General features: G+C 38.5%; 6 protein-coding genes across 11 annotated transcripts; 4 read left to right on the forward strand and 2 right to left on the reverse strand.

The window, feature by feature from the left end:
* Positions 1 to 20,080: 20,080 nt before the first annotated feature.
* bsk (mitogen-activated protein kinase dJNK) lies at positions 20,081 to 27,781 on the forward strand. Its single transcript, XM_028316585.1, has 7 exons — positions 20,081 to 20,116; positions 20,838 to 20,967; positions 21,629 to 21,786; positions 22,778 to 22,878; positions 23,026 to 23,050; positions 24,125 to 24,289; positions 26,477 to 27,781. Exons 1-6 carry the CDS (start codon positions 20,081 to 20,083, stop codon positions 24,287 to 24,289), a joined length of 615 nt encoding a protein of 204 aa, XP_028172386.1. The 3' UTR covers positions 26,477 to 27,781.
* A 3,157-nt stretch (positions 27,782 to 30,938) lies between these two features.
* Positions 30,939 to 32,357, forward strand: Taf9 (TBP-associated factor 9). Its single transcript, XM_028316589.1, has 3 exons — positions 30,939 to 31,478; positions 31,686 to 31,911; positions 32,145 to 32,357. Exons 1-3 carry the CDS (start codon positions 31,111 to 31,113, stop codon positions 32,268 to 32,270), a joined length of 720 nt encoding a protein of 239 aa, XP_028172390.1. The 5' UTR covers positions 30,939 to 31,110; the 3' UTR covers positions 32,271 to 32,357.
* Positions 32,358 to 32,616: 259 nt separating this feature from the next.
* Positions 32,617 to 34,827, reverse strand: 3HCD (3-hydroxyacyl-CoA dehydrogenase). The gene is made up of 4 exons (XM_028316587.1): positions 34,555 to 34,827; positions 34,090 to 34,451; positions 33,429 to 33,643; positions 32,617 to 32,883 (listed from the first exon to the last, which is right to left on the reverse strand). The coding sequence occupies exons 1-4, from the start codon at positions 34,666 to 34,668 to the stop codon at positions 32,642 to 32,644; spliced, it is 933 nt and encodes a 310-aa protein (XP_028172388.1). The 5' UTR covers positions 34,669 to 34,827; the 3' UTR covers positions 32,617 to 32,641.
* A 366-nt stretch (positions 34,828 to 35,193) lies between these two features.
* Positions 35,194 to 44,165, forward strand: LOC114361529 (probable 3-hydroxyacyl-CoA dehydrogenase B0272.3). 3 transcript variants are annotated; one of them, XR_003656603.1, is made up of 6 exons: positions 35,194 to 35,661; positions 35,865 to 36,137; positions 38,539 to 38,624; positions 39,783 to 39,997; positions 41,817 to 42,319; positions 42,565 to 42,779. XR_003656603.1 is itself a non-coding variant. In XM_028316595.1 (5 exons), the coding sequence occupies exons 1-5, from the start codon at positions 35,551 to 35,553 to the stop codon at positions 44,156 to 44,158; spliced, it is 915 nt and encodes a 304-aa protein (XP_028172396.1). In that variant the 5' UTR covers positions 35,194 to 35,550; the 3' UTR covers positions 44,159 to 44,165. The 3 variants fall into 3 exon arrangements, 2 of the variants coding, with proteins under 2 accessions (XP_028172396.1, XP_028172395.1); XM_028316595.1 differs by lacking the exons at positions 41,817 to 42,319; positions 42,565 to 42,779 and adding an exon at positions 43,929 to 44,165; XM_028316594.1 differs by lacking the exon at positions 42,565 to 42,779 and having other exon boundaries at positions 41,817 to 42,393.
* Positions 35,235 to 57,625, forward strand: Ipk2 (Inositol phosphate kinase 2). Of its 4 annotated transcripts, none has more exons than XM_028316591.1 (7): positions 35,235 to 35,363; positions 46,165 to 46,372; positions 48,787 to 49,029; positions 50,778 to 50,966; positions 52,284 to 52,479; positions 54,203 to 54,365; positions 57,024 to 57,625. In XM_028316591.1, exons 2-7 carry the CDS (start codon positions 46,177 to 46,179, stop codon positions 57,345 to 57,347), a joined length of 1,311 nt encoding a protein of 436 aa, XP_028172392.1. In that variant the 5' UTR covers positions 35,235 to 35,363; positions 46,165 to 46,176; the 3' UTR covers positions 57,348 to 57,625. The 4 variants fall into 4 exon arrangements, with proteins under 4 accessions (XP_028172392.1, XP_028172391.1, XP_028172394.1 ...); XM_028316590.1 differs by lacking the exon at positions 35,235 to 35,363 and adding an exon at positions 45,178 to 45,281; XM_028316593.1 differs by lacking the exon at positions 35,235 to 35,363 and adding an exon at positions 45,306 to 45,371.
* Positions 57,626 to 62,536: 4,911 nt separating this feature from the next.
* Positions 62,537 to 64,432, reverse strand: LOC114361524 (zinc finger A20 and AN1 domain-containing stress-associated protein 4-like; the record flags this gene model as incomplete). The annotated part of the gene is made up of 2 exons (XM_028316586.1): positions 62,537 to 62,627; positions 64,283 to 64,432. Coding segments are annotated over 2 exons (241 nt in total), but the record flags the coding sequence as incomplete, so codon positions are not given.
* Between the last annotated feature and the right edge of the window lie 3,310 nt (positions 64,433 to 67,742).

Here is a 67,742-nt window from a genome sequence, read left to right on the forward strand (position 1 = left end):
ATTAGCCAATCAAAATTTGGTGTGTTAAACTGATATCCTCTTGTGAAAAGACCTCACATGCTGGTTCAACCACATCTAAATTAATCCACGCTATCACTCGTATATTAGCGGTTGATGGTACTCTATATTGTGATTATAGAACAAGGGTTCACCACTGTTAAACTCGTAGGGTCGAGGTTCACAACTTTATTGAGCAGAAGTTCGCCACTGCGGCAGGGTTAATTATTAAAATTTACTTTTCTGCCTCGACGAGTTTAGTGTTGAATTTTGTTTAATGTTGAATTGAAAACATAACATAAAACGGTTTGCATTTACTTATAACCTATTATTCCACATTACTGTGTTCCGGCAGTTAAGAGGAATGATAGCCAGTTCCTCCGTGGTTGAGGATTCCGGGTGAAGCTCGCTTCCACCTTCAGCCTGATCGTCACTTACCATCAGGTGAGATACAGGCCAAGAGCTTCCTCGTTGTGGATGAAAAAAAAAATTTATCGCGACTATAATGCACATTTTCTGACCTAATTCAGTTTGTATAATACCAGTATTACATGTCATATTGCATTACATTTCCAGTCGAGTGCCAAGAGCGTTACAATCGACAAAAAAATTTTGCCAGCCGTCTAGACAGTCTACTATTAATAAAATTATTATTACAAGACAGCCTCTACTTTTATTGATATAACGGCTTAACCATGTCCAAGGTCACGGGGTAAAAAGGGGTGGTATAAATAATCTCAACGGGTGACAACAACACATGACTATCAGCATAGATTAAAAAAGCCAAGATAGTAAGCTCACGAAAAGTGTGGCAAGTTTTATAGTAGACCATTCTGGTCCACTTGAAAATTGAAACTTTTTTGTTTTAATTAAATTCCCGTTTTCACCATCAATCCCTAATTTTTAAGTGACCCCTATGGTAAACATAACAGGAATTTTGTTTTCATAGGGGTCACTTAAAAAGTAAGGATTGATGGTGAAAACGGGCATAAGACTATCAGACATTTTTTGTAGCAAAAGAACACTTAGTACAACTAAAAAAGATGCTACAGTGGTTGGCTTGGTCCGCCGTCGTCGGTACAATAAAATTTCATGGGCCAAAAGATAAGATACACGTAGGTCCGGTATCAAAAGCTTTGACACTTTCTAAGTTAGTAAAAGCTTGTTGACTGATAACGATGTACAGCTTGGATACACGAACAGATTTCTTTTATCAAAAACTCGTTTGTTTTAGGCTGGTATTTGTACTTCCTTCGTGGTTATGTTGTGATTTAAATAATTGTAGCCATAATAGTTTCTTTCTTTGAATGTTTTAGTTTGAGCCAATGAGGGCTATCGTTTTAGCGCTCACCAGTTAGCGCCACTGTAGAGTAAGGTTGAAACTTGCTAGTAGCGAAGACAGTGGCATCAACTTGTGAGCGCTAAAGTGGTAGGAGGACTATCGCATTTGCATTCATCAAGATGGCGCCACTGTAGAGTAAGGTCCTGTCAATCGCCAGGGGTGCCAACTGTTAAGTATAAAAACGATAGCCCTCATTCAAGGCAGTCATAAGTCAGGTGTTTGGCAAGATCTGATCTTTGACTCTAGCCTAGCAAACGATTGGTAGCCATATTGGTCGATTGAGTCATCATCACTCAGCCATAGGACGTCCACTGCTGAACATAGGCCTCCCCCAATGCTTTCCATGTTGCCCGGTTGGTAGCGGCCTGCGTCCAGCGCCTTCCTGCTACCTTTATGATGTCGTCTGTTCACCTTGTGGGTGGACGTCCCACGCTGCGTTTTCCGGTACGCGGCCTCCATTCCAGAACCTTGCTGCCCCATCGGCCGTCAGTTTTGCGTACTATGTGCCCTGCCCATTGCCACTGCAGCTTGTTAATCCGTCGGGCTATGTCAGTGACTTTAGTTCGTTTACAGCCCGACCAAACTATTGGCCAATAAAAAGTCTGAAGTTCACGGGGAGTCTAAGAATCTAGCCTTGTGTTTCCCAATCATAAAAGTTCAACAGATAACACAGTTACAGTTGTTCAGAATCCGTTTTGTTACAACTTAACTTCCAAACAAGCATTAGGAAGCTAAGCTGGCAGCGCAAGCTCCAAAAGCCAATTAATAATTAGAGTGGAGTGTATCTTGCTCGTTAGAGTGGTGGCCAATATCTTTGGGTCTTTGAGTCGAGGTTACACGGTTTAAGGTTCGGCCAAACCAACGCGATCACACGCGATCTGCCAGCGTGCAGCGATGGCGACCAGACCTAAATGCATTGAGCGCCATCGCTGCACGCCGGCTGATCGCGTGTGATCGCGTTGGTTTGGCCGAACCTTTAGTGAACTGCATATCTTCTATATCTATAAAAGCGAAAGGTGACTGACTGACTCACTTATAACGAAATCTCAGAAACTAGAAGTGCTAGGAATCTCAAATTTTGCATGGGGGTTCCTTTTAGAACGTAGGTGACTAAGACGGGATTTTGCAAAATTCAACCCCTAAGGGGGTAAAACAGGATCCACGCGTACGAAGTCGCGGGCGGCCGCAAGTAACTCATATCATCATCATCATCATCATCATTATTCAGCCACAGGACGTCCACTGCTGAACATAGGCCTCCCCCAATGACTTCCACATCGCACGGTTGGTAGCGGCCTGCATCCAGCGCCTTCCCGCTACCTTCATCAGCTTAGCTTTAACTCATATAACTACATTTAATTTTATACAATCTGTACTAAAGTATAGCAGTTTGGCAGAGTAGGATGGGACTACTCCCACTTTTCCGGCGGGTGTCGTAAAAGGCAATAAGGGACAAATAAGGGAGAGTCCGCTAATTTGGACCAGTTTTTTTCAATCCCATTTTACACATAGTTTTCTTTTGTTTTTGCTAATGTCCATGGTATAAAATATAATAAAAGATACATTATTCAACTTACTATTTCATAAGTATTAATTAACATGATTGTTGTATATTTAGCACAAATCAACAAAGTACGAGTTCAGAGCTTCGGTCCAATTTAGCCAACCGGTTCGATAATTTGTACCACATGGTTACTAAATTGGATTTCAATAAATTTCAAGCCTATAAAAAAACTATGGCAAAATATTATACGATACATTCTTAACAAATTAGGAAACGAAAAGGAACAGTAGTTAATAACATAGACAATCGATATTGTTTTACACGTTATCACGATTTTGAGTACAAGTTTTGTAATTCCAATTATCGTAACGCACACCTGTACCTAATCTACTTTGCCAGTCTTTTGCTTTCATTTATTGTTAGTCAAACATAACTACGCTATTATAACTTCAAAATATGATTTACTAAAAATAATTCAAAATCCTTTGGTAAAGTTCCATACGACTTGATGTGGTACAATTTAGCCGACTAGGTGATAGTGCTTTTAAAAAATCTGTAAAAAATATAGCTTATAAATACCGAAAAATGTTTCAAATAATTGTAATCCACACTAATTTACGCTTCTAAATAATATATTAGAAACACCCTGTGATTAAATTTAACAAAATTACAAACTAAACATGTATTGTCAAAAGTTACATGAAAGCAATGAAAAAATACTTTTTAAAATAAAACACACGTGTTTGTTGTCACGGCAAAAACCACATGGCCGATATTAATTGATTTTAGTTGTGTATCGCTGAGTGTTGCAATTACAGACATTCAATAAATACTTTACCAAATATGAGGGTGGTACAATTTACCCGGCGGTACAATATACCGAACTCTCCCCTATATGCGAATAACAGGCCTTCCTGACCGAATACCGTCATCCATTTGCCTCTGGTAAATTAGTGTCGTGCTTCTGCAGTGGGGACTAAAACCTGATGGTGATGACGTACACTCACGTGTAAGCGTCATAATAAAAATGTTATTTGTAGAACTGCACTGATCAATAATTTAAAGTCACAATAGCCGTGAAGTACGGTGAAGGGGTCAGACTGGCCAACTCGTGATCCGACGAACGCGGGTTTGATCCCATTCGTAACATAAGCATATTTAGCTTACCACGAGGTGTTAATGGGATTATTAGTAATTATTGTATTTATAAAAAAACTGCTACAGAACCAGTTTTGTTACCATTTTGAAGAACATCTACATTTCGTTCGTTCGTTTCAGCCAAAAATGACGTCCACTTCTGGACAAAGGCCTCCTCCAAGGTTTTCCACAATGCGCGGTCCTGCGCTGCCCGCATCCAGGCTCTTCCCGCGACCTTTACCAGATCGTCGGTCCACCTAGTAGGAGGCCTGCTCACGCTACGTCTTCCAGCCCGTGGTCGCCACTCGAGAACTTTTCTGCCCCAACGGCCATCGTCTCTACGAGCTATGTGCCCCGCCCATCTACATTATTACATTTAAAATTCAAATAATTCACAAAAACGGACTGTTAACATTTTGAATAATTTGGCGAGTTATCGTTCAAAATCTGTTCTATTTCGCAAAAATGTAAATCCTTTGTAAAGCAAATAAAATCCGGTACTAATTAATATGCGGGGGATTGTCGCTTACCCCTATTTTAGAGGATTAGTGTAAGGGGCAGTTTATACTACAATCTTACGCAGTTTTTTGCTGTCCTGATTGTATTTTGTTAAGAAAGAAACCTATCATTCCCACTATTGCAATAAAAGTAACTTATTTTCTGCAAATGGAAATTTATACTATACATATATGAATATTAATAACTTTGTTAAGCAAGCAAGAAAAAATAGCAAGTAGGTATAATATAGACTTTTTTTACTTGAACAAGATATCCATAAAATGCTAAAGATGCGCCCCCGTTCAGTTTGCTGAAAGTTCAGTTTGAATCGTAAAATGATTTATCATATCGCTTAGCTGGTTACCAACGCTCGAGCCTATCATTGCTTTGTGACAATAAGAAACATCTAGCAACCCCATCATGATTCTAAATTCAAAGTCGTGTTACACCAGTAATAATGAATCTTAAACCCAGGGTATACTCTGTCTTTAATCCTAACCAAAAGATCGAGTTAGTTTCGGGAGATGGACTGACTTCATTACTCGACGTCCATCCCTAGAGCCACGAGGGTAATCATCCGTACAATTGTGTTTGGAAGTCCTTGTTTCTAAGTAGATTCCCAATGTTGCAACATCATTCCTTTGTTGTTCTTGCAGCCAGTTTCTGAATTAAGATTTCTACATATGTATGATGAACAAGCCTTTTGTTCTGAATTGATTTGAAATTACCGAAGCTGAATAATTCTAACGCCCGTATTCACAAACGTTAATATGAGGTCTCACAGTGCGCGTGGACGCACAGGGCGACACACGAACCAATCACAGAGCTCTATTCAACGCTGTGCGTTTGATTTCTTGCTTCACTTAAGCAAGCATCGTTTGTGAATACGGGCGTAAAAGTTAAAGATTATAAGGTCATATTTATAAAGAAAATGATCACGCTCAAGTCAAACCTCAATTCAGAAATAGGGGGTTAGTTTCATTTTGACAAAAATCTTGATTTTATCTATACGTCACGTTACAAGATGCGACATAGGACATAGTTTTGTCAGTTTCTAGCAAAAACAAGTCAAATCTTTGTTACAGAGACCACAAAACTTTTCAAACGTCATAAATTAGCCGAATCATCCATTTGGAAACAGTGTGACCTGCGCCTTACGGTCCTAATAGATTTATGGAAAGCTTGGGGATTTAACGAAATTTTCGCTGAAAACGACAGCGTCATGCTTTTGGGTTAGTGGGTTGTGTGCAAATTGTTATAATAAAAGTCACCGTTTTTTACAGTCCATTTTTTATGTAAAAGGGGTCTTAAAGAAAAAGAAAAGTCGTAAGAGCTTTTGGCTCTTCGTGAACTTATAGACAAATCAGCGGTGCGGACAATCAACTCAGCGGTGTCCTAACGTGTCGACATTGTTCGCCCACGTTTACCAACAAGATTGGCTACTGTAGCCATGTGAGGGCATATGATAGGGCAGACCAGCGTAGTCCTCTTATTGCGGACAAAAGGAATTTTGTCGTAGTTACCGTAGCCGAAAGCGGCTTGGGAGTATAAACCCATTTGATCGCAATAGCACCTGGTGTTATGTGAGATGCAGTATTTGGTGCATATCTGCCCTGCAAGTGCCTATTCACTTTCACCTTGAAAAGGCCCGGATTATTAGTGTTCAGGGAAGACAGCTGCAGGCAAGGAATTCCAGTCCCTAGTATTATAAATGAGTTATCGAAACGCTTAACCTAAAACACAGGCAAACATTTTTGCTTAGTTTAGGTATACTACCTTAATTAACATATTGTTACTAACCAAATAATTTCATAGTCCCATTTAAGTTTCTTGTATTTAGGCTAAGTTTTTATTCAATAAATTTATCTTATCTTATCTTATCGTAGTGAACCACTATTGACACAATCATATTGTTTAGTTTAACACGAGGGGTTAACTATATTAATAGTACTTTGTATAGTATTTATAACGTAGCAACATAAATTAATTATTAATATACTGTTATACTGCTTAGTGCTAATTATTTAGATAGGTACCTGTTCGTACGTATTCACAAACGATGCTTGCTTATGTGAAGCAGCAAATCGAACGAACAGCGTTGAATAGAGCTCTGTGACTGGTTCGTGTGTGACTGGTTCGTGTGTGACCCTGTGCGTCCACGCGCACTGTGAGACCTCATAGTAATGTTTGTGAATACGGGCGTTATTCTGCAGATGACTGCTTGAACACCAATATGCGAAAAAATCGCTATGTCACAGGGATTCCCCATGGTACGAGCACATGTTACATATTTGCTAAAGTGAATGCACTCTTATACTAATTGCGACCGTCACGCCACCTACCGTGACACCCGTTAATATCCGTGACTAAATATGGTATGCCGTGTGTGAGGGTACTTATAGGCTGGGCCAGTTCCGCAATACCGCTTGCAATGGTTTTAAACCAAGTTGTAGTGAGAAATAGTGTAGAAAAAGACGAATAAAGGTAATTACTGAGGTTCTAGGAATGAATTTTAATGTACACTACATGATTTAAAACGAGGCAACTAATAAAAAGTCTGTTACTACCGAGAGCTTTAAATACGCTTTTATTTTTCACGTATTTTCTTTTTATATTTCTGTCGATTTTCTTGATAACAATCCTTAAGCCTCAAGATAAATGAAACGATGGACGTTTTACTTTTTTTTTTAAACTCTAAAATACTAATAAGATAATATTTGAAATAGTGACGTCTTAGCACGTTAAAACAAACTGATTCTCATACCTACTACTTAGTGACGCGAAAAAAATCAATACATATAGTGGACATAATCACGTGAAACCACGGAATGAAGTTAGTCTTATAATACAAACAATAACAAATGCATTAATAACTTTATACTCGTATAATAAAAGTAAACCTACCTTTGACCTGTCTACCCACATTACCCACGTCACAAATGTCCACATATGTCCTCAGTCAGCAATAAGCCCGGCTAATTAAGTCCTGTCCCAATATAAAAAGATATTATACATCGTATATTGTATATTGTGTGTCGTACAACCACGCCCGGTGGCGAATATTGGGCAGAAATATTACGAAAGTTCACACGAGTTGGGGTAATAAGTGGTAATAGGGGTTATAGGGGTTAAGTTTGGGTGTGACTGTTTTGCTGAAATGTACATAAATATGTGTGATATAATATCAGTTTTAACAAGTTAACTGATGATGATAATGGTTGTAATGCATGTACTATTTTAAAGAACGTAGACCTAACGCTTTAATACACCTTAAAATGTTTTTAGCGCCTTACACTGCCTAGTCCACAGTCTAGAATTTTATCAATTTAAGTAAAAGATGTACAGAAATTAGATTAAATATGAATCAATTCAATAACGCTGGAAGCAGGCACGCAATCAGTGTCCTTTCATACATCCATGTAAATTCAAATCAGACTTGAATTTGAAGTAGACTTCTGATTGCTTGAATAAAGTTGCGAGCAAATTTTACTGCCTACAACCAATTACCAAGTGCTGGAAAACGCTACGTGAGACGTCCACCCACAAGGTGGACCAACGACCTGATAAAGGTAGCAGGAAGGCGCTGAATGCTGGCCGCTACCAACCGTGCGATGTGGAAGTCATTGGGGGAGGCCTAAGCTATGTTCAGCAGTGGACATCCTGTGGCTGAAATGATAATGATGATGATGAACCAATTCCTTACAATGTAGTTAAAATCTACAGTCATGCCAACACAGATTGGCGGTTTCATCAGTAAATTAAACTAAATGGAAATAAACCAATTTTGTAGCGCGAGTGAAAACATTTTAAGACTATTCTTGAGAATAATACAGGTTAATAGCGTTTAACATTAGCTTTAAATGAATAGATTCATACTTCAATAAAACACTTTATTGTACACCACACAAAACAAGAAAATATTTTGCCAACAAAAGAATTAGGAAAAAGAAGTAAGAGAACCCACAAATTGATTCTAACCAGCACAATACTCGTACAGCCGACTTTTTTGATAACATTGACCTAGAAAAACTTGTCGAGACTCAATTGCGTGGTCTAGTTCGCCTTAGGGAATATTATTATCACTTTATTAGTCTATACCAAACAGAATAATATGATAAAGCCTTTGTGTTTGGTTTAGGCATTTGCTACACTGTTTTTAGCCTAGACCTACTACACAGATATATGTATACTGTGCCTACTATGTGCGCCACGATGTAATTTTTTCGACGACAAACCTGTCGATAAGAGGCCACGCATTTGTCAATAAAACACTCGATAAGATTATAGTACTCGTATCGTATCCTAAATAAGTTCTACAAAAAGAAATGATCGAGGCAGTTTTAATTTTAAAAATGCTTTACGAAGAAAGTAATTAATACAAAAAAGCCAGATCGAAAACATTTCGGAATTCAAGCTATGAAATTGAGTAACTGTGTTTGTAAAAAAAGCTTTGTAGAATTTTTAACTTCTGACACGCGTTTTGCAATTATTCGTCGTACTTTATTGTACCTATTTTATGTCTATTTTGCTGTAAACATTTACTCAATAACGGAGATAAAAAGCTTCCTTGTCAAATGCGGTGATTGAGCGATTGTCTGTAATCAAATTGTTTGTTCATTCATCAATCAAGTCCTCGACATTTGTCGCAGTGGCCGTTAATTTTGTTTTTTGATTTTATAAACATATTATTATTTATAATTTATGATGTAGATACAGCAGGCTGGTGGGATGAAGTTATGTGCTTTACCAGTAAGGTCATGTAGTCTCCATTGCAGGAACACGACCCTCTCCAATTTAGCAGATGCAAATGAAGGACTGTGCCCACACTCACCACACCACACACTGGCCCGATATTCGCATCTCCTTTTTTTTTTTTTTTTTCTTTATTTATTTAGGGACTTTTCCATAGATGTACGTCAGTCCCATCATAACCTAACGCATCTCCTTTAAGTGCCTCTTACGAAAATCATAGGAAGAGTAGATGTGAATCTAATATACTCTGCCGGAATCACATTGCTAAGGTTTAATATAAAAATACACATTAAACAAGTTTTTTTTCAATAAAGCAATCACGTGTTTCAGTCCTATCGAGCTAACTGCGCACCTAGTTGCAATGTGACTCCCACTTACCTGCACACCTTTTCGCGTTCGCCAGGCCGCCAGGTACGCAGTTAAGCTATTTATCAAACCGTCAACAATATGTTAAAATATCCAAGTTATCTTCAAACATTAAAAAAACATTTACATCATCTTACAGATATAATCGCTGTGGTGTCCCGCAAGGCAGTGTTTTAGGACCATTATTGTTTTTGCTCTACATTAATGACCTGCCAAATATCACAGAGCAACAGTGTGTACTTTTTGCGGATGATACTACTCTCATCATAAAATGTAAAAAGAAGGAAGAATTGTCCCTCATGGCAAATGCCAATCTAAAAAAAATTGTTGAATGGTTGGAATGTAACAATTTGAACCTTAATGTTAGTAAAACAAAGTATATTAAATTTGAAGCTAAATTCAATGAAAATAATGTACAACTTGACATAAATCATATGAATAATAATGTAGATAATGTGACTTCGACAAAATTCTTAGGTATAACTATAGACAAATTCTGTAATTGGAAAGCTCATATTGACTTACTAGTAAATAAAATTGACAGATTTGTTTATGCTCTTAATAGACTTAGACAAGCAGCATCTAAAAGCGCAGCTCTTATGGCTTATCATGGATATGTTTCATCAATATTACGATATGGCCTTATATTGTGGGGAAACTCAGTCGATATGCCTGTAGCCTTTAGAGCACAAAAAAAGTGCATTAGAGCGATTTGCGGAGCACATTATTTAGACAGTTGCAAGCCATTGTTTAAAGATCTAAACATATTGCCACTTCCATGCTTATACATCTTTGAGATGGCAATGTTTGTCAAGAGATATACCCATTTATTTGAGACAAATAAAACTTATGGCTATAGAGGTAGGAAGGCAGACAACTTATCAATCCCACCTCAAAGATTGACACTGTATTCCAAAAACTGTTATTGTATGGCTATACGAATATTTAATAAATTACCAAACAATGTAAAAATGTTAACCTTTACCAAATTTAAAAGTGCAGTTTTTGACTTTTTGTTAATTAAAATGTATTATACAGTGAATGACTTTTTAAATGATAGAATGATGTGACATCGGTAATGTAACTTAATTTGACATCCTACAATTAATTTAAATTTCTTTGACATTTGCAATTCAAATTTTGTTCCCTGACATGTATTTATTGTATTGTTACTTGTTACTATCATGGTATATGAAAAACAACTATGAGTAAAATAAGTATTTTGTGTTGTAAAAATATGTAAAATCTAAGACCAAATGTAGCAATAACAATTAACATAACTTTAAGAACAAAAACTTTTGCACGTCGCATGCGACAGAATATGCTGGAATTAACTAAATTAACACCAATCTAACCATGTTCTTGCAAATAAATGATTTTATTATTATTATTATAACTTAACCGGGTTGTACACGTGAATCATTTTCCGACAGGAGAAACCATTATATAGAGCAAGCCCACTGAATTACCTTTTGCGCTCCTCATTTTTCCGTGTACTTTTAACGACAACACGTCAGTCACCTTGTTATCTCTCAAAACATGAACGCTATACAATACAATGGAGCTTTGTGGATGTGACGTTGATTTTGGTAAATAGCTTTCAATGAGGACTCTATCTTACAAAGGATTGTGATTGAACGTGGAAAAGACGCTATCTGTGTTTTTATGGTTTGACTTTCACGTGGTGACTTTTTGTTGTTTGTACAATAGTCGACAGCATATCAGACATTGTTGTTGCAAATTAGCTCCTATCACAATTACTTAAGATGTCACAGAGCTTGATGTGCTATCGTTCGTATCTACTCATTTTGTAACTGTTTTTTTACATAATCACTCATCAATCTTTATAACAACGAAAGGTCACTGATTGAGTGACTCAGTCTCACTCATCACGAAATCTCATAAACTACAAGTGCTAGGAGTCTCAAATTTTACGTAGGGGTTCCTTTTAGAACGTAGATGCTCACTTAGATGGGATTTTGCAAAATTCAACTCCTGACGGGGTTTAACGGGATCCACGCGCACGAAGTCGCGGGCGACCGCTAGTTCATCATACAGGTATTAGTGTTTTCCCATTGAAAATACCTAAGTACTTAGCAATTTTGGACAGTGTCGCCATATCTATAAAAATGCATCTTCATACATTGGTGGACGTCAGCTCAGAAGCTAGTATTTTTCCCTACTTAGCACTAAGCTTGCTTATCGGCTTACGTTTTCGTTCTTCATTCTCGGTTTTAAAGGAAAAAGACATAAAAACAGATCTAATACCGTAAAAGTCCAGGTCCAGAATAACGAAGAAATCCCAACAATATATTCGTATATTAGAGACAAATCCTGGTTTCTTTTAAGACATTTTTCATCTGTCTAACCTAGATAGGTATAAAAGATAAGGTTTAGATTTATTAAGGTAGGAACTACGAGTAGGACCCAACTAAAATATGAATAGGAAAACGCACATTACGGTTAGGGGCGTTGGTTTACTAAATAGGAGCTAAAATTATTACTTTAGGAACGGGCTCATGACGTTTTGTGGTCGTTTTAAAGGATTTACTTTTACTAAAACATCCTTTTGTTAGCATTAAATGTGATATAATTATTCTGTAAATCTTATTTGCTTTGTAAATCGCATGTTCGAGCGGGCAACCCCAAAATTAGTGGGAAAAGTAAATACGTGGATGGCAACACTGACGCTCGAGCATACGATGGCGGATTACGTTTTGATGCGATTGTAAAATGTGATTATTCGAAATAAGAATATTGAGTTCAAAGTACGTGGTTTCAATACATATCCTGGAGTATTTCAACAATTCAGAAGTGGTACCGACCTACCGAAAGTTTGGCAATTCTGTTTGCTATCCTGTACCCAACAAGTTACAAGGGGTAAGTTGTCTTGTATTTCATTTGGCTATTGTAACATAATATCTACATAATAATCATTTGTTGTATGATTCCCATGATATTACGCCAACGGGAGAAATCTCTAGGATATTTCTCACACTCGATTTGGATATAACTTGTAAACAAAAAAAAATTGTCATAAAGAGGTTATGTTTCAAGTGATCATCAGAAACCTTAGACACTCCTTACTAATGTTATTAATTTACTCCCATAGTAATTTTACAAATGCAAATTTATTAAACCCAATGAGTTCTGTAACCTATAAATGCCAAACTAAAATCATTTAACTACACCGACTTACAGTTTGTTCCAATTCCAATTTAGAACAATTCTATTATTTCTCTATAATAAATATACCTGCATGTGACTCTTATTAATCATAATAATTAATTAATTAAACCCAGCTGTTCATTTACAATTAAGGTATTGTAATTTGTTTCAATTTAGAACAATTTTATTATTTCACTGCGAGTAATATACTACAACATGACTGATTGATTATAATAACTAATTAATTAAAGCTACTCTTTATTTCATTACTATCAAGTGAGATAAATTGGCATCTCACTGTTCAACTTTTGTTTTGAATAGGGTAAAGTACCCTAATACCGGCCTAAGCTATCTGGAAGATTTATACTATACATTTTACTTGTTAAGTTCATCTAAATTATAAATAATAATCTAATTCACTTATTAAGTTGAATTTTAGATAATATTTTAGGTAAAACATTTGAACTAACATTTATTATTGTTGCAATTTTATTTAACCAGTATAGTATACTGTGACAATTATTGGGATTTTACTAACAGTTATTTTCTACCCCTATCCTTTATCCCTCCTTATTTGTATTACCTATGTGTATTTAGACGTAGCTATAAAAATGTCGGACACTGATCAAAGCAGATACACACCTACACATGCATCACCAATTCATAGTCGCAGATCGGACAAACGTAAAAGTGATATTACGACCTCCTCGAACGTACCGATGAAACGTTATCGGTCACGATCTTCGTTTATTCACAAACACTCTGGGGACAAGCGCAGGGACACTAGTAGTCCTACCAGTAGCCACTCTAGCAGGACGAGTCGCTCGCCGTCAAGGAAGCTACATACGAGGAGACGTCGTTACCGTCACAGCTCCAAGCGCATGCATCATGATGGGAGGAAGGCCGACCGTCGCAGAAATTATCGCCGGCACTACTCAGTTACGGAGACGTCGTCTTCCGCAAGTAGATCTTTATCCGGTGATAGTTCTTTATCATCCGACCGTAGAAACCGTTCAAGAGAGAGACGCATTTCGAAGAACCGCTCTAGAAGAACACGAAGTCGTAGTTCGAGGTCGCAATATCGTCCGTCTCGTTCGAGGAGTAGACACGCTTCAAAAGATCGCTCTAGAAGAGCAAAAAGCCGTAGTAACTCGTCGAAGAATATAATGCGGGACTTCATACAAGCTATGAATAACCAAGGATCAAATTCATTTATCGGCGCTCAAGAGGTCATTCCTCAATTTGACCCCAGCCAGAAAATACAAAGTACCAGGGCTTGGCTCAGAAAAGTCAATGAGGTAGCCATCATTTACGGATGGACAGAAAGACAGATTATATATCACGCGTTACCTAAGTTGTCTGGTCTAGCCAGGAAGTGGTATGAAGGGTTGAGCTCTATCGACTTGAGTTGGAAAGATTGGCAGAGAAAACTTCTGAAATGTTTTCCTGACGATAGAAATTACGCAGACCGATTAAACGAAATGCTGAACAGGAAAAGCAGGCGAGACGAGACATTAGAGGAATACTTTTACGAGAAGAGTAAGCTAGTAAGTCGATGCCACATCAAAGGTAAAGATGCAGTTGATTGCATAATCCATGGCATTTTTGACCATAATGTACAATTGAATGCACAAGGATCAAGTTTCAAGCGCCCTAGTCAACTATTACGGTACTTGAGGAGTATATCAGTCAAAAACGTGCGTCCTGTGCTGGATAGTAAAAGATCTGCCCCGCTCCATAAAACAAGCAATGGCAGACCCACTGACCGAAATACTAAATTCCCGAGCATAAATCGCGCTGTTAAATGTTTCAACTGTTCTGAAGTTGGGCATACCGTGCCGAAATGCCCGAAGCCTATGCAAAGGTGCACGAAGTGTCAACGCTTAGGCCACGTTGCGGAGCACTGTAAACGAGAGCATGTACAAGATAAAACTTCGGTGGCTTCGAGTAATAATTACAAGGAGGTTCAACAAATTACAGCTCAAGGTAAATCGTTAAATATTTATCATAAAAAGATACGAGTAAACGAAACTGATAGAAATGCTTTCATAGACTTTGGAAGTCAATGCACTATTATTAGTAAAAGTACAGCAGATGACTTAAATGTTGCGGTTAAAAGTGATAACTTACCAGTTATAAAGGGGTTTGGTTGTGGGGTTACGCAACCAATAGGCCGTACCATGATCGATGTCAGTATTGACTTCGTTGAGGCAGAGATTGAAGCCTATGTTGTCGATGATACTTTCTTAAGTACGGATATACTAATTGGTCAGAACTTAACCGAATTACCTTATGTAATCGTGCATAAGACCAATGAAAAGCTAGTTTTGTATTCAGCTCAAAATGAGTTGTGTAAAATAAATATATTCGCAGCCGAGTCTATAAGGTTGGTAGGGACTCAATGCATACCTATACGTTCTGATTTAATCGAGACGGGATATATCTACATACCAGGTAGTACGTCTTTAAAACTACACGACGAGCATATAATATTGCAAGGTGTATTCCATCTTAATCATGGTTTTGGGTCGATTATGGCTATAAACATATCAAATGGTGATGTTTTAATAGAAAACGGTAAGTTACTAGCGCGTGCCTACCTTTTACCAGTGGTGGGCGAGCTGAAATCTTATACTCCGTCGTGTGTCGAGGTAAATCAGGTACAGATTAATAGCAATGAAGAACCAGATAGACTCACAATTACACAAGACATGGTAAATGTGGGCCCAGATGTTAATGCACAACATAAAGAACGCTTAGTAGATCTTCTAAACAGTTATAGGGACTGTTTTGCGTTAGATACGACTGAGTTAGGTAAGACCAATGTTTCAGAAATGCATATTAAATTAAATGACCAGAGCCCAGTCTCGTATAAACCGTACCGACTGGCTTATAAAGAACGGGAGATTGTCAGAGGGTTGGTTAATGAATTGCTAGAAAACAACATAGTACAAGAATCAAACTCACCTTACGCAAGTCCAATCGTACTTGTTCGAAAGAAGAACAACGAATATCGTTTATGTGTCGATTACCGGTCACTGAATAGGAAAACTGTTAAGGACTCTTATCCAATGCCGGTAATTGACGATCAACTCGATCGATTAAATGGTATGAGGTACTTCACCAGCCTAGATCTAAAATCTGGATATTATCAGATCCCTATGGCTGAGGACTCAAGACATCTGACTGCATTCATAACGCCAGACGGACATTACGAGTACACGCGAATGCCGTTTGGTTTAGTGAATGCACCAGCCGTCTTTCAGCATATGATTAACAAGACGTTAGGCAAAGATAGATACGAATTAGCTATGCCATATATGGATGACATTTTATCACCCGCAGCCACGATTGATGATGGCTTCAAGAAATTGGCTAAGATTCTAGACGCACTACGTCAGGCCAGGCTGACATTGAACTTAAAAAAGTGTAATTTCTTCGAAAGCACACTGGAGTATCTGGGATACGAAATATCACAAGAGGGCTTAAAGCCTGGTCAAAGGAAAACTGACGCAGTCGCATCATTTGCTACGCCAACCACCGTTCACCAAGTAAGACAGTTTGTTGGGTTAGCGAGCTTCTTCCGGAGATTCATTCCCGGCTTTGCAAGCATCGCTAAGCCCCTTACAGTACTAACGAAAAATAACACACCATGGCAATGGGGTAAAGACCAAGAAGTGGCGTTTCAAACTATCAAAGACAAGTTGATACAAAGACCGTTACTAGCATTATATGATCCGAAGTATTTGACGGAAGTCCACTGCGATGCGAGCAAGTTAGGCTTGGGTGGAATATTGTTACAACGCCCCGATGAAAAATCGCCGCTAAAACCCGTTGCTTACTTCAGCAAACAGACAAGCAAGGAGGAAGAATTTCTTCACTCCTATGAGTTGGAAACCCTTGCTGTCGTCTGTTCACTAAAGAGATTCCGTACTTATCTCATCGGCATTCATTTCAAAGTTTATACGGACTGCAATGCACTAAGGACAACCCTAACAAGAAGGGACTTAGTGCCGCGAATAGCCAGATGGTGGCTACTTCTCCAGGAGTATGATTTCAACATCGAATATCGACCTGGGGATCACATGAAGCATGCAGATGCCCTAAGTCGGAATCCTATTAGAGAGAGCCATCTAGATAACCTCGCAGAAGGCCGAGAGTTCGAAATCATGCGGATTGAGACCGACGATTGGCTTCAGACAGTTCAAATGGCTGACCCCGAGTTAAAAAGAGTCAAATCCATTTTGGACTGTGGTGAGAGAAATGTTAAAGACATCGTGGCAAACTTTACTATTCATGACAATAAGATTTATAGAAGAGTTGGAGACCAATTAAAATGGGTCGTCCCTAAGGGCGCCAGATGGCGTATTTGTCAATTGAATCATGACGAATGTGGCCATTTTTCGTATGACAAAACGCTTGATAAGATTAAACACGATTACTGGTTTCCCAAAATGGGTAAATTTATCCGTAAATATGTTTCATCATGTCTCAATTGTGCATACAATAAGGGATCATCGTCAAAAGCAACAGGATATTTACACCCGATACCGAAAGGAGATATCCCATTCCAAACACTGCATATTGACCACTTAGGCCCGTTTGTCAGGAGCAAAAAGGGGAACTCATACATACTAGGTATTATTGATGGTTTTAGCAAATTTATTTTCGTAAAACCTGTTCGGAATGTTAAGACTAAGACGACAATTCAAATTCTACAAGATATTTTCAACGTGATTGGTATACCAAAAGTAATAATATCGGATCGTGGGACTAGTTTCACCTCTGCAAGCTTTAAAAAGTTTATTGTATCGATCGGCGCCAAGCATGTTCTTAATGCAGTTGCGACGCCTAGAGCTAATGGGCAAATTGAGAGGTATAATCGTACCATATTAGAGTCTTTGGCTGCAACTAATCACGGAATGGACGAGCGGATGTGGGACGAGAACGTAGGCCGAGTACAGTGGAGCCTTAACAACACGAAGAATAGGAGTACAGGCAAATCTCCAGCTGAAATCGTATTTGGATTTAGAACCGTTAGTGAAAGTGAAGGTCCCATCATAAATGCCTTAAATGATGTTCTTCCGGATGTCGGTCAAGCTGAAGGATCTCCTCGGGATGGAATACGAAAATTTGCCCAAGAGAATATTGAAAGGAATCAAGATTATATGAAACGTTATTTCGATTCCACTAGAGCTCCAACTAAATTTTATAGAACCGGTGATTTGGTTATGATACCAAGTCACAATAACCCTGCAGATGGCAAAAGTAAGAAATTGCGACCTAAGTTTAAGGGTCCCTACAGAGTAACTGCCGTTTTAAGTACGGCTCCTTGCTTGTCTGGTACGAAATTTCTACTATAGATGGTCATTCTAAGAGGAAGTATAAAAGCATTTACCCGGCGGATCAACTAAAACCTTGGATAACATTTACCTCTAGTAAGGATACAGATTGTGATGACGACACATCTAGCGATGAGAGTCATGAACCAAATTAAATGTACATAACATCAAATTTAATAATATGGTCTAAATTACTAAATATATAACTCAATCACACAATTTACTTACTAACTGNAGATTGTGATGATGACACATCTAGCGATGAGAGTCATGAACCAAATTAAATGTACATAACATCAAATTTAATAATATGGTCTAAATTACTAAATATATAACTCAATCACACAATTTACTTACTAACTGAACTATACTACATACTTCATCTATAACTTTTATACATAATAATATGTAACTGTTAAGTAGGTACTCTAATCAGCTTACTAACATTACTGATCTATAAATACTTTCCATACAACTTATTTGATCCAACTAGCTAACTACATAATAATATTACTCAGCAAAAACTTCTTAAATACATATCTTACTGTTTGATTCCGTTGCATTAAAATATTTTTATAACATAGAGTCCGTTTGTCGTCACTGGATTAAATCAAAATTAAAACATAAAATTAACATAAATGTACACTATAAAATAAAAACAATAATTTAATCATATTTTTAACTTAAGATTTACTGTGACGAAAACCGGTACTTTTACCCTACCAGAATAATAACTAAACACCATTATTAATATATTCTTATTGACTACTTATGTCTATGTATGTGCACTTATTTTAAGGTAGTGCCCCTATACTATCCCTACTATGATGTATTATTATAAACTAATATTTGATTAATATTTGAGTTGACACTTACCGTATGTACTTACCTAATTGTAGCAGGAGTACTTTATAAGATTATTCTATTAGGTGATGATAGTCATTACCATTACTCCTACCTTCCCACTTCCCTAAGATATTTCAGGGTGAAGTCAGCTCAAAACCCCTGTGTTGGTCAGACTGGCCGAAGGTGCCAAAAATAAATACTAATATCTACCTACTGGACCTGAAGAATTATAACAAGAGTGAAGGATGCTGAAGTACAAGCGGTGCTCACCACTAAGGGCCTAGATAAAGTGAAGGATGCCGAAGTACAAGCGGTGCCCACATAAGTAGTGAAGGATGCCGAAGTACAAGCGGTGCTCACTGTCTAGTAGCCCTAGGGTTGCCAACCGTACTATAATATATAGTATTGTACTATATTTCAGGTCTGCGTACTATATACTGTTGAAAAAATATATAGTACGCAAAAATACTATATTTTCAACACCGACAAATCTAACAAACAAATCCTTCATTTAAAAAAATAAGAACGCGCCTTTAAAGTAACTTTTAACTGTTAAGATGGCTAAGTCATATAACCTATTGCGCACGTACCATTTCCTTTGATAAGGTCCGTGAACATACCCGATTGGCGATAGCGTGTATCCGAACGCTTGCGTAACGAACTTCATCATTTCAGCCATAGGACGTCCACTGCTGAACATAGGCCTCCCCCAATGCTTTCCATGTTGATCGATTGGTAGCGGCCTGCGTCCAGCGCCTTCCCTGCTACCTTTACGATGTCGTCGGTCCACCTTGTAGGTGGACGTCCCACGCTGCGTTTTCCGGTACGCGGCCTCCATTCCAGAACCTTTCCGCCCCATCGCACGTAACGAACTGGTCAATGTCAAATTGACAACGTAAAATGTATCGTCGTCAAACGATATTTTGGTCTGCTTTATTTATCGGCAGAATCGTTTTCAACTAGATGTTGTTATTTCTTTCGAAAAGTTGAAATCTTATATAAATTAGGTATGGAAAGTGGTAGTGATAACGAAAGTGCGTCAAATTCCATTGCGCCGCTAACGCCGATTAAAAAACGAAAAATACCAAAAAGACTCCAAATAAAATAAACCGGAGTGGGAAAGAGAGTATGACTGGATTACTGAAGATCCCCAAAATATACAGTGTGAGTCACGATAAAGTGCACATATGAAAATATGTGAAACTAGACCTATTTTTTTCGAGAAAAAAGAGGTCAAAAATTTTTGAGATTTTTTTAAAAAATTTTATAGAATTTTTTTTTCCAATTACTACTCGTAAAGAAAACGTAATAACTTTTAAACTAAGAGGTATATCCTGATAAAATAAAATCAATAATAATGCTAAATAACAGGCGATACTAATAAAATACATAAAATACCCAGAAAATGCCAACAAATAATAAAAAAATATAGGTTTTGAAAAAAAATCTGCTTTTAAATTCGTGTTTTTTTGGTTATTTGATCAATTTCTCCAAAAAATGCCCCTATAACAGGTGGTTTTTATTGCTTTGTATTATTCTCTATCGTATTACTTTTGTAAAACTAAAAATTGCATGNTTCATCGTTGTCATAGTAAGTAAGTAAGTAAGTAAGCATTTATTTGCTGCACACAAAGTCACATACATAGTTCAACAATGCACATTCAAAATAAAAAAAATAAAATAAATAACAATTAGAAATGAAATAATGTGAGCAGAGTTGCGGCAGCAAAAGGTCGATATCGTCATAGGTCGATAGTTCAAATCCGGCTCGAAGGACTTAAAAAACTAGTGTGCTTTCACTCACAGGATGCTTAACTTTTGTGTGAATGCTGTTCACTATAAGCACCAGTAGCCAGTACTAATCAGTAATGGTGGTGCCTCGCAGGTGATCCTGGGCATGGGCTACACGGAGAACGTGGACATCTGGTCGGTGGGCTGCATCATGGGCGAGATGATCCGCGGCGGCGTGCTGTTCCCCGGCACCGACCACATCGATCAGTGGAACAAAATCATCGGTGAGTCACGCTATTCTAGTGTAGTCTTATTGACAGATCTAGGTATAACAGTTTCAGTAACGTAACGTAAAAAGATGCCCCGGTTTTTGAAATGGCTATAAGTATGTCGATTGGCTCAGTTCAACATGTAATTCACAACAGAAGGATCGCTCCAAAAACACATTCAATGTGCTGTCTCGCTCGTGATATCTCGATGTCCCTTATGTCTTCGCTACACTACTCGTTACTCGCTTCAACGAAGTACCGAAGTTAGCCGAGTAGTGCAGTCAGATACTTCAAGTTCAAAATTGAGATTGCTTCAAGCAATCAAGCCCTTAACTCTTTTCTTTTTCTTTTCTTTTTCTTTTCTTTTCTTTTCTTCTCTTCCGGCACTTTACCGACAACCAGCGTAAGTCGGGCGAGGCGATGCGAGGTTTATCTAATCGAAGTACGTGCACGCGGACACTATCTACTTCGATCAACTTTCGCGAGTAGTGTTATGTAGTGAAGGCATTAGGTCTCGGTATCGAAATCAACGATTGCGAGGAAATGGTGGCGGCGCGTTTCGTTCGATGCTTAGATATAAGATAGGCTTCGACCACGCCCACGCGTCATAACCCCACGCACGCTGATTTCTTGTCCGTATCCCTCGGGTACAAATTATAACTTGTAACATTTACAGAACAACTGGGCACGCCATCGGCCGCGTTCATGGCGCGCCTGCAGCCTACAGTCCGCAACTACGTGGAGAACCGGCCGCGCTACGCCGGCTACAGCTTCGAGCGGCTCTTCCCGGACATACTGTTCCCTAGCGACAGCAGCGAGCACAACCGCCTCAAGGTCAGTCTCACGGGCACACGGGGCGCTCCCAGGGGACACGGGGCGCTCCCAGGGGACACGGGGCGCTCCTAGGGGACACGGGGCGCTCCCAGGGGACACGGGGTGCTCCCACGGGGAGAACCGGCCGCGCTACGCCGGCTACAGCTTCGAGCGGCTCTTCCCGGACATACTGTTCCCTAGCGACAGCAGCGAGCACAACCGCCTCAAGGTCAGCAGATTCGTAAATAACTGTTCAGCGTCAGCTCTAGGGATCACTGCAGGATTCTCACATAACTCAACCAGGATAAAGGTTTAACGTACTCAAATTAAATAGTTTATTCAGTACTTAGGCCCTTTTCAGGACGCTTATACACGTCTATACACGTCTCCCTACCACCACTCAACTCAGAAACTCACTCACCTGTACTAGTACAACCGCCTTTAGGTCTGCAGTTTCGTAACTCTAAATTGCTCTGGGCAGACTTCAGGGACCAAAATAGAACGGAGTTCTAATATGCTTACTCAACTGCCTCAATGTCAGGAGCTTCTATACTCTGGCAGGACAACCTTGAACAGGCCTGTAGAAACCTCTTCAGCTCAATTGGAAGAGGTCTAACGTGTCCGCATGACCGCCTCATAGTCAGTATGTGCAAACACTCACAGACAGTACACGTTGCCGCCAACGCTAGTCGGATAATTTGTGACACGTTGACGTTGACTATTTTACCAGTCCTGTCCCGTCAAGGGTCAACGTAAAGATGTGCCAACGTTTTTGACCAATACTTGGACCCACACGTTGGACGAGAGACGTTGTCTCCAAAGTTGGTCCCGACGCCAGTCCTGTGGTCGACTTTGGTGTTCTAAAAGACAATGCCGGAAATTGGCGCCTTTTTTTTCGCGCGGCCATCGGCCAAGCCTTATTTTTATAAAAAAAAAAGTGGGAAAAAAAGGCGCCACCTTCCATACAAAATCTGGCGTTGCCATTTGACAAGTATCTGAACAAATGTTTCAGGCGTCGCAGGCGCGTGATCTTCTGTCCCGCATGTTGGTGATCGACCCCGAGCGCCGCATCAGCGTGGACGAGGCGCTGCTCCACCCCTACATCAACGTGTGGTACGACGAGGGCGAGGTCAACGCGGTGAGCACGCTCTAGCATCATCACCGCAGTCGTCATCATCACCGACCAGCTGTCGCATGGTGATGACCCGAGCGCCGCATCAGCGTGGACGAGGCGCTGCTCCACCCCTACATCAACGTGTGGTACGACGAGGGCGAGGTCAACGCGGTGAGCACGCTCTAGCATCATCACCGCAGTCGTCATCATCACCGACCAGCTGTCGCATGCTGGTGATGACCCGAGCCCGCATCAGCGTACATTGGAATCATCACAATAATATATATCATCATTGTTATTGTGGCTAGTTCAAATCTGGACGCAACGTAACACAACGTATTTTTTTTCGACCAAAATGGAAAGGAATGATTTGTAAACATCGTTCCTCTAAGAATTTTGAAAAATAGTAACTTATATTCTTACAAAATTCAGTTCCGAATCTTGTTGAATTTTGGTTAGGAAGTAGTAACATGAAACTGACTTTGCATTAGGCCCAGAACAGACGGTGAAACGCAACTGCAACGAAACTGCAACTGCTAGTTACTTTTGAGTTGCATCTTTTGGTCAAAAGTAACTAGCAGTTGCAGTTTCGTTGCAGTTGCGTTTCACCGTCTGTTCTGGGCCTAAGAGTAGCAGTAGCATGAAACTGACTTTGCATTAGTCAAATACATAGTCGGTTAGCTATGTATTTGCTTGCTATGTAGACCCATCAAGCTCGTTATTAAATGCCAGCATACAATAGAAATTCACCGATCGTTGAACGATCGAAACTCTGAAAGTTTATCATAAATGTATCGTTCAACTTTCAAGATCATAGACAACCCCTACTGCCCCTGCGATGACTCCAGCTTACAGGATATTGACCATCTCATGCGAGACTGCCCAATATTTAGCAGACTCCGGCATGAGCAAGAGATGACATGCAACAATTTACGGATTGACCCCTATATACCACAACAAATCATTACAAAATCCCAACCAATCGTCACGTTCATAGCCCTCATTAACTCAATAGTCCATCAACTCAAGGGGATCAACAAAACATAGCTTGTAAGCTGCGTATTGTTGGATCTCTCTCTCTTTTCACGTTTGGTAGCAGACTGTATTCATTAGCAGACTGCAACTAACGCCCTTGGAGCTCAGAACTTTCGAAGTTCAATAAAAACTGTGAGCACATTATTAGGTACTTTGACCAAAATCGAAAAAGTGCCGAAGACAAAAAAAATGTATCGTTCATGTTCCCAGCCGGCGCCGGCGTCGTACGACCACTCGGTGGACGAGCGCGAGCACACGGTGGAGCAGTGGAAGCAGCTCATCTACCAGGAGGTGGTGGAGTACGCCGCGCCGCAGCCGCCGCCGCCGCCGCACCACCCGCCGCCCGACCACCCGCAGCCCGCGCTCACCACATAGGTACCATTTGTTTTATTTTTTTTGTTCAGGAACAGAAAAAAACTAAAAATTAAAAATATTGCGTATAAAAAAGTTCATCCCCAATTTTCCACACTTGGGGGTGAAATATTTTCATCAAATTCGCATGAAACCACCCTCTTGATAATACCTATTCAACAAAAAAATAATCAGTCAAATTGATTTATAATCGGCGGAGATATTGCGTATAAAAAAGTTCATCCCCAATTTTCCACCCTTGGGGGTTGTTTTTTCTTTATTAAATTTAAATGGGACCACCCTTGAGGTATTACCTATACGCCGAAAAAAGATTTGTTCAAATCGGTTCATAATTGGCGGAGTTATCGCGTAACAAACATAGAAAAAAAAAACATACGGGTCGAATTGAGAACCTCCTCCTTTTTTGAAGTCGGTTGAAAATGCATACCCACTGGCCCGGGGGAACCGTGGGTTATGTGAGGCTCTCCCTGCCAGATGGGCAGGGCCTACTCACTAAAACCTGACGGTGTCCTCCCGAAGTCTTTGGGACGGTGCTGCGAGTTATTGTCCGAGCTAGACGGCCTAGACATTCTTTCGCGGCTCCGCCCCAGACTGTGGCTCGCTCTGTTTGAGCAAGCGACGACTGGCTTCAGGGGAGTAGTACCTCCCCTGGTCTTCGCTAACGGCACCACCTAGGTACCAGCCCCTCAGTATGCGCAGCCCTTTACATAGTACCCAGACCCCCACATAGTACCCAGCCCCTCACATAGTACATAACCTCTAACATAGTACCCAATCCCAATATAGTACATTACCTTTCTAGGAGTACCTAGTTCCTCACAGAGGTACCATCCCCTCACCATATTGTAACTAAAGTCTGGTCGCCGAGCACGTAGAACATTGTCCAATGACCCCAAGCTACCCATCCTTATCGCTCGCGCGTAATTATATTGCTGTCGCGCTCCAACCTAACCCCCCACGTTGTAACTAACCCCACACGTTGTAACTAACCCCCCACATAGTACCCAGCCCCTCACATAGTACATAATCACTTACCTAACGGGACTATTCCCACCTCTCGTTCCCACCACTGCAACTCTTGTGTAGCCAGGATCTTCAGCTTGACCGCCACAAAAACCCAACCAATGAAGGTCAAGTTTGTCCCGGGGGGGTCAAGTTTGTCAATCACTTACCTAGTATCCAGCTCCCCATATAATACATTACCTTCCAAATAGTACCCAGCTCCTCACAGAGGTACCATCCCCTCACATAGTACACAGCCCCCCACATAATACCCAGCCCATCACATAGTACATAACCTCTTACATAGTACCCAGCTCCTCACATGGTACATAACCTCTCACAAAGTATCCAGCTCCCTACATAGGAGACTACCTCCCACATAGTACCCAACACCTCACATAGGTATCCTCCCCTCACATAACATGCAGCCCCCTACATAGTACTCCCACATAATACCCAGCTTTTCCCCACAATACCCAGACCCCCACATAGTACCCGGATCCCCATATAGTACCCGGACCGTCACATAGTGTTCCCTCCTATAGTACCTAGCCCCCACCTAGTATATGACCTCTAACATAGTACCAAGGCCCGCACGTAGTATCCAACTCCCCATATAGCACATCACCTTCCACATAGTACCCAGCTCCTTACAGAGGTACCATCCCCTCACCACGTTGTAATTAACCCTTGCATATTACCCAGCCACTCACATAGTACATAACCTCTTACATTGTAACCAGCTCCTCACATGGTACATAACCTCTCTCAAATTATCTAGCTCCTTACATAGAAGACTACCTCCCACATAGTACTCTGCTCATCACATAGTACATAACCTCTTACGTAGTACCCAGCCCCTCACATAGTACATAACCTCTAACATAGTACCCAGCCCCTCACATAGTACATAACCTCTAACATAGTACCCAGCTCTCGACATTGTAAATAACTTTCCACATAGTACACAACCCCCACATAGTACCCAGTCCCCCACATAATAGCCAGCCTCCCACATTGTATCCAGCCTCCTGCATGCTAATTTTCAGATAATTTATACCATGTTCAAAGGGGTAAAGCTTGGAGCCTAAAAGAGTTTATAAAGCTGCTCTTGGTCTTAAATTATACCAACAAAGTATTTGCTTGTCGAAGACTTAAATTTTTATGACAATTAATTTTAATTTTCAGGTTACAACCGAGCTGTCCGCCGAGATATAAGCAGCGCGCCGGACGCGCTCTCGAGCGGCGCTCACATGACACGCCACGCGCACCACGACACGCCACGCGCGCCACGACACGCCACGTGGCAACACACGTGACGCGACACGCGCGCCATACGACAGTGCAAACTAGGCGTTCGTTTTATGTTTTGAATTAGGGTTTCCAATTAGACATAGATTACTGCACTACGATAGGGGTTTATTGGTGGTACTGACACCGTCTGTAAAATGACGTATAATTTTATTTGCCACGGGGAGTCATCAAAATAAATCTTGGACAATAATGATGATATTGGCCTATACGGTTGTGTTAAACAGTTTAATAATAACCAACCTTTCAGGTCAGAAATCATTTGCCATGATGGACAATCAGGTTAACGTAAACGTGCAAAATGCAAAACAAAAATGTTTCATCATAGAGTCAAAATACATTTTCACTTCACGTGAAAGTATCGACTCCGATTCCTAAAGGACAAAAGTTCTGACAATTCTTCTCATTCAGTGGGTTAGTTCCACATTTGGCCGCTACAATACACCCTAATCGTAATGTAGATGTCTATGGTACAAATGCAAAACTATTCGAAATATAAATACAACAGCCCATATATGCCCCGGGGTTGATTCCGCGCTAAATGGCTGGAGTCATTCGATCATTTAGATTCGTTAGTTGTGTTATTTTTCCACGTATATTCTGGATGATTATGTATATATTTTGGGTATATATGGGTGCGTTGGCTTTGACTCGCTCACTGTCCCGTGTGCAGACGGTGAATGCGTCAGAGGTAAGCCAGTTCTGCTGCGATCAACAATAAAAAAACGACAGTGGGAATGTTACGTATACGGCCAATGTCCAACTGACAAGGGGACTAAGCGTAGGCCAATCGTAACAATATGAAAACTTGATTTTTTTTTTCATAAAATGTCGTTCGCAGCCGACACGGCTAGAGGTAGCTAGCGCAGCCTGCGGTCCTTTCGGTAGTCCGTAGCCGGAGCGCCGGGCCGGGCCGGGTCGGATCGGTTCGGTGGCGGGTCGGATCGGGTCGGCGGCGGGTCGGACCGGGTCGGCGGCGGGTCGGTTCCGGTTCCTGTCGGTTCGTTTTGCGTCAAGGAGTGCCTTCGCGAGCCGCGGTTCTGCCCGACGGACTGACTGTAAACGTGTGGGTATTTTTGTATCGAAATGACTCGGATCGATTCCCCGATTGATCGCGCGATATTTTTTACCGTCGGACGTTTCGTTTTATTTTGTAACGTGTATTGAATATTATACTGTAATTAATCGTAATAATGAAGTTGAGCTTAATAATCTGTGTTGTTGACATGTGTAATATTATTTCGATTGTGCAATCTTTATTTTTGTTCATATTGTTGTATTCGTAATAGTAAGTAGGTCACTTTTTTTTTTTTTTTTTTATACACAACGAGGAAGCTCTTGGCCTGTATCTCACCTGATGGTAAGTGACGATCAGGCCGAAGGTGGAAGCGAGCTTCACCCGGAATCCTCAACCACGGAGGAACTGGCTATCTTACCTCTAACTGCCGGAACACAACAATGCTGTTAACACTGTTGTTATGGCGACAGACTTAGGTAAGATGGTGGTAGCTAGCCAGGCGGACTTAGAACAAGCCCTACCACCAACCAAACCGAACAGAAAAATCTGCCCCCACTGGGAATCGAACCCGGGACCTCTGCGTCTGAAGCAGGTGGTCTTACCACTAGACCACAGAGGCGGTTAAATATTAAACTTCTGCAAATGATGATCGCCGCGACTCGGTGCGCGCCATTGATCCGCGAGATGTTTGAGTTTGTAAAACAATTTGCAATCGTGAGTCGAGAGCGTGATTTTTTAAATTGTATTATAATTATTTCTTAGCCATACACATCGTCGGATTAGTTGGGATTTTGTGATGTTCATAGTTTCTCGTAGGTAGTCCCTAGTTACGTTGTTGATAATATTGTATTGACTGTATGAGAGTAGGTGTTTAAGTAAGTTTCTACCTAATAGCATAGGCGCCTCACACGTTGGCCGCAGGGAGGCGAAGCCCTACTGAGCGAAACGATTTCTATATCGTCTGTATCTCTTAATCATACCACCTTACTGAGACAAGTGAAAGATACAGTTACAGCCGAATATACGAATCATTTTGACGCGTAGATTTACTGAAGTATTCATAATGTTTATACCGTAATCCCATGTGATAATAACACGTGTGCGTGTATACCTAAGAGTACAATCTAAATCAACAGTAGAAACTCGTATTTGACAGCTTTGGAATCTTCCTGCTAAGGAAATAAGTCAATAGCTGTCAAAAGGGAGTATAGATCTACTCGTAAAACGGTTGAACGTGTTCACAGTGCATCAGCGCAGCGGGTGTTTAGTACAATAAAGTGCGCGTTACAAAGTTGTGATTATAACTCGATAATAACTTTAGTACTAATGTAGCGACGTTAACGTTATGGTCGGTCCAGCGACGCACGCTCGGTTTTATGTCGGTAGACATGAATGCGGGCAGGTTCAGATATTTTTCTACCTGTTCCCATTTTGTAAAGTCTAAAGTTTATGACCTCATAAACAATGTCTTGAATTCCTTAGGCAGGAAAACCTGACAGACAGGTGTATAAATATGCATTAAATTTGTATCTGTAAAATGACGTAAACAAAAAAGATTAGATGCACATTTCTCTACCTATCTACGTATTCTACGTATTCATAAAACCGAAGCTCAACGCTCGTTAGGACCGATTGAACATTCGGTTCCCCGTAACTTTAAAGCTTAACGTGTGAGGGATGTCGTAGGTTATCGTTTGAAACCTCACTAGGTGATATATAATTATAAATATAAGTATAATAAAGAATGGCGATAGTCTTATCGGATGGTTTCAACAAATAGCACAATTATTAGCTATAGAGTACCAGGACGACGACGCGAGCGAGTATCGCAAAATGTTGTACGAAATTGATATCGTTACGAAAGCAATAAATACATTATAGTTCAATTTTTTATTCGTATTCGTGATTTGACGTTTGAATCGTAGACACCTTGCAATAGGAATCGTTGAAAGTGATAGTTCAAATGTCGAATTACTAGTTCGAATTGAAAATCCGAATTGACTTTCTTCTACAGCGGGCGGACGCCGCGGTCAATTCGGCCCTAGCTCCTGGACTATAACATATCACGTGACACGATAGTTGGTTTTGATATTCCCCAACCTAGCGCCGCTCCGCCCGCTACTGTAAGGCGGTGTTGCTTTACTTTTGTTCCATGGTGTAAGTGAATATACGGATATTTAATAAAGAAAAATACGTTATATATTTACAAAATGTGGCTGCTGGCTTTGCCCAGTGTACTTTTCGACCTCTAAACTATAAAATAATGTTTCATGTTGGTGTATGATAATAATGCTAAAAGAGAATAGCGAATCTTTGAGAGTATACACTATACAATAATAATGATAATTAGGTGTAAGCGTACAAAATTGTAAATATAAATAAAGCCATAGACTAAACGGAACGAAAGTGAAGATGACATGCGCAATATCCTTTCCTTTATCACTATAGTAAATAAATCACAACTGTACGTCCAAATTGTCCATTTATATGTTAATGTACCTAATACAAATTACAATAATGTAATCGTTAGACGTATGTTAGATCACTTGTATCGAGGGATGAGGCGGCACGACGGCCCGAGGGCGCAGCGGGATTCTTACTTGAGTTACACTTCGATGACTATCTAAAAACTTATTTTTACTGTACACGTAAGTTATTTCATATTTTAACTGAATAAAATCGAAATGGTTATTAAACGTGGTGTTTTAATTATCCGGTGTCGTTTTTGATAGGTAAATCTACCTAAACTTTAAATAGCTGAAGACTGGGTATACTTATTCGAATCAGGCATATGAATTATGGGTGAGATAAAAACGTTGAGCCAGCGCGCCACCGCGCGTGTCGCTCATACGGACGACTCTCATGACTACAAAACTGCTTCACATTTACAAGGATTTAAGTTCCTAAAGCAAAATCTCATGATCCTTTCAACTGGTGGTGGCAGAATTGATGCCATTAAATTTTGAACTTTAGTAAGTTATGGTTCAAAACCAATGAAAAATATTTTTCCCTTTACCAGTTAAAGGGTTAAATCATTTATTCTTAGGGCCTCTGCTAAAACACTTGAATATATGGAGTGGTTCAGCGCGCGGGCGCCCGCGTGATTTTAATTAAGCGGAAGAAAGCAGCAGAAATGAAAATGAGGAAAACACAAGCACAAGTAACAAAAGTGCTCTACAATGGTTTACTAAGAAATACCGTTAATGGATATCGTTATTATTGTCTATGGAATGTTTCTGAACGAGTGGAAAATGAATGAACTAAAATACATAGTCCAAAGCCGTGAAACTTCCATTTTTTTTTTCAGTGACATCTGTCAAAGTGACAGTTTGCAACTGCGGCTGGTGGTGGTGTGTGTGCATTTTTTTGTGTTATTTTCAACAGCACGAAAATAACATGTAAAACAAAATAAATATCAATAAAGCCTAGGGAAAAAGTGAATTAATTAAGTTCATACTGTTATTTCTGATCGTCTCAACTGCAAGCTATAATCATGGGGGACAAAGATAAGTCTAAACTCAATGCCCAAAACAAACACATTCCGAAGGACGCTCAAGTGATCATGTCCATCATGAAGGAAGTGGGGATCACGGACTACGAGCCCCGCGTCGTGAACCAGCTGTTGGAGTTCACGTACAGATACGTCACATCGATATTGGACGATGCGCGCGTTTTCGCCAACCACGCCAAGAAAAAGACGATTGACCTGGAAGATGTCCGATTGGCCGTCCAAATGCAGTTGGACAAATCGTTCACAAGTCCCCCGCCACGCGAGGTTCTTCTAGAAGTCGCCAGAACTAAGAATGTGAACCCTCTGCCGTTGATAAAGCCACACTGTGGTCTGAGGTTACCACCAGACCGGTATGTACCAAGTTTATGGTGTTTATTTTATTGAAATCTTTGTTTCATCAAAAACCTCTTTTAATCCTCAAAAGTATAACAATTTCCATTCACATTAGTCATAGTTTAAGTAATAAGTTTGTTAATTATTGTACTAATAATTTGTGTCAATTTCCTTCCTAGTTTAGTTGTATAAATAGATTACTACAGGAAACCTCTGTATTTCAGTTATTGCCTATCAGCCTGCAACTACCGCCTCAAGCCCGCCAAAAAAGCCCCAGTCAAAGCCACCGTTGCTACGGCTCCAGCAATCAAAACAATCACCACAGCCAAATCAAACTTGGGTCAGCAGAATGTTGTGATGAAAAGACCTTCTGGTGGCATAGTCAACGTCTCTGCATCAAAACCTAATGTTGTACCTAAGCCTGTATTGAAGTTTACGTCCAGTAGCAAGGTAACCATTACAATAATATTGCAGTTTAAACTTCCAGTTTGAATATGCCTCATAAGCAATAAAGTAATTAATGGGCATTAGCCTACATCATTTAATTCATGATGAATTAATTTAGTCTACATTACATTTGTGATGTGAATGATGTGATTGATTAATGACATAAAATATACAAGGAGACCAGTGACAGACCTATATTGTAGGTTTGATTGTTATTGATTAAATCTTTGCCATAGGTTGTGGCCAAGCCTGCTGTACGAGTGACTGCCGGGCCCTCAGCCCAGGGGCCTGTGAAGATGGAAGTAGACGACCAGACTGGGGCTCAAAAGCGGAAGAGGGAGGACGATGACTATGACATGTAAAATATTTTATCTCTCACTAGGTTAAGGTTGATTTGTTAAGATTAATGAAGTATAGTGATTAATACAGATTTTTTTATTTCAATGGTATCAAGTTATTTCATTTGTATGCATGGGAGTGGTGAACGTATCCAAGGTAGTAGTAGTAGTACGTAGTGTAGTTTATGGGTAATTTCTGTATGCGATTTTTTCGCCCTTTACATCAGTAAGAAAACAAGAAATTTAAAAAATACTCAGACTTTATTGATTGATAAAACAATAAATAAATATTTAATAGAAAACAGATGTAAAGTCTGACACACTATGCTTACAACAACCATACAAAATAGATTACTCTTCATGATTACTAATTTCAGATTTCAGAATAATATCACTTATTTCTTCTCATACTTGTAGAAGCCTTCGCCAGATTTGACGCCGAGTTTTCCCTCGGACACCAGTTTGTTCAGTAGGGGGATGGGTTTGAAGAGGACCTGGTCGGGGTACTTCTTGTGCCAGCCGTCCAGGATGAACTTGTTGGTGTCCAGGCCGACGTAGTCAGCCAGCTCGAGAGGGCCCATGGGGTAGCCGGCGCCCAGCTTCATCGCGATGTCGATGTCCCGGGCTGAGGCATCGCCTGAAAACAATGATAGGAATGTAATAAATGAGGGTACATTTACTTTTGTACCAATTAATAACAGATACTGCTCTAATGTACTTATTTGCATTTGCAATGTGTAGAAACAGAATTTGTTGTAGAAGTATTATAAAGTAACAACAATAGAAATAACAGGAAGAACATTACCATAGCAAGATAGCAATGGGGGCAAAGTACTTTAGTACAAGGTCTCAGAGATATTAGCAATTTAAGCTTAGATTAATAAAAAATTTAAGCATTTGCTACTTCACCATGGAGGTCATTTGGAAACAAACTGATGCATCATTAAATTGACATTGAGATTATCTTATCATAAGATTTGTATTTTTGGCAATAATCATCATTATCTATTCTTACATAACTAAAGAAGTTAGCAACTTATTTTTACAACATTAAATAAACTTAAAACTTGTTCAGTAAAAAACATGTGAGAGTATAAAAAATATTCTATTTATGCCATGATTTTTAATCAGTTGCTGTCCCTTATTAATAAATTAAATAGGTCTGTGTAAAAAGTAACTAACCTCTCTCATACAGCCTGATGGCCTCACAAATGTAAGGTACCAGCAGTCTGTTGACCACGAAGCCGGGAGTGTCCTTGCAGGTGATGCAAGTCTTGCCCACAGCCTTGCCCCACGCCATCATGGCGTTGTAGGTGGCCTCTGATGTCTCCGCGCCCTTCACCACTTCTAGCAGGCGCATCACTGGCACTGGGTTGAAGAAGTGGAGACCACCAAATCTAGAATTAAAAATGAATAATTAACCCACTTGTTACGAAATTCACTTTTTCTATCACTTACCTTAAATCAGTCATGATAAATTTATCTCAAAATAATCGAGGCAAAACTTTATAGTTATTTACGTCAGTGTACTTATAAGACTTGGACAGTGCAGCGACACACCTCATCTTTCAAATGTTGCTCATAAAAATTGTTTACACTACCCACATTAGTAATAATATTTATGTAAAAGTGGTGTGCCTTTTAAAAGAATGCTAGTAACAAGTGGGTTAAGTAAAGAATGTGCTTTGAAGGATGAGAAGAACTTTTACAAGATTTACAGGTGACCTACAGCTTCAATTCTATCAGTTAAAAATAAAGTACTACCCTCTTCTATCTACCTTATCAAAACCATTTATCATTTCTCTAAATATGATTTATTTAAATTAGTATTCTCAATTCTTACCTGTCCTTCCTCTTAACCACTGAACCAATTTCATTGATAGAGAGTGAAGATGTGTTAGATGCCAGGATTGTATGCTGAGGGGCAGCTTCATCCAATTGCTTGAACAACTTATGTTTGACATCCATGTTCTCCACAATAGCCTCGACTACAAGGTCGGCGGTCTTCGCTGCGGCCACCGGGTCTGTGAGAGTCTTGATCCTTCCCAGGGACTCGGATACAAACTTCTCGCCCTCCTGAGGGTTGTCTTTGTAAACTTTTTTAGCTACCCGACCAAGGTTAGCTCCGATAGACTTCTGTGCCTTGGCCAGAACGTCCGGACTTACGTCTACGAGAGTCACATTTTGTCCGGCTTGAGCTGATACCTATACAAAACATAGAAATAACTTTATCGGTTGTTTTATAGAATGATGGAAGGTAATATGTGTAGGTATTCATATATGTACATAGATTAATATTTGTACATACCTGGGCAATTCCAGAGCCCATCAAACCGCCTCCAATCACGGTAACATTTTTGATTGCACTTTGTACACTAGCTGAACTTGAAAACTTTCTTGCAATTAACCCGAACTGCATCATTATAATATTTTTTTGGTAATACTGCGTAAAATAGCAACTTCCGAGTTGCTTGACTTATCTCAAACAACAACTAAAGTAAAATAAATTAATCCAACCAAAATTCCAAAGTTCACTCTGAAAACGATCAAGTGGCGGGTGAACGCACTCCGCAAAAAATGTGGTACACTCATAACTCGAATGAAATATTTCACCTACGAAGTTACTGGCTATGTGTTTATCTCACTCTATTTCCAAGTTATAGAAAGAGTTAAATGCATAAGGGAGTTGAAAGCAATGAGGTTGAAGGGGTACCGCTGAAAAGTTTTGACAGCTGTCACGAAATGACAGCTACTTGGGCACGTAAAGTTCATTCAAATACCTAGTGTTAAAATTTACAATTAATTTAATTCCTAATTAATAATCTACCTACTAATAATATATAGTAAATTAGATTAATTAAGGAAATAGTTGAATTAATAAAAAATTACACCTAGAGTAGAAAAAATTGCTAATACACGATACTTTTTTTTTTATTACAACTACCTGCTGTAATTTTGTAGAAGTTTTGGAACGTTTATTTATATGTCGTCCTACCGTGTGTTTTGAGCAATTTTGTAAATAATTTCATTTTTCGTTTATTCCCATTAAATTGTTTATCATTTTAATATTCTAGGTGTGTTACTCTTGCTGTGCGCAACGAAAAATGCTCACAATGTGTAAGTATTAACTAAGTTATTGAAAGCTAAGTTTTATCATCGATAGAATAATCTCCGTATAAGATAAAATTTTAACTGTAGCGCCAATTTATAACCGGATTCACGTCAGGCGGGCCGCGGGTAGTATTTGTGCCGGTCGCGAGTTACATCGTCGCGTCTTTTACTACTTTCTAACGCGTTTTGTAAAATGAATAAGTTGATCGGCGTCACACGGAACTTTTGCAGTTCCTCAACTCGGAATGCAATCAAGACGGTCACGGTGGTCGGCGGAGGCCTCATGGGGTCAGGTATCGCCCAGGTGAGTTTGTTTTGGAATTTGTCAAGATAATGCTGCCTTATCATGAACTTTGTACTGCACTGTTGATAAGGATTTTAAGATGTTACTATGTTATTTGCATTCCCCTATGTAATCTCCCAATGCAGCTACAAATATTGTGTAATTGTATTTGTCTTTTTTAAAATTTTCATGTAAAGACCAGAATCTAACATTTATTGGTACAGGTTGCAGCACAGGCCGGTCAAAATGTGACCATCGTTGACCTACAACCAGAAATCCTTGACAAAGCACAGAAGTCGATTCAAAACAACCTCGTACGAGTCGGCAAGAAGCTGTACAAGGATGACGCTTCCAAGGTGGAGGCCTTCGTGAAAGATTCCTTCGATAGAATCAAGGTCGCCACAAAGGTCGAGGATGCTGTCAACGCTGACTTAATCATTGAGGCTATTGTTGAGAAACTGGACGTTAAACAGGAGTTGTTCAACAAACTTGACCAGGTAACACATTTTTATACTTTACTTAGGGTTCAAAGGTTAATGAATGTTTAAATCATTGTTATTGAAATTCATCTACCTACATTGGCACCTACTAACTAGAAATAGAAATATAGAAAGTATTTTTCATGAAATACTTGCTTTTACATGACTACAACCAGCATTGCCAGTGTTTTTTTTCGCCAAGTCGGGACTTTGTTTCTTTTTGAGTGAAAATAGCGGGATTCTTCTGTCAGAAGCAGGACATAGTAAAAAACGTATACAGGGTGTTTCTTGTAAGGTGTCAAGCCGAAGGCAGATGATAGGTGAGGACTAGACCTATCGATTTCACCCCCATGTATGTTCTACGATTTTTCGTAGTTTAGAAGTTATCGTTAATTTTGTGATTTTTTCAAATTTCATGACCTAGTGGCTTAATTTTTTTTTTATCTTTTTTTTGGGTTGACTTTTCTCAGATTTCTTTTTTTTGACAGATTCCCTATTAGTTGCAGATATTTGAAAAAAATAATCACCTGCCTATCTTTGATGCAAGATACAAAATTTTTGCTAGAAACATAAAAAATATGCTGTTAGCAGAACATTCTAAAATTTTCAACTGAAATGTATGAGAAAAAAAAAGAATTTCCATAGGTCCAAAATAATTTTAAAAACTGCGCAGTTTTCTAAACTTTCATAATAACACAAAAAAACATGTACTTAATAGGCCATTATTTTCTGTAATCGCTCTACTAAAGTAGTAAGTCGGAGATTCCGTTACATGTTTTTGACTTTCTTAGGACTAACTAATGTTTGCAATCCACTAAGTGTACGTTACGTAGAACACGTTTAGAGACAATAACTGAACAGAACATTTTTTATCCACAACGAGGAAGCTCTTGCCCTTCATCTGACCTGATGGAAAGTTGGAAACTGCTGGATGATCAGCGAGCTTCACCCGGAATCCTAAACCACAGAGGAATTGGCTGTCCTAAATAGGTAGTCTTACCACTAGACCACAGTGGTAATTGTTACTTTACGATTAAATTTGATATACCTACCTATTAGAGTGTGAAAGGAAAGAGAAAGAGTTTGTGTGTGTGTGTGTGTGTTTGTGTGCGTGTGTGTGTGTGTATGTGTGTGTGCGCGCGCGCGTGTGTGTGTACGTGTGTGTGTGTGTCTGTGAGAGAGAGAGAGAGAGAGCGAGCGAAAAAGGGTGCAATGATTTAATTTAAAGTAAATGTTCAAAATGTCCGTCGCTGACCTGAATGCACATTCGAAAACGACGCAAAACAATTATTCGTAAATTTACAAAAGCTTCTTGCATTCTAATATGGTTTATCATCAAAATTTTCATTCCCTTTTGTATACCACATGAAGAGCAAGAGCTTCCACGTTGTGGATAAAAAAAATCTTTTCAGTTATTGTCTCTAAATGTGTTCTACATATCGTAAACTTAGGGGATTGCAAATATTACTTAGTCCTAAGAAAGTCAAAAACATGTAACGGAATCTCCGACTTACCACTTTAGTGGAGCGATTACAGAAAATAATGGCCTATTAAGTACATGTTTTTTTGTGTTATTATGAAAGTTTAGAAAACTGCGCAGTTTTTAAAATTATTTTGGACCTATGGAAATTCTTTTTTTTTCTCATACATTTCAGTTGAAAATTTTAGAATGTTCTGCTAAAAGCATATTTTTTATGTTTCTAGCAAAAATTTTGTATCTTGCATCAAAGATAGGAAGGTGATTATTTTTTTCAAATATCTGCAACTAATAGGGAATCTGTTAAAAAAAGAAATCTGAGAAAAGTCAACCCAAAAAAAAGATTAAAAAAAAATTAAGCCACTAGGTCATGAAATTTGAAAAAATCACAAAATTAACGATAACTTCTAAACTACGAAAAATCGTAGAACTTACATGGGGGTGAAATCGATAGGTCTAGTCCTCACCTATCACCTGCCTTCGGCTTGACACCTTACAAGAAACACCCTGTATAATCAAAGGTTTTCAAATATTTATCCTTTTATTTGACTTAAAATTACGTTTACGTGACCGTGGCTAGCAAAAGTAGCCATAGAAAATGTATTTTAACAAAAAAAAATATTTTAAATCAGATTTACTCTATCGTTAAATTCGTTTTTAGAATAAAAAAACAAAAAAAAACAAAAATCGAAATAAAAAAAATATTCTTTAGAATAATATGGCGTTTCAAACAATAGTCTGGTGAAGTGAGTGTCTCTCTCCGAAAAACGGGACAGAGCCTGTCCCGCGCGGGACATTTAAATTTGATTTAAAAATCGGGACGTCCCGCCAAAATCGGGACGTCTGGCAACGCTGACTACAACTCAACTTTGAAATAATGCAGATAAAGTATTACCTAACAAATAATACTATAATTAAATTAATGTTATAAAATCATTTCAGCTTGCCCCAGGGCACACCATACTTGCAACAAACACCTCCTCCATCTCAGTCAATGAGATTGCAGCCGGCATCAAGAGGAAAGACAGGTATTGTATTCATTTTACATTATTCCCTATGTGATGGCACATAACAATCATAGCGTCGTTCATATTGCAATTTGTTCAATGTCAAAAAATTCAAAAAAAATTCTAACAAAATATAAATTATTTATGGAGACTTTTATATTTATATTAAAAAGAACAAACTGCTTAGGAAACATTAGTTAAAAAACATTTTGGTGTCTTAAAAGATTTTTTCCCGTAAGTACGCTGTTTTTTTACTCTCCTGTAAACTTGTCATTTTTGACATAGAACAAATTGCAATATGAACGACGATAGTCTAATTTAAAGACTAACATTATAGAAATCTTCAATATGTTTATTAATTTAAAGTACCTTAAGTATCTAGAAAGAAATCTTATTATAAGTTTTAATTACTGTTATACCCAATTTATGACACAATCGTTATGCGCATGACCTTGAGTTTACATTCATATTGTAAAATAGATAGATAGCTGCAGCAGTACATTATAACATGCCATAAATATGACAGTCGTCATGCATATGATGAACAAATGATAAATGTTGCGTTGCCTATTATTTGTTCTCTTCTACTACTTACATATTTAGTTAATTTCGAAACTGAAACCTCTTTTAAAATAGTTGCCTGAAGAAGTACTTTGATAAAAACTCAATGTTTGTGACTGATAACATAGATAAGGCTTTTATTTATTTATGAATGTCTTAAGGGCTAAAAAGTCGATATGGCACACATGAAGATAAAGAAGATATTAAATATATCTAGATCATGAAATATGAGTACCTCAATAACAAGTTTCTACCTCAATAAACCTGACGATATTCGGCAGTTTGAGTTATAATCTTATTACCTAGCAATGAATGAACTTGGACAGTGCAGTGGTACTTAGCTATGCATATCTTTTGTATGATCAAAATCAAAAATATTTATTCAATTTAGACCACAATTGGCACTTATGAACATCAAAATGAAAAAGGTAGCCCTTATGAGGCACTTTACATGTCTCCTTATCTTTTGGACCCTACCATGTATCTGTGAAAATCAATTAAACTAATAATTGCCAATGCAACCATTCAATCCAATTGAGTGCCTTTGCAATATCCAAAATTATTAAATGTTCTTAGTATTTAGTTCTCAGTTTCAAACCAAATATCCTTTCATTGCAGATACGGCGGCCTCCACTTCTTCAACCCAGTGCCAGTGATGCGTTTGCTTGAAGTGATCAAGGGCGAGCAGATGTCTGAGGAGACGTACCAGGCCATGCTGGCGTGGGGCGCGAGCATCGGGAAGACTTGCATCACCTGCAAGGACACGCCCGGCTTCGTGGTGAACAGATTGCTCGGCCCGTATAGCGCGGAGGCCATCCGGCTGTATGAGAGAGGTCAGTCATCATCATCATCATCATTTCAGCCACAGGACGTCCACTGCTGAACATAGGCCTTCCCCAATGCTTTCCATGTTGATCGATTGGTAGTGGCCTGCGTCCAGCGCTTCCCTGCTACCTTTGCGATGTCGTCGGTCCACCTTGTAGGTGGACGTCCCACGCTGCGTTTTCCGGTACGCGGCCTCCATTCCAGAACCTTTCTGCCCCATCGGCCGTCAGTTCTGCGTACTATGTGCCCTGCCCATTGCCACTTCAGCTTGCTAATACGTCGGGCTATGTCAGCGACTTTGGTTCGTTTACGGATCTCCTCATTTCTGATTCGATCTCGCAAAGAAACACCAAGCATAGCCCTCTCCATAGCACGCTGTGCAACTTTGAGCTTCTGTATAAGGCCTGTAATGAGAGGCCACGTTTCCGAGCCATAAGTTATCACTGGTAACACACATTGGTTATACACTCTAGTCTTCAGGCTTTTGAACAATTAAGAGAGGTCAGTACTTTTGAACAATTAATAGTGTACAGCATGTTAAAAAATTCATTGCTTTTCGACCCTGTAAGTGAATAAAGTTCAAATTATGGTGGCAATGTATTCGCCAGAGCCAGAGTAAATACAAATGAGTAGGTCATCTTCATAGAAACGCACCGAGCGCGGTTTGTATGTGAGCGCGCCCATACGTATACGGCGCGCACGCACACACTGACAAAATTCGGCGCAACACCCCGCTAATCTACGCTAAATTACAAACCGCGCTCGGCGTTTGTATGAAGATGACCTACTCATTTGTATTTACTCTGCCAGAGCCCTTTAAAGGCTTTTCAAGCAAGCATTCTTCATCCTCCATAAAGGATATTGTACCTACAGAAATACACAATATTATATTCATCAAAGCAAATCGTTTTTATGCAATACATGAGCAAATTGCATTATGCATGTTTTATCAGTAATCCGGGAGTCAAGATATACAAGTTCTGCTTAGTTTGGGAGTTTTTCATTTTCATAACCAATATTAGAAAAATGTACGGAGCCATAGATATCGAGTCACTTTTTGAAAAATCCTGAAAAAAAGGTGGCTGTTTAATTTCCATCTGTTGTACTCTTTAATTTTGGACTTGAAAAGAGTGGGATGCGTATGGATGGTGTTGGTTTCATTTGCTCTGGGTCTGAAAAATTTTACCTGTAAGTACATTACTCTTACATTTGTCTCTTTCTTGCTTTTATTTATGTATATCTGTTTGTATTTTGACATGTTGATTTCATACTTATTTTGTCTTGCGCTCAAACACACTTACATAATATTACTTATTGTGCTTTAAAATATAGGGTGTAGTGGCACATTGGCTTATTTTGGTTCAAGTCAGTTTCACCATCATCATCATCATTGATATGAATTTACTCACTTAAGCTTCTAATTATATTAAGCTAACTATTATATAAGACAAATACTGCTAGTATTAATCCTTCAAGCTCCGCGAATCTAGACACAATAGATAAATAATCAATTGTTATGACATTAATTAAAGCCGTCTGGGACTCAATCGGTTAAGTAGCACTTAAAAGCTGTGGATGTCGTAAAAGGCGTCTAAAAAAAAAAAAAAAAAAGTTCCTACTTATTTGATTTTTAGCGTATAGAGTTGCATCTCAAACTAATCTAAAAAGAAATGCTCCGCTTCTACAGTAGAGAATTTAAAAATTAGAGAACTTTATGGCCTTATGAAAAAAAAGTGGTGGTTTTGTCAAGTTTAGGTACACATTTCATATTATGTTCCTTCTATTTATAATCCACATATTGATAATAATCACAGCTCTTTTTTCCAGGTGACGCCAGCAAAGAAGACATCGACATCGGCATGAAGTTAGGTGCGGGCTACCCCATGGGCCCCTTCGAGTTGGCCGACTATACCGGCTTAGACACCAACAAATACGTCTTGGAGGTCATGTATAAGTTGACCAAGAACCCGGTGTTTGAGCCCATCCCGTTGCTTGACAAGATGGTGGCCGAGGGCAAACTGGGCATCAAGAGTGGAGAAGGGTTCTATAAGTACAACAAGAAGTCTAAGATTTAATGGGTTACTTTTGAATTTCCTTTATTGTCAGAAATCCCGATTTAAACACAAGCATAGATACAAACTTTGAATCTATTCTTATGTAGATTCATAATTGAGTCTCTTTTCATTCTGGCATGATTCTCAAACATATTACGGGCCTATACTCCATTTTTGCATTTTTTTATTACAGCGATTCTGGATTATACAGAGTTTAAAAGCGAATCTGCTTGCAGTATTTGCCCGAGGGTCGATTCTATTCTCTTGTTATATGTTACTAGCTTTCCGCCCGCGGCTTCGCCCGCGTGGAATTTAGTCTGTCACAGAAAAAGTTTATCGCGCGCGTCCCTGTTTCAAAAACCGGGATAAAAACTATCCTATGTTCTTTCCCGGGACTCAAACTATCTCTATGCCAAATTTCATCAAAATCGGTTGCGAGGTTTAAGCGGGAAAGCGTAACAGACAGACAGACAGACAGACAGACAGACAGAGTTACTTTCGCATTTATAATATTAGTTGGGATATTGTCTATTATCATATTACATCAGACTTTTTCTATAATATAATGTTGTTTAGCATATTAGCATTTATTCAAGGTAAATGGTATTATGTTTTTGCAATGTATTTTTATATAAATATTTAATATTGAACATGACAGACTGTTTTCGAATTGTATTTATAGTAAAATAAGTAAACTGTTTTTATTTATCAATTAAAGTAATAAGGTGCACACTTGTTTACAAAATAAAGGTTTCTTTTGGTATATAATGGGTTTTAATTTTATTAATTCCTTGTGAATACTGTTTATTGTATTGTATTTACTGTTGTACAGAATTTGCAGAAAATAATTGTACAAAGTAAAGTTTATGATACGTATGTAATGTAATGATAAAGTTTATCAATAAAAAACAGCCATAAAAATATATAAAGTTATCTTTCTTATCGTTTGCAAGTAAATTAATTTTTTACGATTTCTAAATGCATAAATCTAGATCTTAGTAAGTAGTTTATACATATTATTACATCTAATGCCAAATTAAGCAGGGCTTGTATACTACAGTACTCACAAATAATTATTATTGTAATACCTGTATTATCACATTCTAACACTTATATTACTATTATGGAAGCAATAAACGTATTGAGTATACACCTCAGATCAATTATATTGTTAATGCACACTAATGTTTGTATGGGGCTATGGTTGAACCCGCGACTTCTGAAATGTAATGTTGCAGGCAATAATATACACAGGAAAACGATTTTTTTATATTGCTAAAGTGCGCATAGTGTCATAAAGGTGTAACTAATTTAATCCGATAAAAATAATAAAATAAGATAATTATCGAAGCGATTACTTTTATCGATTATTACGTAAATTGCCGTGATATTGAACATCGTCAAGTTCAGTTTGACGATTAGATTGTTAACTATTTTTGGTAAGCACAATATCAATCATAATTATGATGAATGAAAGTATGGTCGAAGGCATGTCAAGATACACACTGACTGGCAGCTTTAAGTGGTTTTATTAAGTGCTCTTTTGCAATAAAAAATGATTTATGGAATGTCTACATTACTAATTCTTTTCAAGTTGCATTTAGGTAATTGCAATTTTTAGGTATTATGTAGTTGTTTTCTGTGGTAGAATTTGAAACAACAAAGCCGGGTCTCCAGCGCATGTTTTGCACTACACAATCAACAAAAATATTCAACATTTTTTGTAGACAATTTTGTTGAATGTTGAGATATTTTTGTTGATTGTGTAGGGCAAAATACGCACTGGAGACCCGGGTTAAAGCAGCTATGTTAGTGCATGCAAAAACATAAGTACTGTTATTGCTATTAAAAATATGACCAAATTACATAAATTAATATTTTTCAGGAGACGCATCTGCCCAGGACATAGACATAGCTATGAAGCTTGGAGCAGGCTATCCCATGGGACCCCTGGAGCTATCCGACTACACAGGCCTGGACACCAAGAAGTTTGTCCTAGGGACCATATACAAGAAGACTAGCAACCCAGTGTTCAGGCCCATACCTCTGTTGGACAAGTTGGTCGAAGAGGGAAAGCTTGGGAGAAAAACTGGGGAGGGGTTCTATAAATATTAATTATACTTGTAAATAAATTACCTACTCGAATCAAAATAGTATTTTTTATTTAATGGTTATACTTATTTCCTATCTTACCTACCAACTCGTATGTAACACTTTTTAGTTTGATGCCGTACAAAACTAAAGAATCACTATACAGAAATTGGTACGTCACAATTTAGGCGGGTTTATCGTTGGGAAGAGATCTCTCCAGAATATGTAAATGAATCGATTTAGTGTCCAAAGAAGATCGATGATTTAGTTAACTTTACCGCTGCAATGGTGGACTTCTAGAAACTGGGAACATTTTCATTCAGAAACTAAGTTCAATATTATAAACCTGTCCAGTTGTATTAGTAAGAATTACAAATCAATCTGTGCTTCATGTACTACATAACTGATGATTAAACGTACAAGTATTCACATTAAAACAAGGATTAAAAATTGGATTATCTTTTAAGCCTAGTGCTTAAATTTGATTTAACTCCGATAAATGAAGGCCGACTGGTGGTTTTCATACCGGACTACAAAGCCAGCTACGGTTGAGGGGATCGAATCCCAACGGGGGCAATGCAGATGCTAGTCGCTATAATAAAGCCGGAAATATACGCTTATGTGTATGTATGTTAAATGTTAATTCATTTGTATCCTTATCCGGTATTTAGTCGAAACTATTGACTATTATTTTTGTTGCAAAAAAACTATCTATTTCAATCGAATATGATGTTTGTGTGTTTTGTTTACTTTCTTTCTTAAAATAATAATAATAATAATAAATAATAATAATAAAATCTTTATTTAAGCAAGACAGATTTACAAAAAACGGAATGAAAAGAATCACATCTTCCTTTTTTGTTGATAGGCAAGTCTTTGAGATTTCGATAATGGTTAAGTTAAACATTTAGGTACAAACCCAAAGTAATTCTACGAACGAAAAGAACAAACTCTTAGTTCGGCCCTGTGCACATTTATTTATCTTCAGTGCGAATATCGTAGCTTAAAAGTATATTGTTTGATAAAGACAAGTCAATCTTGATTTATGTATTGATTAGATAAATCCCGTTTTTCTATTACATTCGTATTGTGCTAGCATCGCATCGCCCGCGGTATAAGTGCCAAGATTTCTCTGCGTAATTTTCAAGTACGTTTTCAAATAATTAATTTTTGTAACTACCCACATTTTCGCAGTCTCAGTGTGTCATGTCGGATCGAATTGATTGTGATTGGAAGTGTGAGAATAAATTTGTATTTTCGTGATTGCATGTGTTTATATCGAGTGTTGATAAGAGATAAGCGAAGGAGTGACTTGTGTCTTAATAAATGCTATTGGTTTCCCGTATACGAATGTAAAATGTGATGTGATAGGAAGTTTAGTGACGGTCACTTTTTACTATTTATTACGAATCGAGGTCACGGTAGGTGCTCACATTGAGATGTCCTCCGATATCTTATTATTACTTTAATAATTATAACCGGTTGTGGAATTGGTATTATTTATAAAATATGTGTCGGTCGGCTCCAAACAAAAGTGGTGTAAAAGCAAGCAAATTGTAATGACTCATTTCTTGGTGTAAATTATTTTACGGACGCATTAAATGTATGGAAGGTAGGAAAGGAATTTAGAAAAAAATGTTACTTATTTCTTAGTTTTGGTTTTGTTCGTTAAAACTTCGTAGGTATTCAAGACTATATTTTATTTGTGTTCGAATCGTACCTAGCTTTAAAATTTTTTCTACATTCCTAATTTTGCTCAAGCTCTGACACTAGATAGAAAAGATGTGTGTGATGTTTAGTTACATTCAGGTGTGATATGAAAAGTAACAAGTGAACGTATATTTTAAAGACTGTAAACCCTTGAAAAGGAGGCTGACAAGAGTGACTGAGTTTTTTGCGCTGCTTCTTCTCAGCACTGGCCCATTTATTGTCCCGAAGCAGTGGTGGGGTTAATACTGGGACGTGTAAAAGTGCTTTTTAAAAGCCCATTTGCAAAAATGAATGAGTTTTATGCGTTTTTTCTCCACCAGGTCTCAAACTAAATGAGTGATGAACCGGCCAAGCAGTCACGCCCGCTGCGTCGGCAGCGCTCCATCTACCAAGTGCACTACGCGCTCCCTCGAAGGACTACTGAGGACATGGCCACTCCTCTGCTGACACCGTGCGGGAGTCTCGCACTCCAGGCTTTCGGGCTGCAAGTCGCGGGACATAGGAAGAGCGAGGACACTAAGTTCACAGGTGAGGTTATGAGTGACCCATTGTCCTAGGTGAGCGACGGGACGTTACATGAAGGGACGCAATATGACGCTATGCGACGTGATTCGACCATTGCTCTCGCGACGTGTGGCCTACCTACGCGACTACGTAGGCACTACTGTTTTTTTCGCGTTCGGTTGCTGCGTTTGTCGTTCACCCAGGACAACGGGTGATGAACCAACCAAGTATAGTCGTGCTCCATCTACCAACCCAAGTAGCATTTTACTCCATTTAAGAGTTCACATTTAGTTCCAATGTGTACTTAAAGCATTAGTACAGTTCACTCGTGATGTATAAGCTGTATTATTGCAATTAATTACACCTATACCTGTCTAAGGGACTTATAGGAGTGTAGACTAGTGTAGAGTTATACTTTTATACGATTGTTGGTGTTATAATACTCTAACAACTATCCTTTAGTCAGCCGTCTGACTAAGAGCATTATAGGAGGGTAGAGATACGGCAACCGCTGTTTAACGGCCTACTTGTACGATGTTATAGAGCTAGCATTTTAATAGAACACACGTGGTCATTTATAAAGCCAAAGGCTGTTATGTTTACTTGTTTTAGACTGTTATACAGCTAGTAGCTGTAGTAGGACTTGTTTGTGATAATTAAAATAACCTTTTTTTACTATCTGTACAAAAGTGTTTCAATGGTTCGCATGTACACTGTAGGCTGTTAAAAGGACTATATGTGTTGTCCATTAACATCAATAGCAGTTTATTTGTCCACAAGTACTACTCTTATTTGCTTTAAGCTGAACACGAATGTGAATGTGATATTCTATTACACATTTCCCCAAGCCTGTTTTTAGTTGTTCATGGTGGTTCTGTACATGATGCAGAGGAAAATATTATGCCTGAACCTGAAATTTCCCTTCAAAATATACCAGATATCAGAGTGTGATGATTGCAGTTCTTGTGATAGTGAATACCATTTTGATTTGGACAATTATTTAACCTTTCGAAAAAAAAAATAAGAACATGGGCTATTGAAAATCGTATTCCTCATTCCGCTTTGAATAAATTGTCAAGCATAATAAACGAATTTAAACCGGGAACACTACCGTCTGATGCTTTAGGTATTCATACTTGACTATTAGTACCTGGGCTAGGCGATTTAACGGACATTAATAATTTTTATTGCGGATCTCTAAAATTTCAGTATTTGAAAGAATTAAAGATACACAATTGACCTGAACTAGGTACATCTTAAAGCTGTACATAAGTTCACATTAGAATAAATTTATAGACATTAGCGCTGTAGTGGTACAAATGTGGAACTTCATATAGATAACAGCATTCTAACAGAACACATGTGAACCTAATATACGCTCACCGCATTAAATTGGAGTTATAACAGTTCACATAGCCGTATTTCATTTCCACCATTTTGTTCTACATAACCTAAAATATTTACCAAATAAATCTCCAAAATTAATGCAGATTTATCACAAAATTCGCAGATAGAGCGATTGAGTTTTGGTTTCATGTTATAATTAATTACCGTAATATAATTATAATGCCAATCCAATATCAAAAACTGAAAATTGTAGATTTCCTCTCAACCAGTTTTAAATATTTTAAAATGAATATCGCGTTTTTACAGAGGCGCGTAAATATTTTAGCTGTAAATATGTATACATTTCACGATAAAGTTGCATTCCCAATGGCATTAACATTATTAAGATAATTTAAAACCCGTGTTATTATTTGCATAAATGATTATCCGCCCGAGTTGTTTCCCTCTTGGCACTCACGTACAAATACCAAACTAATATTAAAATGTGGAAATAATTTAAGACACTCGTGAACTTTAGGTAGCATTGGAGTACTTTTGTCGGACTTTATAACTTTGAAAGCTGTGCATTTAGTCACTTGTTACTCTTTATTACACTCACGTACGTTGTATGGTTCACACTGCGTCCCATATAGTGCCGTAAGTCAGCCTTAAGTCCGATGTTACTACTTAAACTGCTATTATAATGCTATTATACTGCTAATGTACAGCCATAGTGAACTTAAGGCTGTCTAATTTGTGCCCAAACTGGTTCTATAAAAGCATTATAGCAAGCTATACAGCTCGTATACAGCTGACATACACAGCTTGTGGAGTACATGTGAACGACTAGTGAACTCTTAAATGGAGTAAAATGCTACTTGGGAAGTGCACTACGCGCTCCCTCGAAGGACAAAATTTTTACAAAATTCAACCCCTAAGGGGGTAAAACGGGGGTTGGAAGTTTCCACGCGTACGAAGTCGCTTGAATACAAATGAATGTCAATGCTATCAAGAGTTGATCAAACAGTTCGTTTTTATAAAACTCCTGAAATTAAACAACACAAAATTCCTATTCCTAAAACAATAGATTGAACATGCTCAACCACTTCTAGGGCTCCTCCAATGCAACGGAACAGTTCTCAAGCCCATCTTGAAAGAGTCGCAGAAGCGCGAGGTGGAGTTCTACACGAGGATCAAGGCTTCCTCCGACCCTGAGCTGGTGGAGCTGCGCAGCTTCGTGCCCAAGTACTACGGCTGCAGGAAGTTCACGTATAGAGGCTTCGAGCAGGACTATATCATCCTGGAGGACCTCACGCAGAGGATGCTGGAACAGTGCGTCATGGATGTTAAGATTGGTAAGTGATTGATGACTTATTGTTTAGCTGCTTCTGTAGTTTGGTGGTAAAATCACCTCAATCCCAGAGGTACCGGGTTCCATGTGGCAGTAGCGGATTTACAGATTTGCCGCCCGTGGGTTGTGGGGGGGTGTTGGATCTCATTCAAAGTCAAAGTCAAAATTTCTTTATTTGTTTAGACTAATAAATAGTTCTTACAAATCGTCATTTTGCTCTTAAGGAGCCTCTACATGTCTCAATCTTTTTTTTTTTAAATTTTAATTTTAATTTTATCTTCTGAAATCAAGTAACCTTCCTCTGAAATCTTCCGACCCTAGGACGCTGCTGTCCCAAGGCCGCGGCCTATACAGCCTATTGACAAATCATTATTTCCACTTCTCTTCTCTACTCCGCTCCACGTCGCCACCGCTGTTAAATTCTATAGACATATTATTTGACAGCCCGATATGTCTCCGCTCCGCTCCGCTTTGGTGGAAATCGGGTCTAAGGGAAAAAATAAAATGAAAATCAGGCCTCCCCAATTTGACAGGCTAGCGGGTAGCCCGAATTTCTCCAAATGCTTCTGGTTAACTAAAACACGTGTCCTCTTGTAGTAAAAACTACATTACCTGATGATTATTATTTACCTTTAACTAGAAATTATGCTAACTATACCTTGATTTTTTAGAATCCAGCAGAGATGTAAACAAACACTTTCATACACAATTACACCATAATCACTTACGTGTTCATAATATCATACACACTATATAACAAGCCCATGAAACCAACTTTATTTTCACGTTTATACAAGTTTGAAATCAATCTTTGAAACAAATTATTTTAGCAAAATACGTGGACGATGAAAATTTGTGACATTGTCAAATTGACTTGACGTTTAAAATCATGTGTTATCTCCATTTTGTCTATGACTTGTCTCTGACACATCAGTGCCGTAACCTGTGAGTCATAGACAATAATCTGTAAATTTAATCGATATTATTTTAAGCATTCACTTATTCCGATTACTGATTAATTTTAAATAAAAAATATACGATACTTTGCTTAGTTTTCCAGCGATAACTTCGACAATATTGGAGATAACGTAAATTTATTTTTCTACTTTTAGTGTTTACTTTTTCGGAGTCAGTTTAATTTTTAGTCGGTTTTATTTAAACGAAATTATTTTACTTTTTTATGCAATTATGCTTACGTATTGTTCCATTGTTTATTTTTAAGAAAATAAAAAACTTCTTTCAATGAGGGTTTTCGCGATTGAAAAATCCGCCAGATGGCAATACGTAGACGCGAGGTCCAAATGCTGCATGATTGGTTATTTTTGACATGACATTGACAGATATGTCAAAATCCACCAATCACGCAGCAAGCAACAGCAAGCAACAGAAGTTTAATAACTTTACGGATATCATTGATTGTTTTACTGTCCAGTGTGCTTTTTGATTACATCTGTGCATACAGTTTGTTTCCTGTTCTCGAAAATTTGATAATCAGTTCACATTCAATGTTGCGACTTTGTTGCATATTTTTAGTATTTTGACGATCACCCGGCGATGATACGCAAGTACTACAACATTTCACTTCGCGATTAACGAGAGGTTTTGTCGCATCACTAGTTCACAGACTAAAAATATTTTTATGTCAGTTGGCCATATTTGATGACATTTCTGCTGATTTCTAAAAAATTAGACTGTACATTTAGATGCTACATTGTCGTTCGTACTTACATTATTCTTTATTCCGATTTCCAGGCAAAAGAACCTGGGACCCGCTCGCCTCGGAACAAAAGATCAAGTCCGAGCAGAGCAAGTACGCCGCGTGCAAGCAGCAGTTCGGCTTCTGCATCCCCGGCTACCAGGTGCACAAGCTGGCGTCCGGCAAGCTGCTCAAGTTCGGCAAGGACTACGGCAAGAAGCTGCACGGACGCATGGTGAGAGAGGGTGAGACGCATTTTTGAGGGGATATGTACGGGGAATAGACAGTTTGACACCATACCCCAATGATTCGAAACCACAACTTTTAAAAAGACCCTTCATTCTGGTCTTAAAAACTTAATTAATTTTAAATTACATATAAATTACGATTACGGTTCGCATTGTAATTGAAAAAAGTAGTTTAATTGAGTTGACAAAATAGTGACGTCACTTGCTTGTAGTGCCATAGAAAATTTATGGGAGAGTTTCGTTTTGACAGTTTTAAAAAGTACGTCAATTGACTGGTGGTGTCAACATGTCTATTGTGTTATAGATCGTTTCATCCACGAAGACGCGCCCCACCATTCATCCGCTAATGTTTGAGTGTTATCGGTACACGCTAAATCATCCATGAGCGCACACGCACACCATAGTAATGATGCTCGGATTGCTCGGATCAAACTCCCCGCACCCCGCGCTTCACGAGACCAATTAGTGGGGCGTGTCTTCGTGGATGAATCAATCTATATCTTTGTCTATGTCTGTAAAACAACTTGGTACAGTCAGCGTCTAATAGTTCGCGATACTCAAAGTAGCCAAAAAGTACGCAACACATCTGTTAGAATTGGAATAAGGTTATGTTATGAACTATTTGACACTGACTGTACCAAGGAAAAGTTACACTTTTCACAGATACAATTTCGAAATCGCTTCACGTTGTGACACGTTACTACACGTACAAAAGAACTCCGAAACGAAGTAATTTCAAGTTTTGTGTCGAAAGCTCATAAATTAAATTCTGCATGCTAATTAATTAGTAAACTGTTACAATTTTTATGTTATTTTATTCGCCACTCGCGAGTGAGAGGACTTACTGTGGCGCCACCTGGTGGTCATTGAAACGGTGGGAGGACGTGTTGTAAACCTTCATTTAGTGCCCTCTATTTACTTATGAGCAACTGTTTGTAAAGCGCCATCTATGAGCTTTTTCCTTTCTTACTGAACTACCGGGACTTGGGACAAACTTGCAATGAGCCATAGATGGCGCTACATCTGTGCGTGCTGCTTTTTATCTATCGATGCGCACTCTGCCATTACTTCAAGACACTGCATCTACTGCGTGTGAAAATACAAATACCAACAAACAACGTCTCCTAAGATTTCCAACAGGGCGATTTAGCGCTGCGGCTGTGTTAGTTCCTGTCACTTTAGTATACGACAATACAGCAGTTGTTAGAAGACAGTTTATCGCAAAACATTCGTGGTGAATTTGCCCTCCTGGACAAGGCCTTGAGACATGATTCGACGGGTATTGTGGGACTAATACAAAATGTAATTTTCCAGCCATCCGTAACTACCTGAACGGCATCGGAGCGCCGCTGTGCCGCGCGCTCATACTTCAGTTCCTGACTGAGCTATGGAAGATACAGAAGTGGGCGCGAAGGCAGACGTCTGTGAGATTGTTCTCAACGTCGTTACTGTTGGTGTATGACGCGACTAGACTTCGGGAGTGCTGTGGGGAAACTGACGACACGCTCGTGTGAGTATTAACACTAAATTCCTCTGCAGGGCTAGATTTTTCAGCTGCGAAGGATACAGAAATGGACGCAGACATACAGGTCCTTTTGTGGAGGATACAGAAGTGGAAGTGAGCGTGAAGATAGACGGCCGTGAGATTGTTCTCAAGCAGTAGATACTTCTGCTTGTGTATGATGTGACATATTGTTTATATTTATTTATGTTAAGACATACCCGTTTCGTATTCTTTATTTTTTTTTAAATTTTACACTAATAGTCATGTACGACCCCTCGAGCTAAGCTTCCTGTATGATTGTGTTACGAGTGGGTTTACCACAATGGTTCAGTGGCAACGAAATTCAAAGTCCAACCTTCAGTAAGTCTGGAATCGTCTCTCTGACACCGATATCACTGGGCTAATATTGTTATCTGATTTAGGCTATGTTCACATGTAACGCGCGTTAACGCGGAATATTCAGGTCAACGCGGAATTAAATTTATAAAGAGTTCACATGACAAGCGCTAACGCGCGTTGCGAGGAGCTCGTCAGTCTGTTTGATAGAGCTTAGAAAATGGACGTGGAAGAAGCTATTGCGATGGAAGTGCGCGTCAACGCGCGATCGCCTGCGTCTAGACTTTTCCTCTGAGCGCCGCGTCAACGCTCGCTAACGCGCGTTAAAATTTTGCCATCTGAACATAGCCTTTGTCCAGCAAGTATAGTTGCATTGATATTACACCGGTCAACAAAACAAAAATTTTTTTTTGCGCATGGATTTTACTTATTATACAGGGTGTTAGGTAAATGGGTATATGAGCCAACACTAGTCCATGTTAACATATGCATATAAATGGTATAGTGAAGTCAGAAAATTGATATCATCATTTTAATTATTTTAATTTTCATACAAATCTAAATTTAAAATTTTTATTTTGTATGAACATTTAAAAAAATTTAAAAAAACATTAAAAAAACATTTAAAAAAATCTAAATTTAAAATTTTTATTTTGTATGAACATTTAAAAAATTAAAATGATGATATCAAATTTCTGACTTCACCATACCATTTATATGCATATGTTAACATGGGCTAGTGTCGGCTCATATACCCATTTACCTAACACCCTGTATAAGCAAATTTATATGAAAAAGTGCGATTACAAATCGAAAATATTTGCTTTTTAAAGAGTTATAGCGATTTGAATTTTCCATATTCATAGTAGAATGTCTCTAAAGATGCACGTCACATTCTCATTGGGATATATTTATAGATAATTATGGGGGCTTATTCGCAAGAACAAGAGGCACGCTTTCATCAAAATATAGTGGGATTTGAGAGACGACGTTACCAAGGCCAGTATACTGAAAGCATGATAGGGTTAGATTTTTATGATAAAAATCTTTTATGGAACGTGACAGGAAATTAGAACTTTGCATTTTTAATAAATATTTGGACTCTATTTTAAATTTTCTCTTGTGAGAATGAATCTAAATGGATGTTTGGTATTTTTTAATAATTAGAAAGAATGAAAGAAAGAACGAAAAAAAAATTGGCAACAAATTAAATCATCTCTATGTTCATGTTTCATACATTCATTGATATGAATTTTTCTATTTTTTACACATAAAAGCAAATTCAGAAAAAAATTCTGTTGTTATTCTTATTTCTAGGTATTAAAGCAATAAAAATAAGCTATGCATAACCCGTGCGCAAAAATGCTGTAGACAGTTGTTATCTTCCCCTCAGGTCGCGCGCGTCATGCCGGCCGCCCCTGCCGCGTCGGCGGCGCTCCATCCACTCTCTGCACGCGGGCGCGGGAGGCGGCGGCCTGCGCGGGCAGCTGTCGGCGCGCGGGCCGGTGTACAAGGCACTCGCCGCCGTGCCGCTCAGCCCTATGGCCGCCGCGCAGGTAACATACCGATTTCATTAAAGGCCCATTCACACATATCAGTGAAGTGACCTGCAAGCTTTCAAGAGGAGAGCGTATCTTCACCTTAAAGGCCGGCAACGCACCTGTGACGCCCCTGGGTCTGGCGACGGTAATCACTTACCATCAGGTGATCCGTCTGCTCGTTTGCCTCCTGTCACATAAAAAAAGTCACAGTTCTGAGCCCCGATTACGGTAACTTTTAACGTCTACAATCCAGACACGCTTCTCGATTCTGCGATACAGGGTGGATAAAAATCACGATTTTTTTATTTTAATCAAAAAAATCAGATTTTTTTAAAAAATCACGATTTTTTTGATTAATTTGATTTTTTTGATTTTTATTAGGTTCTGCGATCATTTCTTTAGTTTTTCTTACGGAATACATTTTTATTTACGTAGAATTGATGTATGGAGCAGGCAACACCGCCAAAAAAAATTAATTATGTAGTTATCTGAAAAATCGCAAATGTGATTATATGGAAAAATTAAATTTTTCAGATTCTCCATACAAAACGACAATTTCATACATTAACACCTAATATTAACATTGTTTTCGAACATTACAGTTGATTAATATTAACTCCCAGCCTTTCATTAAGTCCATTTTCGGTCATTGATTTAAATCAATTATTTTTATTAAAAAAATCATGTAATAAAAATCGTGATTTAAATCAACTTGATTTAAATCATGCAACCCTGCTGCGATACGATTGGTCGTTAAACAGCGTACGTCAGCTGTTTTGACCAATCGTATCGCAGAATCGAGAAGCGTCTCTGGATTGTAGACGTTAAAAGTTACCGTAATCGGGGCTCAGGCTCAGTACCGGCACAGTGCGAAATATTCTTTCATACAGTTTCTATGAACGCATCCCCATTTGTCAGTGTCAGTGCCGACACCGGCAATCACGGACGTATTCGTTGACGACGATATTTTTTGTCGGATCACGGACGCCGCCGCGGCATCAAAAACAAAATAACTTACTTCATAGTTTCTGAACAAGAATATTGAAACAGCTCTCTGACATTTTAAAATATTCAAAATATTTCACTGACGCAACACTGTAGCACTGGTACTGAACTGAGCGGACACTGTGACGGAACTGTGGCTTCACTGATATGTGTGAATCGAGCTTAAGGCTGATTTCACAGCTGACCGGGAGGCCCGTACTGGCAGACCGTGTGCCGAAGGCCCCGTACGGTTCACGCCCGCAGCGCTCTGAAACGTGGGTTCATTTAGTACGAAACGATTGCTTTGTACGGGCTCTCCCCGGAGCGGATCGCGTGCGCACCAATCCGCGTCGCTGTGAAACCATGTTCTAGCTCCTCATGTGTGCTCCCGCTTCGGGCGCCCGTAGTAACAGCCCGTACGGGTCTCCCAGACAGCTGTGAAATCAGCCTAAGAACTTTTTGCAACTAGGGGCTGTTCCAAACCAACACACGTTTAGCGCTATCTCTATAAACAGTTTGTAAAGCGCCATCTATGGTTCTTGTTACTTTCTTACCGAAGCCTAAGAACTTTTTGCAACTATAGTCTTTTTCACGTAAGATGATCCGTATGACACTTCAAGGTTATCCATATTACGCATACTACATATGCAGAATATTTTTGAAAAAATATTTGTATTTTATTAGGAATATAATAAAAAAAAAATTAACGACTTGTCTTGAAATATTATAGTAAAATCTGAGTCTATTGATTATATTTAAATTAAATACGATGTAAAAATATTTTTTATTTAATGTACGCAATGTGTGAAACGGAATAGATTTAGTGCTGGGGATTTCTTGTTTAATAAAAATCATTTCCGCGGTTCATTAATCGATTGCAGTGAATACTTAGTTATTAAAAACATCCCAAAAATCAACTATATTTTTCGATTATTGACTTTAATAAACGCATTGAAAATAAATTAATAGTTTTTAATTTAAAGAAACAGAACCAGTACTTTTTAGGAATCGTTTTTTTGAACAAGAACCATGAAATTTGAATATTATCAATAAAAAATTGTTACAATAATATTTGTAATTAAAAAAAAAAACATGTTTTTTGTTAAATAACACCAATACAAAATATTTCTCTAAAAGTAGGTTTCACTACCTCTTCGAAAAAAATCGATAGATAAATCGCTATGGTTTAGTTATGTGACATCTCTAAATCTTTCAAACTCGAAACGTCATACGGATCATCTTATGTGAAAAAGACTATAGGGGCTGTTCCAAACCAACACAAATGTTTAGCGCCATCTCTATAACAGTTTGTAAAGCGCCATCTATGGTTCTTGTTACTTTCTTACCGAAGCCTAAGAACTTTTTGCAACTAGGGGCTGTTCCAAACCAACACAAATGTTTAGCGCCATCTCTATAAACAGTTTGTAAAGCGTCATCTATGGTTCTTCTTACTTTCTTACCGAACTGTAGTTAGTTCGAGTTACGAACTAATTCATATAATGAATCATAGATGACGCTACACACTACGTCCGTGCTGCTTGCACGACCATTTTTACATTCCCTTTTGAACCACCGTCTGTAAAACTACACAAATAGTCGCTACACAATCATTTGTACGGAAATAACACTGAATTCCCGTCGTGCCACACTGCTGCTGTCTTTATTAACTTTATTCACATCTCTCCTCAGGCCACCTTCGCCCCGCCTCCCGCCATCAAGTCGTCCTGGACCGAAGCTCTCGACAAACTCAACACAAACCATTCCTTCGAGCACAACTACGAAGACAAACTCTCCAAGATCAAGATGAACTACCGCGCAATGCTGGACGAGCTGTCCAGCGACGAGCCCAATCCCCACCCGTGGGGCACCGTGAAGATCATAGACTTCGCCCACGCCTTCTTCAACGACGAAGAAGACGAATGCGCCGTCGATGAAAACTTTAGACAAGGCATCGACAGTTTTGTCGAGATTTTCGAAGATTTCCTCAAGGAGACCGAAGATCAGCTTTCTTGACCTGACGATACCGACTCAATGGGAGCAGCAAAATAAGGCTAAATTCCAAGATATGTTTTGACAACTAATTTGGCTTCAAAATAGGTTTTTAACTAACAAATTAGGCACTACCTCCATAAAAAGTCTAGGAATTTAGATTTTTTTAATTCGGATTTTATTGCTCAATGTTGGTACTGGTGATTAGATCACTTGTTAGGTAGTGCAGATCCTATTATTTAAGTTATAAGTGATATGTAAGTTCCAGTTAAATTGTTTGATAAAACGTTCTGTTAAAACAAGTTTATTTTTTTGGATTAAAACTATTTCTTGCCCTTACGTATGAGGGCTGCCGTATTTAGTTCGCTAGTTGGCGCTACTGACGGGTGACAATCTTACACTACAGTGTACAGTGGCTCCATCCTGGTGATATTGTTTTCCTACCGTTGCAACAGGTGGCGCCACTGTCTTATCATGACAGGGCCGCACAGTGGCGCCACCTAGTGAGATTGTTTTCTTGCCGTTACAACAGGTGGCGCCACCTAGTGAGATTGTTTTCCTACCGTTACAACAGGTGGCGCCACCTGGTGAGATTGGTTTCCTACCATTGTTACAACAGGTGGCGCCACTGTCTTACCATGACAGGGCCGCACAGTGGCGCCACCTAGTGAGATTGTTTTCCTGCCGTTACAACAGGTGGCGCCACTGTCTTATCATGACAGGGCCGCACAGTGGCGCCACCTAGTGAGATTGTTTTCCTACCATTACCACGAGTGGCGCCACTGTCTTAATATGACAGGGTCGCACAGTGGCGTCACCTAGTGAGATTGTTTTCCTACCGTTACAACAGGTGGCGCCACTGTCTTACCATGACAGGGCAGCACAGTGGCGCCACCTAGTGAGATTGTTTTCCTACCGTTACCACGAGTGGCGCCACTGTCTTACCATGACAGGGCCGCACAGTGGCGCCACCTAGAAAGATTGTTTTCCTACCGTTACCACGAGTGGCGCCACTGTCTTAATATGACAGGGTCGCAACGGTAGGAAAACTATCACCAGGATGGCACCACTGTGCACTGTAGTGTAACATTATTTCAAATTAAAAAATAAGTTGATAGTTTTAATCCAAAATATCGACTTATTTTTACAAAACATTAAAATACATTGATCATCAATTTAACTGGAACTTAAAACTTAAATACTAGGATATGACCTACCTAACAAGTGATCTGATCACCAAACCAACATTGAGCACCACGAAGTGGCGCCACTTTCGTAGCGTAACAAGGCCGCACAGTGGCGCCACCTGGTGAGCTATGTGCCAAAGTAATCAAGTCTTATAAGATACAGTAAATATTCGCGATGGAAGTATTTCATGTATAAAGTAATATAATATTATGTACTTATAATATGTAGTTTTAATTCTAAAATAACTACAAAATTTCGCTTTCGCATTATAAATATTTTATTTCGAAATCAGCCAAAATTACTTCCCAAATAAAAATTATCTATAAACTTAAATACCATCTAATATGAAAATCAAATGTTACATCCGGTCGAGCAAGCTGCTGTTAGTGGCTCGAGTCGCGCAATAAAAGTTCTTCAAACATGGACTTTGCAACGCGCTTGGGTCGAGTTTCGCTAGAACTTTTAATGTTACACAAGCTATACTTTTTACCTAAACAATAATACGCTACTAACATTCGAAAACGTTAAAATAATAGCTCCAAACAGATACAGCCACCTTAGTTATCAAGCTCAAAATGATTATAAAAAGAAACTAAAAGACTAGGACAGCGACTCTACGCTTTACACACGAATTTTAGTAGATGCATTATTAACACTATAATTATTTGTTACTTCTAACTAATCCTTGCATACTTAACACGTAAATAATCTTTTGCACCAGCTATCACATTGTGGATAGATAAGATTATTTCAACGAGTGTCACGCCACAGTCAAAGGGAAAGGGACAACACACTAAATGATTTCGCACCCATAAAAATAACGGTTCAAATCACTAATCTAAACACCGCTTTAATCTCCTTTCAAACCAAATTAAAATGTATTCTTGATGAGAGATACTTGAGCGACGTTTTAGAATATGAACCTTATGCGTGCCAAATCAAATTGAGATGACTTACTGCTCGATTTCACTGTGGTGTGTCACTTCACGTGAAACATGAACATTTTCGGAACTCGTGAACATTACACACTATGCTTCAACATTTGTATACAATATTTATAATCAATGATAAATGTATTGGAACGCTTAATAATGAGTATGTACGACTTAAAGATTTACATTTAAATTGAAAAAGTATAGCAGGTGTAGATGTCGCTGGACGTTTGACGGCAATATTCCGGCGCCGGGCGGCGGCCTTTGGCCGGGGACGAGGCAGTGGCGCCCGGGCATTTGAGACTAACGATACGAAAATAATACATATTGAAATCTATGGCAGTCGTCAAGGAAATACAGACCATAAACAATTTATTTTATTTTTGTCAGTTAGTCAAAATCAAAAGAATATGCCAAAATGAAAATATTAAGGTCCTAAATCAAAACAATCTATCCATACCAGTCAAAAAATTGGTGGTCAAGCCATTGTATGTCCTTGATGGCTACTATTCATTGTTCACAGACTGTGGCCCATTCACCCCATAGTAACTTAAAAATAAAAAAACTTAAATTTTTTGCGTCCAAAAAATAAATTCTTTTCAACAGTTACTGCTACGTCCAATTGCAAAAAATGCAAACCACTACCTACAAAATAATAAGAATTAAAATGAAATAAATATTGAATAATTGCATAAATTGTAATTCAATTCATAATAACTTGGCTTGCATTTTTTGCACAGTGCGGTCATAGATTATTGACTGAATGGACAAAAGTCTATTGTTTATGTTTGCTGTCTATGCCCGTGCGCCAGCGCACGTCGATTGTCAACAAAGGCTCAATGAACATGTTCTAATATTACACAGTTTAGGCCGATTCCAACAGTCATTGGCATGGTCAGTACAAACATTCATTTGATTCGAGGACGAAAATTCCTACTAGCGACTTTGTGCAACAGACGATAGTGTTATTTATCTTTCCCATCTTTATGATATTGAATATACATACAACAATACATCTGGCACACTACAATTGAAGTAATTTCAGACAATTGACGTAAATTACAACAACCAACTCGTGGACAATCACAGGGCGACAAAATTGACTGCTGAAATACCGGCCGAGGTCAAAATAATGTTATTGACATTTTATTCTACAAAAAAGCGTAAGTTTTATACAACGATACATGCTCTGTGGGGTCCACTAAGTAAAACGCATGCTCAATAACATAATAGCGTGGTGTTATCTCGCATGCTAGCTAGCATGCTTCAGGGAGGTTTGCAGTGGGCACTTTCTCGCCATGCAATTGTCCACGGTTCAACTACCCTCTGTGCTGACCACACCACAATATTATTACATAAATTATTTATAATTTTCTTACAAAAACAACTTTAACATCCAAAGCTATGTGCCCACAAGAATTTGCGTGTAATTTACACTACAAAACATTCTCTAACAAACATTTTAAACAATTTCAGTGTGTTATTTCATGCGAGGATACGCAGTTACGTTATTTTTAAAGTACTTTTTTTATATTTTTCTAACAATATAATTGTGGGTTTGGTTTTATATTTCATTCCCTTTTACAATAAATTTTAGTGAATACATTAAATATAATTATGTGTCTAGTGTTATACAGAAATAAATCTTATATTTATATAACTTTCTTCTCTTTAGGACGTTTTTAATAAACCACTTATTAATTATTTTGATCGAGTCGCTAGTTTAACAGATCTACACACAAGTACTTCGCTGGACATTAGTGGCAACACTTTACTAATGCAATAACGTTGCTATATAATTTCTAGCGATCTCCTATTGAAACGTGTTAAAAAGGTAAATAAGCAGTGTTGCCGGGAAAAAGTTTTATATAAGAAATTTAATAATTAGAGGAACCTCTGTAAATCTGTCAAATTACCAACGCGAACTATAACCAAGTTTAGTCTACACAGCAATATTATTAGAACACGTGTCATCGACTCACAACACACCAGATGTAGACGTAAAGAACAAAAAATTAATTATAATGTAAGCATTATTAATAAAACTAGTGTTATACAATGTAATATACAACAACAAATTACAGAAATCATACGAATACGAGTCCTAGCACAAACGAAGCACCTCCGTGTTAACTAAAGGCGATAATATAATTATTTTTAATCATTTTTTTTGCAATTTTCTCGATTATTTCATTACAAAAACAAAACACACACATGGCAGAAGTTTTTTAACATTTTTATCTTAATTTAGGTCAAATATTATATCACATTTACCGGCTCCCGCCGGGTCGGGCCTCTCGCTCGCACACAACCTTACACACAATACTTCACAAATATGCGGCCGATACTTTGTGGCCCAATTCGAAATCCTCTACGCGCACATCGACAGACAGGAGATTTCGAATCGGGAATATCATCAACTTTGCGGTTGCTCGTCGTGGCAGAATTTTTAATGCGAAACGTTTCATAAAATCTGTCCATAAAATATGAACGATATGAAGTTAAAAATGTTTAAACAGCAACGCGGTAGAATATCGAATCACTGGAAGACGAAAGAAGTCAAGGGCAGCAAACAGGATTAAGTGGTATGCAAACATAATTAAAATCGACAGGTAGAAAAAAAAAACAAGTGCTTAAATCGTAAAGCGGAAAATAATTGCATTCATATAACGTGTCCAGAAAAAAATTATACAGGGTGTTAGGTAAATGGGTATATGAGCCGACACTAGCCCATGTTAACATGGTCATATAAATGGTATGGTGGAGTCAGGAAATTGATATCTTCATTTTAATTATTTTATTTTTCATATAAATCGGATTTTATAAAATTTATTTTGTATGAAAATTAAAAAAAATAAAATGATGATATCAATTTTCTGACTTCACCATACCATTTATATGAGCATGTTAACATGGGCTAGTGTCGGCTCATATACCCATTTACCTAACACCCTGTATAGATCAAAAGCTGCCAGCGTTTCCTACAAATTTACCACGAGCTAAATACAAGGAATACATCAATTCGTCAGTTCCAAACGTGGTGGTCCCTTTTGGTTCGGGGAGGGGGGAGGGGGACAGACGGTCGCCGCNGGGCTATATCTTGGGCAGCTTAGGAGCGGCGAGCGGCGTGAGCGCGGGCGCACCTGCCTTGTAGTCGTACGCGCACCCGTGCACTTCGGCGTACCTGGGAGTTTGAGTACAATTTAGAAAAAGTGTACAGTGCTATTGCCATAATCATTTGAACCTTACTTCAATTAACATGAGGTTGAAAATCAACGAATATTTTCATCATACATTATGATGAACTTTTTTTCTTATCGGTATGAAAAAATTAACTTAACATAAAATCCAAAGATGTCCATTGATTACTGGACAAAGGCCTGCTCTTTGCAGCTTTTATTAGGTTGTCAGTCTTATGTTAAGTTTCCTTATGGACCAATTGTTGTGGAAATTTTTTATCCCTTTACGAACGAAGTCTCCTCAACCCATCTGGTTGAAGGGGAGTGAAGGCCAAATTTTTTAAGATAATTTGGAACGACTCGTATTCTCGCAGTGGATTAATTTACGATACCGATGATATTATGCAAGTAAGAGTGGAAATCCTTGGGGGAGGCCTTTGTCCAGCAGTGTATAGTTCCAAAATACTGAACTGTCCTATCCATGACATTGAAGCGCCACCGTGTATACCGGATCGCTGGTTCCGATTTTTGCCATGTTGGAAATCATATAGTTGAACGATGGTAGCGCCCCCCTGTCATTGAGTTTGGCGGGACAGTTCAGCGTGGGTCATCTATACGTCTTTCGGCTGAAACGAACGAACGAACGAAGAGTCCAATAAAAAGGTGACCGACCAGGAACATAAAAACCCTCGCCATGTTGCGGAAAACTAATGGTACTAATTTCTTTTAATGGCAACAGTAACTGAAAACTTCATTGACATGTCACCTTGCATGTCAGTCTATTGCTGTCAAAGTGTAACTAAACAAACTTTATTTTAAATGTGCGCAATTGATTTTGTGAATTAAATTGCTAAAATCTTTTTATAGTCGTGAAAGAAAAGTGGTTCACAATGTGTTAAAGTATTTGTCGAAGAGAAATACTAAGGGTTCGGACAATATTTTCATTGAATAATTTTTCCGACAAGGGTGTCAAATTGACTGACATGTTTATCGTATAGTACATACAGTCCACTATGAAAATTAGTTGTGGTTTGTTTAACTACCTATTTTAAAGTTTTTTGTTACTTTTTAAGTGTTGAATTTTATGGAATTGGGAAAGAAGTACCGAGTTTGAAGCGTTCATGAGCAGACATTGCAGTTGAATATTCAAGTTCTGATTTTGATTATTGATGAATAATAAAATAAATCCTACTAGCTCGATTGATGTTTTCATTTAATTTATTTAAACCAGGTTACCTATAATAATATTTTTTCGTTAATTCATGAAAATATTAAATTAGCCCGTAATCCTGAATCCTGATACATAAAGTTAGCCTATTAATTTAACACAGGTACGACTGTACTCAGTGTTGCACTATCAAATGCAATTGACGCGCCTCTATGGCAGGGTTTTTATGTTCCTGGTCAGGCTATATTATAAATACTAGCTTTCCGCCCGCGGCTTCGCCCGCGTGGAATTTTGTCTGTCACAGAAAAACTTTATCGCGCGCGTCCCTGTTTCAAAAACCGGGATAAAAACTATCCTATGTTCTTTCCCGGGACTCAAACTATCTCTATGCCAAATTTAATCAAAATCGGTTGCGAGGTTTAAGCGGGAAAGCGTAACAGACAGACAGACAGACAGAGTTACTTTCGCATTTATAATATTAGTTGGGATTACCTGTGCGGCGCGCAGTAGTCGGTGCCGCAGCGGCAGGTGTGCTTGGTGGCGATGGTGAGGCGCTTGCGGCACCACGCGCAGCGCAGCCGTCGGGCCGGCGCCGGCGTCGGTGCTGGCGGAGGCGCCGCCGCCGGCTCCGGATCGGGCTCGCTGGGGACACAGAAGTGGATATAAGTATCATTAAAAAAGCTGTCGCTAATTTAAATTGTTTAAAGTTATAGTTCTGTGTGATGAGCTTTGTATGTCAATGAAAGAGAGTAATCTACCATAATTTATTTTTACTGCTGTAAATTTTCTTACATACCAAAGTAAATACTTACTTAGTGAACTAACACTACTTGACTTAATTAGCTATCCAAATGAGAAGTAGCGAGTTATTCCCAATACAAATGTCTCTGACTACTTACCGGGAACACTCGGTAATAACTCTGTATACAAGTATTTTTGGAAATAAATGTTTTTTTTTATGGGAAGATGCTTGGCGCTATTTAGAATCGCTACATTTACTCCATTTGCTCCGATGCGAGCTCGGTCATGCGTAGCTCTGGGGGAGTTGGCTTAGCAAAGCGAGGATTTTATACCTCATAACAAAACTTCCTTCAATAAATTAAATGTGTCTGGGATATGGATACGAGATATGGTGCAAATGATAGTTCTTCGCAACCCACTGAGCCCAATAAATATCCTCGCACCGCTCACCACAAATCTCTGGTGAAAACATAGACACCGTTTCAAAGTTTTGTGGAAACGCAGTCTAACTATGTGATACGGACGACAGCAAATTACATAAGTAAAATGCAGTGACGTCTTATCTCGTTGTTGTAAAACAATATTTAGCGCCCTCTACTTTTATAAGTAGTTGCTTATGCAACTGTTTGTAAAGCGCCATCTATGGTTTTTCTTCCTCTTACTGAACCACCGGGAGTCGGGACAAACTAATTTTAGTTCTAAACTGCAAGTCCACAGTGTATTATACAGGGTGTTTGGCGCATCGTGTGCCAAAATGATTTGGCGGATAGAATGGGTCATTTCCTATATTTTCAGCCCCCATAACACGTTCCATGTCAGGCGGCTACTTTTATATTAAGTTTTTTAGTAATTTCACCAAAATACCCAAATCGCATCATTTAATTTCGATTTAAAAAAAAACTACTAAGCGTAGCCTCAAAGTAAATATTTTGTTTTAACGTGCATTGACATAGGGTTGCATCAAATCTAAATTTACTGGCAAATATCATCTAGTTTTTTTTTAATTCAGCTTTGAACTTTTCCGAAAAGTTAAAAATGGACTGAACATTTAAGTTTACATGGCTATAAATTTTTTTTTAAAAGAGATAGCGATCTTCGGATTTTATCAAAACTTCTCTAGTCTATCCCCATTCAAACGGTATACTAATCTTGTTTAAATAATAACAACAACTTCACAAATTCCCTAAATTAGTGCATTGACTCTATTCGGACTGATTTGCGAAATTTGTGTTTATAGCCCCTTTTTGTGTGAATAACACGTTAAATACCTACAGGTAAAAAATATTTATCTTATGCAATGTAAAAAACCTTTTCTCTATCGTTTTTCAATGTGGATTTCTTGAAATTAAAGACGAAAATAATTATTTTGATCGTTTATTAATTATTACAAATTTTGTTCAAAATGTCCGCCTCGGCAACGTATACACTCACGACATCTTCGACTGTTGTCGTATGCAGCCTCATTTCTCTTTTTATTACTATAAAGGCGTTTTCTATTCGTTGTTGTAGTTCTTCTAATGTTTGAACTTCCGTTACGTACACCAGTTCATTACCTCGTCCCCAGACGTAAAAATCTAACGGAGTTAGGTCTGGGGAACGTGCAGGCCACTGTATAGGGCCAGTCTAAATTAGAAGAAGATGTCGTTACTTAGTGTATACGTTGCCGAGGCGGACATTTTGAACAAAATTTGTAATAATTAATAAACGATCAAAATAATTATTTTCGTCTTTAATTTCAAGAAATCTACATTGAAAAACGATAGAGAAAAGGTTTTTTACATTGCATAAGATAAATATTTTTTACCTGTAGGTATTTAACGTGTTATTCACACAAAAAGGGGCTATAAACACAAATTTCGCAAATCAGTCCGAATAGAGTCAATGCACTAATTTAGGGAATTTGTGAAGTTGTTGTTATTATTTAAACAAGATTAGTATACCGTTTGAATGGGGATAGACTAGAGAAGTTTTGATAAAATCCGAAGATCGCTATCTCTTTTAAAAAAAAATTTATAGCCATGTAAACTTAAATGTTCAGTCCATTTTTAACTTTTCGGAAAAATTCAAAGCTGAATTAAAAAAAAACTAGATGATATTTGCCAGTAAATTTAGATTTGATGCAACCCTATGTCAATGCACGTTAAAACAAAATATTTACTTTGAGGCTACGCTTAGTAGTTTTTTTTTAAATCGAAATTAAATGATGCGATTTGGGTATTTTGGTGAAATTACTAAAAAACTTAATATAAAAGTAGCCGCCTGACATGGAACGTGTTATGGGGGCTGAAAATATAGGAAATGACCCATTCTATCCGCCAAATCATTTTGGCACACGATGCGCCAAACACCCTGTATAAATAAATAAATTCATACAATGAACCAAAAATAGCGCTACATCTGTGCGTGCTGCTTTTTATCAATCAGTCCGCACTCGGCCAATACAATTCAAGACACTGTATAGATCGTTTCATCCACGAAGACGCGCCCCACCACTTTTGGATCTCGGGACGGGCGGGGAGTTTGATCCGAGCAGTCCGAGCGTCATTATTGTAGTGTGCGTGTGCACTCATGGATGATTTAGCGTGTACCGATAACACTCAAACATTAGCGGAAGAATGGTGGGGCGCGTCTACGTGGATGAAAAAAGGTCTATAACAACTGTCTACAGTATTTTTGCGCATGGGTTATGCATAGCTTATTTTTATTGCTTTATAACCTAGAAACAAGAATAACAACAAAAAATTGTTCTAAATTTGCTTGCATGTGTAAAAAATAGAAATATTCATATCAATGAATGTATGAAACATGAACATGATTCAATTGTTGAGAATGATTCAATTTGTTGCCAAATTTTCTTTTTCTTTCTTTCTTTCATTCTTTCTAATTATTAAAACATACCAAATATCTATTTAAGATTCATTCTCACAAGAGAAAATTTAAAGTAATAAAATAAAAGAAACTTGGAATGTTATCAACCGAGAGACTGGTAAACTAAAACCAAGAGACAATGACTTTTCTCTCAAAGTTCACGATAATTTGATATCTGCAGATAAAGATGTAGCGGAAGTTTTTGACAATTTTTTTGGTAATATAGCTTCAGGGTGGATCATCAAATTCTAATATCCAAGCTTCACCACTGCGGAATTGGTGGCAGCTTGCTTAAATGGTGTGCATCTTACCTGGTTAAGCGGTCCTCGAGGGTGGTTGTGAA

Source organism: Ostrinia furnacalis, unplaced genomic scaffold, assembly GCF_004193835.3.
Source record: "Ostrinia furnacalis isolate ACB-3 unplaced genomic scaffold, ASM419383v2 OfSCF5789, whole genome shotgun sequence".
In the NCBI taxonomy this organism is placed as follows: Eukaryota; Metazoa; Arthropoda; class Insecta; order Lepidoptera; family Crambidae; genus Ostrinia; species Ostrinia furnacalis.

What these genes read in the sequence shown, in the direction of transcription:
- bsk (XM_028316585.1), top strand. Translation starts at nt 20,081, where the DNA reads ATGACTGGATTACTGAAGATCCCCAAAATATACAGT. An exon ending in AGATCCCCAAAATATACAGT is followed by an intron (nt 20,117 to 20,837) that starts GTGAGTCACGAT and finishes GGTGCCTCGCAG; the next exon opens with GTGATCCTGGGCATGGGCTA. An exon ending in CACCCCTACATCAACGTGTG is followed by an intron (nt 22,879 to 23,025) that starts GTACGACGAGGG and finishes CATCAACGTGTG; the next exon opens with GTACGACGAGGGCGAGGTCA.
- Taf9 (XM_028316589.1), top strand. Translation starts at nt 31,111, where the DNA reads ATGGGGGACAAAGATAAGTCTAAACTCAATGCCCAAAACAAACACATT. An exon ending in CTGAGGTTACCACCAGACCG is followed by an intron (nt 31,479 to 31,685) that starts GTATGTACCAAG and finishes TCTGTATTTCAG; the next exon opens with TTATTGCCTATCAGCCTGCA. An exon ending in AGTTTACGTCCAGTAGCAAG is followed by an intron (nt 31,912 to 32,144) that starts GTAACCATTACA and finishes TCTTTGCCATAG; the next exon opens with GTTGTGGCCAAGCCTGCTGT.
- 3HCD (XM_028316587.1), bottom strand. Translation starts at nt 34,668, where the DNA reads ATGATGCAGTTCGGGTTAATTGCAAGAAAGTTTTCAAGTTCAGCTAGT. An exon ending in GTGGTTAAGAGGAAGGACAG is followed by an intron (nt 33,644 to 34,089) that starts GTAAGAATTGAG and finishes TTTTAATTCTAG; the next exon opens with ATTTGGTGGTCTCCACTTCT. An exon ending in CATCAGGCTGTATGAGAGAG is followed by an intron (nt 32,884 to 33,428) that starts GTTAGTTACTTT and finishes CATTGTTTTCAG; the next exon opens with GCGATGCCTCAGCCCGGGAC.
- LOC114361529 (XM_028316594.1), top strand. Translation starts at nt 35,551, where the DNA reads ATGAATAAGTTGATCGGCGTCACACGGAACTTTTGCAGTTCCTCAACT. An exon ending in TGGGGTCAGGTATCGCCCAG is followed by an intron (nt 35,662 to 35,864) that starts GTGAGTTTGTTT and finishes TTATTGGTACAG; the next exon opens with GTTGCAGCACAGGCCGGTCA. An exon ending in TGTTCAACAAACTTGACCAG is followed by an intron (nt 36,138 to 38,538) that starts GTAACACATTTT and finishes AAATCATTTCAG; the next exon opens with CTTGCCCCAGGGCACACCAT.
- Ipk2 (XM_028316591.1), top strand. Translation starts at nt 46,177, where the DNA reads ATGAGTGATGAACCGGCCAAGCAGTCACGCCCGCTGCGTCGGCAGCGC. An exon ending in CGGACGCATGGTGAGAGAGG is followed by an intron (nt 50,967 to 52,283) that starts GTGAGACGCATT and finishes GTAATTTTCCAG; the next exon opens with CCATCCGTAACTACCTGAAC. An exon ending in GAAACTGACGACACGCTCGT is followed by an intron (nt 52,480 to 54,202) that starts GTGAGTATTAAC and finishes TCTTCCCCTCAG; the next exon opens with GTCGCGCGCGTCATGCCGGC.